This window comes from Hibiscus syriacus, unplaced genomic scaffold (assembly GCF_006381635.1).
Source record: "Hibiscus syriacus cultivar Baekdansim isolate YM2019G1 unplaced genomic scaffold, ASM638163v2 tig00112508_pilon, whole genome shotgun sequence".
In the NCBI taxonomy this organism is placed as follows: domain Eukaryota; kingdom Viridiplantae; phylum Streptophyta; class Magnoliopsida; order Malvales; family Malvaceae; genus Hibiscus; species Hibiscus syriacus.
Window position 1 is genome coordinate 113,573 of NW_024063352.1, and position 72,089 is coordinate 185,661.

Here is a 72,089-nt window from a genome sequence, read left to right on the forward strand (position 1 = left end):
TTCAGTACTACAACCGACACTCCATGTGAACCACCCAAACTTGGTTTAAGGTCCTAAAGATTAGCCTCACGAAGCTCGGTTTGAAAGTTCGTCATAATGACTTTAGGTCTTCGTCTCCCCCATCTTTTTCATTAGGATGAATGATTCTATTGAAATCTCTTCCTCCAATCCAAGATAAAGTGAATTTTGAGGTCAACCGATTTATTAACACCAAATTATCTCCTTTTCTAGTACTAACACTATTACCGTAAAACCCAGTGAAACGAAAATGAAAATCATTCTAAACAATATTAATATGCAAAAACGAGTAGCCAAGAAGGGTCAAATTGATATTTTCATTACACAAAAGAAGAAGCTCAGTACATCCCTCGGACCTTTCAACAACAAAGCAGTTTTTCATCCCGACCCTAATCCAAACACACTCAACTTTATTTTTCCTAAGTTTACTTCTGAAATAAAAACCAGCAAATGAGACATTTTAACAATGATTCTTTTAAGCTTTTGAATTATCTCCGGGTTTCCAAGCCCGCCACCTTTGGGAGATGGCTTAGGCGTTCCCTTAAAGTTCTCCTTATCATTGAAGAGTTCTAGAGTTGGCCACCCGGACTGCTCGCTATGTCCGTGAACCTTCTTGTTTCACTTTTTACCACCATAGTTGTCATTATTTTTTCTTTTACTAGTACCTGAAGACACCAGCTCAATAATCAACTTACTTCCCTTCGATGTAGCTTGGATAGTGAACTTATTATCTACACCTTGTTCTTCCACAGGTTCGGAACTTTCCTTAAGCACAATAGTTTTGGAACCCCTGTGGTAAGATTGATGATTTGTTTCACATGTGGCTCCATTTGGCAGAATTGATCGCATCCTAGACCATCGAAAAGGACTTCCCATAGAAGGATCCTGTTCGATGGAGGAAAGGTCTTCATGCTCCACATAGAAAATACATCTTCATCGAACCCTCGAAGCACTACCTTCATAAAAAGTTGGTCTGACTCGTAGCCAATCACCATATTGGAAAATATTAGATTTGTTAACTATAAATGTTGGGCATTCCACAATGACATGCACCAACAAACCACAACCATGAAAAAAAAACAAGAAATCTCTCATACTTTAGGAGGTATTGTGGGGTGCTTCTATCCATTCTCGTTCCCACATTCAGGCACCTTCTTAGAGGCGTTTTAATATCGATTTCCACTTTGATCCTCAGAAACTCTCCAAGTCGGCTGTCATCATTCCTCAAATCCACTGTGATAGACCTACCAATGGTGTTACCTATTTACACTCCCAACGTTTGGTTCATGAGAATGAAGGGGAGCCCTATCACTCTTACCCAAATAGGAAGGGATTCAAAGTTGAATTCATCCACGCTAAGAGTGGAATCAAAGTCACATACTGCCAGTAACTCTCCATCAAAGCTCCAAGGAGTTTCCTCATCCCCTCTTGCTTGTCTTCAAGGGTATTAAACTTAAAGAGAAACAAGTTTGGCCTCAAACAGGATCCTTCCACTAGTTTACCAGCTCCCCTAAATCGATATGAATACTTTGATGATCGTATCTCCTTTGGCTAACTTGAAGGAAATAATTTTCCCTACCATCCACTTGTCCATGGCATCAAGTTCTTTTTTTTATCACTCTATGAGTTTCAAAGACAAGAACTTCTTCTTTAGTGAAGAAGAGTTGATTCATAAGTTGAAGAACCTCTTCAGGCATAGTAGCAAACAAGGAGAAAAGGAGCAACATTTTCAAATAAAGTAATTTCGAAGTAGAGCTTGGAGAGTTTGAAGAAGGGATAAGAATGTAATGGTTATTATAAATAGGCCCAGAGGAGATGTTAAGATGAACTTGTTTATGACCAACTACCCAAAAAAGAAGTATTTCTTGTTCTAATTTCCAACCAATGATTATGAAAAAAGCATGGAGAACTGACTGAAAGTACCTAATATCCCAAACTAATTTACTGGTTAGAAAGAAGTATCTCGTTCTCTCCTTGAAAGTCTAAGGTTTTCAACTTCGCCTAGGGAAATGACCACAATGGTTATAGAAGAGGTGGCAGGTTTCAAGCAATGTCTTATTACTGATTGAGGTATTTTCTTTTGGAATTCTTATAATAGCTAGCTTAAGAAAGACAGTTAAAGATTTCCAAAAAAACTCAACTAACAGACATTTTAGAAAGGACTAATCCTTAAATCTATGGTTCTTGCTACTCTTTTTACAATTATGATATGATCTTAGCAAGGAATTAGTATTCGTTTCTTCTACTTTATCTATTTCCTTACAGGCCCCAGTTGTCTATTCCCGTTGATTCCTTCTTCCACAACTTTATCTTTAAAGATCCTAATTAAGAGATGAATCAATATTTGGAAACTTGTTTCTTTTAGCAAGGTGAATCCCATTTCCCAAGCTTTAACCAATTTCGAGAAAATGAACTTCCCTACTCCCTTCTCAAACTTATCCTTTTCGTTAGACCCGACATTAAGTTGTCGACAAGGGATTTCTCAATTTTCCTGTTAACCCATATTCTTAAGAGTTACTTACTATTTATTTTCAATCTACCCACATTTTGTAAACTAACAAAGCAATTCTGATAACTAACATCAATTGAAGTGCTCTTAATGAAGAGAAACTTAACTCGTCCAGATTCCTTTCGAGGAGTTCGCTTTAGAGTGAATTGATTGGCGTTATAGGTAGAAATTTCCCAACCCTAACATTGATGGACTCTGAGTAAGAGTTTGGAAGGTGAAATCCAACCACGAAAATTAGGTTTTGGGATTAATTTTGGGGATTCCTGTTATAGTTGCCCATTTTGAGAACGTTGGGGCTTTCTTTGGATGGAAAGAAAAAGTTAAAATCAAACCTAGAGAAAGATCGCTGAAAGACCAAAACTCTAGAACTATATTTTATATTAACCAAAACCTAACCATTATCTTTTGATTTAGATCTTTGAAAACCAATATGAACTAATTTCCCAAAATGGAGAATCAAGAGAGATGATAGAGGAAATTCTCTCTCTAACAACCACCATCATTAAATAGAAAAATGATGTTTTAAATTAGAGAAAGTAACATTAGTGGTCGAAAATGCCTTATAATATATGATTTTAACCAATTTTTTTGGATTTGCCAAAATGATCAACAAATTCGCAATGCGAACAACAATTTCGCAACCCAGTTTCCAATTTCGCAACGCGAATCTGTAAATCACAACGCGAATCTGTAAATCGCAACACAGAAGTCAAATTCGCAACGCGATAGTCAAATCCGCAACACAAAAGTCAAATTCGCAACACAAAAGTCAAACTCGCAACGCGATAGTCAAATTTGCAACACATAATTTCAAATTCACAACGCGAAACACAATATCAATTTCGTAACACAAATGTAAACAGTATTATCGCAAATCATAACTTAAAACCCTAAATCACAACTAAATCTCATCTCCATCTCTCACTCTCTACGGTGAAATCCGCCCCCATCTCCGGCGAAATCTGTCTATCTCCATCTCTCAGAGCAACCCTCACAACCATTCACGGTCAGAAATGGAAAATCAACCACCGAGGGTTAGTTTTTTAATCTCTTATTTTTATTTTGAAATTTTTGTATTATTATTATATTTTTATTATATTGATGATAAATTTACTGGTAATTTCAATATATATAAAGATTAACCATTTCACTGAGATTGTTTAGTAAATTCATTCGGTTGCTGCCAATACTGCTAAACTGTTTAGTCTTTAACCCTATGAAGTTAGTATTTGTCTTTGTTTTGTCTTTTTGTTAAAGAAATGCAATTCATTCAAGTTTCAATTTGCAGAAGAATAGTAAATCGCAACACCAAAATCGCAACGCGATTTTAGTTTCGCAACGCGATTTTAGTTTCGCGTTGCGATTTTCATTTTCGCATTGCGAATTTAAGTTTCAGAAACTACTCTTATTCTGCAAATTGAAACTTGAATGAATTGCATTACTTCAACAAAAAGACAAAACAAAGACAAATACTAACTTCACAGTGTTGCTAATTTAAGTTTCAAGAATAAACTACTACTCTTTATGTTGTCCTTGAACCTGCACTAAACCTATATGTTGTCCTTTTAAATGTTTATATAAGTGCTTACTTCTGGAATGTTATTTAATGCATTTTGTGAACTATGATGGAATAATGACAGCATGTGAATATCGTGCTAGTTTGAAACATATTTGGCTTTGTTTTCATTGTTTAATATCATGTCTGTTTATAGTGTATAATTTGTAGTTTTTGGTATATCTAACTTGGTATGTTTATTGTTTTTGTAGAAATTTTTTTCGGCTGCATTGACCTTAAGGAATAAATTAAGCCTAGCCACTAAAATTGTGTCGACGCTTACACCTCTACAAAGAAAATTGTTTGAGGATACTTGCTTCGGGCCATTGCTGAAAGTACAACATACGGGTGGAGATGTTATGTTGACACATTTGTTTCTTCAGACCATGACTAACGATCTACCCGAGAGGATACAACGTGCTGATGAAGAGATATGGTTTTATTTTCCTCCAGCACCGGCGTATACTTGTTTTGGGCGGGAGGAATTTTGCTTAATCACTAATCTACGCTTCGGACACGATGAAGTAACCCGGTACACTAGTCATATCTCCCGCCCATCATGGTTATCTCGGGTTTTTCCTGAGCTGGCAAAGTCAAAGCCGAGTTTACACGTCAACGACTTGAAGAGATTATTTGTTAAAGATGGTTTTACTCGGATGGATGACCTTGATGTTGTCCGAGTATGTCATTTATTACTTTTGCATGCTAGCTTTTTAGGCAAAGAGGACAGACAACCTATCTCTGAGGACCTAATATTATTGGTAGAGGACCTAAATGCATGGAACATGTTTCTGTGAGGTTCATATCTATGGAAAGCTACTTGGAAGAAATTGTCGTCTGCCTTTGAGGACCGAAAAAGTTTGCGGGGCGATGGTTCTAAATACACTTTGACAGGCTTTACTTGGGACTTTAAGGTAAGAATTTTTATATAATGTTTCCAAAATTATAATTAATTATTTAACAATTACTAATATTTGTGTATTATATTGTTTGTAGATTTGGATATTTGAGGTTTTCCCCAGCATGCGGACATATGCGATAAAAAGATCAAATGATATTCCTAGGGCTATTACCTGGAAGAGGATCCGCATGTTGGATTGGGAAGAGTTACTCCCATATACGATGATGAATGATGTAAGTTAACACACATATAATACCATATATAAACAAGTTATTACTAGTACAAGTTTAACTTTGTTTGAGCTTTTATATTGTTAGGAGGCCAACTATCAATTACAGAGGCTGACACCCACAGAGGCTGAGCTTGCCACTGATTGGTGGCAAGCTAGTAAGCGGGTTTTTGATGGGACAGATGATGAGCACCCCCCACTTCGATAGCCATCACCTGATCGGGCCGATTCTACAGCTCGACACCCGAAGCCATCACCTGATTGAGCCTCTTCTCCACCTCCACCATCACCTATTCCATCACATCATCAAGCCTCTTCTCCACCATCACCTCATGATAGGCGACCGGCAAAGAGGCCACGACATTTATCTCCCTGTTCTCCACCTCCACGGGATGAGTTAGGGGAGTTACGTGATGAGGTCGGTGCTTTGCGTCATGAGGTTGGTACTTTACGTGAAGATAATGGTGCATGGCGTGATGAGGTTCGATCTTTACGTGGTGAGGTGGATTTTTTACGCGATGACAATGATGCGCTACGTGGTGAGGTATCTACTTTACGTGATGAGGTTGCCGCTCTACGCGAGATTGTTTCATCGTTGCAGAATGAGGTTCATACTCTATACAATGAGGTAAATTTGTTTAATACTATACTAAAAATGCAAATAACCTTTTTTCGGTATTATTTATTTATTTATTTATTAATTTATTTTCAGTGGCCCGATAAGGAAGATGCTTTACGTCGGGTTTTTCTTGCACGACAGGGTTCACGCATCAGACGTCGTGCACGTGTCATTACGTCTCCGTTCACCCCACTAGTGCCAAGACTCCGTAAGAAGAAGCCCGATGCACCTATCATCATTCAAGAAGCGCCTCCTATCGTTCAAGAGGCTCCTTTCATCATCAAAGAGGGCCCTCCCACCATTCAAGAGGCCCCTGTCATCGTTCAAGTGGTCCCGCCCGTCGTTCAAGAGCCTGATTCACATGGCATATGTCGACATATTGATAAACCTCCTCCCGTGCCCGATATGATGGATGCGAGTTGGATTTCGTATGTGTTACCGACCGGTACCATTCCTCAGCAGGATAGGGAAACACTACCAGACACAATTACGGATAATACCCTTTGGGCTAAGACCACAGTTGATTTTTATCTACATGAGCGGAGTAAGGGGTGTTATTCTGACCTATGTCAACTCGACGATGTTATGCATTTGTTTCTTGATCGGTCTTGGTGGGGTATTTTATTAGGGGTTGAAGATAATGACTATCTCGAAAGGGTGGTAAGTCTTATATTCTTCTTATATTGCATTTTGATTAATTTTTTTAAAATTATTAATAAATTCACTAATATATGTATTTTTTTATAAAACAACATATTGATACATGAGTGTCACGTCTTCTAATAATAAGGAAATTGAGGAAAATAAGAAATACTCGATGGACTATTATGCCGACGTCTTTTCACGTAGCTCACTTGAAGGATCTGAGAGATGCTTCATATACGTTGGGTAATGGAAAAGCTAAACTTTATCCTGCGTGGTGGGAGGTCAATAAGGTTAGTATTTATTTTTTGAATATTTTAAAGGTTTTCATAAATTTTATTTGATGTGCGCAATTATTTATGATTGCAGGTGTTTATCCCTTAAGACAATGGTATATGACAGCATGTTGAATTACATACCATTGTCTGATTTGAGAGATATTATTTGTAAGGGATGGAGCGCTCATTTGGCGAAATACTTGGACGCGATTGATTATTGGACTAATTCTGGAAACAAGAAGCCAAAAAAGTTCAAAGTTATAATGATCAGAGACGATACCGCGCCACAACAAACGGAGGGAGCTAGAGGGGATTGTGGTCCTCTTGTATGCATGTGCTTGGAGCGTTTGACGACAGGAAGTAAACACATTCTACCTCCCACAGATAGAGATAGAGGTGCAGTAGGCTTATGGTTTTGGCATTTTATGGCTCGAGCGATATATGCGAGACGTTGCCTACTTGCATCCGCGTGCTGAAAGTTTGCATAAACAATTGGTAAGTTTGAGCAAGTGTTGTTAACATATATACTCTTTGTTGGTTTGAAAATGTTTGGTTAAGTACATAGAATTCAATAATTTGTTGTTTGTTGGTTTTAGATGTGTAGAAAGTGTTGTTTGAGCAAATGTTTGGTTTCTGCAGGTTATTCCTGAGGTGAGCTGCATGAAATTGATGTATTTGTGCATAAACAACAGTCTGGGGTACACTTTTTTTGCTTGTTTAATTGAATTTTACATTGAAAGTTGATTTGTTTAATTGATGAGGAAATAAGAATTATTTTTGCTTGTTTAATTGATTTGTAAAAGTTGATTTATTGTTTTAAATTCAATCTGCATTATGTTGAAATTCGTAACGCGAAAGTCAAATTCGCGTTGCGATTTTCCGTTGCGAATTTGACTATCGCAACGCTTATTTCACGTTGCGAATTTGACTTTCGCGTTGATCGCAACATACAACATCAAGTTATCAACATCAAACACATTCCAAGCTATAAATACAAGATAAGGACACTTGAAGAAGCAAGAGAACAACTATCCAAGCAATTAAACACAAGAGAAAATCCTAACATGATAACAACTGAACAGATCATAGCAATGTTCAAACTCAAGTTACTAATGAATGTCTAATTGAAAATGTATGCATTCACACATAAAATACACATAATACAACGTTTGCATTTAAAAATCACCTAAGTTAATAAGTCCCAAAAGGTGAAGCCGGTTGTGATTGGGATTTTGATTTTGATTTTGATTGCGATTTTGATTTCCTTTTGCTTGGCACCGTATGAGCTTTGGATTTTGATGAGGATCCATTTTTTGGTAGAGGAAAAGATGATTGTGATGGCACTGGTGATCCACAGGTCAACCTTGTATACCACTTTCCTTGCACCGACTACATGTCGATATCCTCTTGTCTTCACCCTTAGACGGTATACGATCGTGATTTTTTGGTCGGCCAGGTAGCCTGCTGTCCATGACTGGTGGCAAAACTGTTTGTAAGTCATCTGGTATGTCCCACTCAAAAGGATGTGGACATGGGTAGACAATCTCGGCATAAGTCTGTCGATATACTTCTGTAGTGTAGCAATCCATAGCATATGAGCTTGAATCATCTTGGTTTAGATAAAGAGCAACTTTTATAACATGGCCACACGTATAACCAGATGTTTGCCATTTCTTACAACTACACGTCTTTGCATTTAGATCGACAAGCTCATTTAAGTTATTATCCAATACTTCAAACAAAGTGTTTGAGCATGGTTCAACTCTCCATGACGTTGACTTCACAACACGTTTCGTTATCTTTTTTTTCAGTCCATGGTGTAACACGACGTTCCAATGTTCTTGTAAATTTAAATAAATAATACTTAGTAAAATATATGATAAGTTACGAACTTAAAGAAATAATACATGCATGGTTTCTTTTCTTGTAGTATCACTGTTGAATAGAGGCTCGAAAAAACTCCATTAACATAGTAATGGGTAATTTTCGGGAATGACGACTTAGAGCGTTGATTGATTTTGCACTATTAGACGTCATGAAACCATATCTTACTCCAAGTTGATGTACTCTTAACCATCTTTCAAACCCGACATCTTCTAGTGTTTGGGCACATTGAGGCAAAACACGTCTTAAACAATTTATATGCTTATTAAAATCCACTTCCCGATAAGCTTTTACAGCCTTCCAGTATGTCCATTTGTGATTTTTTATACCAGCAGACCTTGATTTTAGATTTATGTACAAATGAACACCACAAAGTCCATGAAAAGCATCTGGGAAACACCTTCTAACAGTGTTGTCAATTGAGTTTGCCCTATCAGATATGATTGTCAGATTGCTAATAGGACCTATGCAATCCCTAAGATGCCCCATAAACCATGTCCATGAATCAGAGGTTTCAGATTTGCCAACCCCGTAAGCTATTGGCAGTATCCCATTGTTAGCATCAATGGCTACTGCTAATAAGTTTACTCCAAGGTATCTACCTTTCAAATGTGCTCCGTCAACTATAATAACTGGGGGCATGCAAGTAATAAACGAACGAATCTACAAAATCATATACACAAGAAATATAATCATTTAAATGTGAAATGCATGCAACTAACAAAAATGAGTCAACAAAATTATAATTATTTACTAACCGCAGCACCAATGGTAATAAACAGCAACTCAAAGCGTCCATCTCTATCTGTTTTGATATGAGTTACTGACCCAAGATTTTTCAGCTTTAAATTGTGACAATAAGCCGACAGTTGGGCAAACGATGCTTCTGGCGACCCCCTCAACAATTCCAAGGCATAACATTTGGCTCTCTAAGCTTGAGAATATGAGATACTAATCTTGAACCGAGCATTCATGTCAGTCATAATTTCATGTCCCCGATATACTCTTCCATTCAAAAACGTTAACTCATCCAGAAAACCACCCAATACCTTTTTATTTGCCTGTCTATGGTGAGGAAAAACTTGGGTTCTTGAACATGTATGTTTATCAATAAAAGTCCTAACTTGAAACATTTCACAATCTTTTATCCTCTTTGCAATCATACGCCACGTACAGTTTTTGTCAATCATACACTTTGTTTCGAAACGATCTTTACTTGATTTGTTAACTTTTAGTTGATAGCCATCTTCTACACATTTCGTATACAAAGCTATCTTTAAGTCTTCCTTTGTATCAAAATAATCAGCTTTCTTGATACAAATAACTTCTGTGTAACAATCAACTGCTATCTTTACCAACTATTCTTCCGGTATCTGAAGTAATTCTGGCGTATTCCAGTTATACTCCCGTGGCATTTTCTTCTTTTTCTTTTCTTCGGGGACTTCTTCTTCTTCTTTTTTTTCTTCAGGGTTATATGAATTATAGAATGGATGTTCAATATGTTCATTCACAGTCGTAACTTCCTCCTCATTATCATCAACAACATCTTCCTCGGCAGCGGCTGTTTCATCATCAAAATTTGGGTATTGACCAATATCAAAATCATTACATGCAGGGTCTGTTTCTTCTTCCATCACATCATCAAAATCCAAGAATTGACCAAGATCAAAGTCCAGGTATTGACCAAGATCAAATTTCGAATACTGACTAGTACTCACAATTTTTTCTGTTGGCTCATAATCGTCTAACTGGTCAATACGAAAACCGAAATTTGGTGCTGAAAGTTTATTGGGATTTGGATTAGGAAAAGGTTGTGGGTTTTGAGATTGTGTTTGATATTATGTTTGGTATTGGAAATGTGGTGAAACAAAATTTTCTTGGTGATGAAATTGTGGTGGAACCATTAAATTTTGAGGTTGATAACAACGTTGTACATTGTGAGCACCATAAACTATGGTTGAAGAACTTAGTTAATTAATACCCGCTACTGACCCAACTTCACTAATTCTAGGTTCAACAACATAAAATGTAACATCATCTTCTTGCGAAACACTAATGTAAACAATAAATCGTTCAACATCTTCATTGTCGGTTAACAAATAAACTTTATTTTTTCTCTGATAAGATAGCCTAAATCCACTTAGAGGCTCTAAATTCAATTTTTTTGCAACACGTAACATTAGAGTTTCATAAGTTAACTTTTTTAATGACAGTTTTAGTTGAAGATTCATGGGTAAAGGCACATATAAAACACCATGAACATTCTCCCATGACCCTCCAAAACACAAATCTATCCAAACATGATCAACATTAGATGATTTCATTCTACAGATTGTAAATTAATTTACTAAACAAACGAGCTATAAACTAGATATCATCACTAACTTAGAGAAACATACTTTTATTAAGTTGATAGTTGATAATTTGGGAGAGAAATCATTGAAAAATTATATATAAATAAAATTATGTAAAAAAATTAGAGATGGGGAAGGATGTCGTTGGATATAGGAACGGATGTCGCCGGAGAGAGTGATAGATGGAGATGGAATGATCTGCGATTTAGGGATTTAGGTTATGAGTTGCTGCTGCTACGTTGTTATATACCCAAAATATTTTTGTTGCGAAACTAAAACCTTTTGCGAAATTAAATTCGTGTTGTAAATTCGAAAATCTAGTTGTGAATTTGAAATTCAGTTGCGAATTTGACTATCGCGTTGCAAATTTAACTTATGTGTTGCGATTTACAAATTCACGTTGCGATTTATAGATTCGCGTTGCGAATTTGACTTTTGTGTTACGAATTTGACTATCGCGTTGCGAATTTGACTTCTGTGCTGCGATTTACAGATTCGCGTTGCGAATTTGGAAAATCGCAATGCGAATTACATATTCGCGTTACGAAATTGGAAATTGGGTTGCGAAATTGGAGATCGCGTTGCGAATTTATTGGTCATTTTGGCAAATCCAAAAAAAGTTGGTTAAAATCGTATATTATAAGGTATTTTCGGTCACTAAGGTTATTTTCTCTTTAAATTATTATGATAGGGTTTGATACGCCATAGAATTAAGGTGTTATATCATTGAAAAGTTCAGAAATAAAGTGATTGGGCATTGAAAATTTTCTTTCATTGTTCATTATATGGTCATTGAGAAATGACATTTTCAAACATTATTCAATTGTCTGATATATCACTGAACTGAAGTGGCATATCACTGAAAAGTTCAAAAATGAAGTAATTGAGCACTGAAAAGTTTCTGTCAATGGTCATTGTGTGAGAAAAAGACATTTTCCATTAAAGCATTGGTAATGGTCTGATATATAACTGAATTGAAGTGATATATCACTAAAAACTTTCTATCATTGTGCATTAAATAGTCACTGAGAAATGATGTTTTTCTTTTAAATTGACTTATGTTAGGTGAATCTTCACAAAATTGCTACTTTTTACAATTTCATTGAATAAACAAAAAATTTCCTCAAACAATGGCTAACAAAATTTTTACATTTGTCCATTCCAATAGCCAAGTTATACAAACTGATGAGGTGTTGTGTTTATGTCACAAATGATCATAAACATGATGTTCCTTGTAGATGTATCTCATTTTATGTTGATGATTGTTATAGCCTATATACTATGTGCAACATATACAATTGGAGTTTAAGTATCTTTCAAACGATGCTTATTAGCCACCAACAATTTCTAAAAAATAGTTGCTAAATCCATAATTACTTGAGAAGTTGAAGGGTCGACTTGAATTTAGTCAAATTCATACTGATATGAATGATCCTCAATGAGAGCATGGTCTACCAAAGCTTTGTTGCCACTGCAGAGGTGAAGGACACAACAGAAAGTATTATCCAGGTCTTCCTAAATATCGACATGGCCGATAAGACCTTCGTAATTGTGAACATCCTTAGCCATCTTTATTTTTAACTTCAATTTTTTTTGCATAATTTGTGAACATCCTTAACTTTTCATGTAACATCCCAAACTATGGGTTAATAACTAAATTGTAAAATTTTAGAATTTGGTGGTTAAAGTGGAATAGTTGAATAGTTCAATGACTTATCTAAAAATAGTTTATGAATTATTGATAGTAATTATTAAATGAAGTGAAGGAAAAAATGGTAAATTGAAATGAAAGACTTTTATTTCCCTTATAAGATAAGGGAAACACACGTGGAATCCATTTTGAGGAAATGAATTTCCACACAATTCTCTCATCTTCCAAGGGAGCAAATGTGAGTTTTCTGATTTCTTGATTGTTTGTTGAATTAAAGGTTGGCTTATGATCCTTAGATGATAGTTAAGCTTAAGGAAAGCTTAATTTGTCTTAAATTCAAAAGATGAGGAAGTTATGAAAGATTAAAGAGAATGAGTTTTTAAGTGAATTTATGGAAAATAGTTGATAAGTTGAATTTGAAACTAAATTTGACTTGTCATCAACTTAATTAAGAGATATGAAGTGATAGAATTGGATTTAGAACATGTTAAAAATTGGGTATGATTCTTGAAGTTCATAAAGAGGCAAGGATATTAAGTTTAAAGATGATATAAATGGATATAAATGAGTTTAAGCATTTGTATCTAAGTTAAGGATATGAAAGGGATTGAAATTCCTATGCATCAAGGGTAAATTTCCATAAATTATTCAGTGTGTGTCGATACACACAGGTAGGCATCGATGCATATGAATTTCGAAGCTATTTTGTGTATCGATGCACCCATAGTGCATCGATACACCCCTAAAGGAAAAATGGAATTTTTGGTTCATTAAACTAGCTTAAGTTATTAACATCAAGTTATAAGGTTTAGGCTTTTGATAATCATCTCGGGAAATTATGTTTATGTAGATATTGAGCCTAAACAAGTTCCGGAACAATCGAAGAATTAGGATCGAATCAAAACAAGAAAGGCTAAGGTGAGTGCAATTTAATTTGTACTTATATTATTGAATAAACATTGGCTTGCGATGAGCCAGTGACAGAGTTACTACGGTAAGAAGTGACTCCTGAAATGTTATTTAAATTTTGATTGATATGATGTTTATGTGGGCATGAATACATGAGTATATGGAAATGGGTATATGTGATAGGTGATATTGAATTACATGAATAAAGGAAAATATAACATAAGTTATCTGGCATTGATACACGAAATATATGGAAGTATGTACATGAATACATGTATAAGTTTATATGCTATGTGATTATATGCACATATGATACATATTATATGATATGAAATAAATGTTTACATATACATATGGTATGTGACAGAAGAAAAGAAATATGTGATTATAAGATCAATGATTACACGTACATGTGATACGTGACAGAAAATAAGAGATATGTGTTTATAAGAGAAATGATATGAATAAGTGATGTAAATATGTGAATTGTTATAAATGATAATGCCCATGTTATGTGATATGAGAGCTAGGGGTATAGTTGGCATGCCAAGGGTCGAGGGTTTACCTATGTTCTTCGGGATATATGGACTGTTTACCTATGTTATTCGGGACATATGGACTCTTTACCTATGTTCTTCGGGACATATGGATTGTTTACCTAGGTTCTTCGGAATCTATGGACTGGTCATTCGGGACATTTATGGGAGCTGTGTTGACAACATCATTGTGCACAACCTTAATGTACTCACATACCTTAAGTTCTCAAAAGTATACATGGGCTAATAAAGCAATAATATAAATATATTGTATGTGATATGTGAATGTGTGATATGTTATGAAAAATGGATTACAAAGATTATAGGATGCTATGTGTGTTATATGATGTACAGAAATAAGAATGTGAATAATAATATATGTGCAAGTGGATAATTGTTGCATGACAGAATATGTATTGTTGTGTGTGTATTATTTAATTAAGAATGATTAAGAGATATAAATGATAGTGGAATGAGGTAAGGATGGAAATGATGAGTTAGGTATATGAATATATTTAATTATATGAAATGTTCTATGATTTTATTATATGTTTTATATATCTCACTAAGTCTATGACTTAGCGTGTGATTGTTTCACGTGTAGGTTCCGAGAAGAGGAAGAATGATAAAAGTTAAGCAAGACATGTCAGTTCTCCTTTCCAAAGATCAGATCAGAAAAGAATGGAATAGGTTGTATTTTTGGTAATATTGATTGTGGTTTGCATGTAAATAAAGATTTGAATCCGATACATTATAATCGGTTTTGTAAAATCATATGATTGAGTTTTATAATGTTTTAAACGTATTTATGTAAATGGTAACTTATAGTGATGAAAATTGAATTTTATATGAATTTTTTGCCGAAGTTACTATAGTAGTGCATCGGTACACTGTAGCAGTGCATCGATACACAAATTATATTCGATGTTTTTGTACATCGTTACACTATAGCAGTTCATCAGTACACTGTAGCACTGTTAACGGTATTGTTCATTATTGTTCACGATACTGTTCATACAATATATAACTATTCATACCGTATAGTAATGTTCATGAAAAACGTATTTTTTTCAAATTTGTTATAATGAAACATAATTCAACAATATATGATCATATTTTATTACTATAAGTTCAAATGTTCTGTTATTTTATACGAATATTGTTTTAAAAAGTGAATGTGACATCTCAGACTTGTATCCGAGTCAGGTACGGGTTGGGGGTGTTACATTTCATATATAATTGCTAACTATTCTAAATAACTTTTAACTAAAAAATAGCTACTTCATTACTACACAGAAACTCATACATATCTTTAAAACATTTTTTCAACATAAAAATCAACTTTTCATCATCATCTTCTTCTTCTTCTTCTTCTCCTCAATTTTCATATTATTGTTTTCCTTTTTTTCATTCCTCTTTATAAGTCGTTTGCTACGTCAGATTAATAAGTCTACATACTTCTTTTTCTTCTCGATTTTCATCTCCTTATTCTCTTCTCCAAATTTCCTTCTTTCCTTATGTTCAACAAGTGTCGTCTTTATTGCCTCTTTTCCCCACTCCTCATCTATAGAAGAACTTTAATATGAATCGTCGGAGTCTGAGTCGTCAAACCCAAAACGATCGTTCGTGAATTCTTCATAATTTTTTCTCACAAATACATGATTTGATTTTTATAATTTTTTCTTCCTCACTTCTCATATAAACTCCATCAATACACCCTACTCCTATTTATACAAAAAAAATTATCAATATGACCATTGGAACTCATCACGCGCACATGACTAGTTCCATCAATTAAACATACGTATGTTACCCAACGACTATAAATAACTACTTTTTTAAACAAAATAGAATTTATCACCTCGACATAACAAGTTTCATTATTTTATATTATTTTAAAAAATCTTAAATTAAAAATATTATTTTAATATAACAGTGTGACAAGTTCCAAGAAAAATAAAAAAAATATTGGACCCAACATCTGGATCTATTAAAATATATTTTCTAATGGAACTCGACATATCGACGTGACAAGTTCCACGAACATTGTAGCAAATGTCGTAGTTCTCTAAATAATTTTCTTTGTGTCATATTGGGCTAAATAATTAGCCCGCCTGGCATAATGGACAAAACAACCAAAAGGTCTCCCCTTCTCTATATTTAGGATAAAATACGTATTTAGTCACCCAACTATCATTTTGATTATGTTTTAGTCATTCAACTATTTTTTTTCAAAACTATCATTAACATTACGTTTTGTTTTATTTTAATCTCTTGACAATAAAAAATCAACAAAACTACTAATATTGCATTTTTTATTTTTTTCAATGGTAACATAACACTACCTTATGGTGACACATCAACATCATTATTAACTTTTTTACGATAGGTGACCAAAATGAAACCGAAACACAACATTAATAATGATTTAAAAAAAAGTTAGGTGACCAAAATGAAATCAAAGTGATAGTTGGCTGACTAAATACATTATTTACCTTTTCTAAATCCACTTTATTAATTTTGATTATATATAGTTATTTGGATATAAAGTGCGTGGAGGATGCATATTTCCAAACACCTGATAGATGCAGATGGTGCGAGGCAAATATCCAGAACTTGTGATATTATGTTTCCAACTTTGTTAATGTGTGAGCTGAGGATGTGCATTGGTTGCTAAATCTGAAAATATTTTATAAAGTTAGAACAAAAATTGTTAATAAAATTGTCCTGGTAATTGGTTAAGCAAAAAGTGTGCATAGATGAACCTTAGCAAATCCGAAATCCTTCCATTCTGGTGCAGAAAAACAAGCATTGGTGGGAACTGGACATGGAGACTCTGAAGAATCTAATCTAATGGAATAAAAACATAGCAACATATTTGGAGGTGTTGGAATTTCAGTGAAGATGATTTCACATACTCATAATAGACTTCCAGTTTTATACACCAAGAAAGAGGTGGTGCCTGTATACTTGGACGCCAAAACCTGTCCATCTGAACTTGGTTCAGAAAATGCCATCTCAGATTTTTCAATAACATGTCCCCTACAGAAGCTTTTCCTGCATTACACAGATTTAATTGGAACCAACCAGATGCCAAGAATTGAAAAGAAAAAGGTATACTCTGTGCAACACAATCACGCATCACCAAAACTTGAAGCCTTTATTGGGGTAATTATGCTGTGCGGGTAGTTAATTTAAGACTAATTTAAGATGGTTTACACTTAAAGTACTATCATATCCAACTTAAAAAGTTATACAATTTATAATAACTTCGGTTACAACGGAAAATGTTATACTACGATGAGTTTTGACCTAAAATGTTACACGGTCTATTCTAAAAAGTTAGACAATTAGTAATAATTTTGATTACAAACAAGAATGTTACATAAGTTTCTTGACGGTAACTTTTTAAGTTACAATTATAATAGTTATGCAATTTACATGATTTGTTATGTAGAATGTGATCTTCTCAATTTCAACCTAAAATATTATCTAGTTTACTCTGAAAAGTTACGCTCGTGGTATTTTCAGTTACAACCGATTTCTACCTTCTTTTAGTCTTATATTAACAGATTGTGCTTCAGACTCGTAAAGAACAATACTGAGTTAATGATATTAAAGCTCAAGGGGTTTACCTTACAGCTTCCAACAATTGAGTGGCAATGCCTTTTCTTCTGCTGGAAGGAGTGACCCAGATTGCTCTTATGCCGCAAACAGCACGTACCCCTTCCTTTCTACACATAGTTGCTCCGGTCCGGCTTTCGTGTGACACCTCGGAAGGTGTTCTTTTTATGATTTCCCTTTGCAAAACAATGTCCCCAAACCGAAGTTTGCCTGAGCTTAACCTCGCTTTCTTTTCCGTCGCACCGTCGCGTCTTTCGCCGACCGAACATGAGAGGACTTCGAAAGCTTCCTTTATTGGTTCTGCAACTAGACATCCAGCAATTCGTTGGGAGGAAACGAATAGGTATACCTGTAAACAGTATAATGGAGACAGAAATTGTTTAACTTTGCAACTATTTGAACTGTAATACACTGACATAGAAGATGATCAAATGTAAGAATCATTTACTGATAATTGGGATAAATGAATTACATTTTCTTATATAATGTGCCAAATTGTAAATATGCAAAATGCAATCACATTACCTTGCAAAGCTTGTGAAAAATCCAGCCCTCACCCAGCTCAGTTTCCATCATCTTCACAACCTCTTGCACCTGCTAAAGCAACAGTATTGCAATGAAGAACCCCACAATCATCAAGTCCAGAGGTAAACTGTGTGATAATCTAAAAAGAAAAAACCCAAAATCTTGACCTTTTTCCTCTGAGCAACAGGATCAGATTCCAAAACCAAAATGACTCGACCACGTTCGCCAATGGGCATAAGAACAACCCTCTCGTTTCTCCATCCCTTCAAAATGAAGCCCAATAAAATGTCAAATTTTAATACTTCAAATATTAGCTTATGGATCACACATGTACATACCTTGAATTGAATCCCAAGAGTGAAATTCTTATGAAAAACGGAATGGTTCTTTTCATCAGCTTCATCCCCAGGAGAATACTTGAGCCCACAAGTTGAACAACCATGGAGAAGAAAATTAGATTGGCCTAACTCCAAATGGAACTGTGCATAATTCCTCTTCTTATTCAGATTTCTCCCGCTTGAACCGCATTCTTCCGTTGAAAACCTTCTATCTAAAATGGGATTTCTCAATTTCTCATCGCTTGATTTTTTTTTCTTGTCAATCCTTCAAAAGAGAGAAATATTTTATAAATCTAAAACCCAGCAAAAATGGCATTACTTCTTTGGACAGAAGAAAAGAATACCCTTCAAAATTTGAAGCTCTGCGAGTGTAGGTGTTGACAAAGATGTGCTGACTCTTTTCCCAGGTGGCCAATTCATGGTTCTCGTCATGGCAGAACTGTGGAGGTGAATCAGAGCATTCACTTGACATAGAAGGAGACGGCGGCGGCGGCGGCTTGAAGAAGGAATTTATTTTGGATTGCATTTTGCTGGTTTAGGTCGATGATTGATTGAAGTTGTTTTTGTTGCTTAGGAATTGGCGCTATAAAGATTTTAAAATTTTAGTTCCCACACTTCAAAACTTCCCGCCATTCCGGTATTACCAATTTTTATATTTCCCATTTTTTGGTTGTTTTTTATGTACATATATATATATATTCGGCAAACTATGCAGATAGTCCCTTTTGTTATCGGCCTGATCAACTTTGGTCACAAAAAAAATTAAGTGAAAATAGTACCTTACATTACTGGCTTGTCTGATTTAGATCCATATGCTATTAATTTTGTTTAATCCCCTTTTATTTTAAGTCTCTTTTGTTGAAGTCAATAACATAACTAAGGGACTAAAATCGAATGTACCGATAAAGTTAGGGATTTAAATCGGACGGACTGATGGAGTTACTGACAATTTCCCTTTAATTTTTTTTCAGTAATCAAAGTCGATCAGACCGAAAATATAGAGGACTGCTTCCCATTTCAAAGTTCCAGTTGTGGTTGGCTAGTTTAGGATTATTCTAAAGAAGATAATTTTGAAAAATTATGTTATTCTAAAGTGTTTACAAAAAAAATTTCAAGGGTAAACTACACCGACTACCATCAAACTTTAAATGATGACTCGTTTATACCATCAAACTTCATATTGACACGTTTCTGGAGGATGTAATATTCGTACGTTTTCATGAGGATGAAAATGGTCGTTTTCAAGAGGATGATTCGCAGGAGGATTTCTCCGTTTGGCCAGAATTTGTATTCGGGTCCCATCGACACCACAACAACGTCGCTCGCCGTTTACTCGAAGCCGGATGACTCGAACAACGTGACCTTGAAAGTTGAAACGATATTGGATCACGCTTTCATCGATGTGAACTCGATTTTAGAAAAGAGAAGAATCGTAATAGTAACGGATTTGACATGATAAGGATAATATTTCAAGTGAAAAAGATTGTGAGACGGGAAATTAGTCTGTGGCAATGGCTATGGAGTTGTCGATGCGAGAAGTTCCGAAGCTTTCTGAACGAAAGAATCGAACGAAGAAAGTGAAGCTTGTTGAAGGTTATGACAAGGGTATTGAGTGCATGTTTAGAATGAAGAGATTGAAGAGGATTTGGAAAGACACTAGGAGGAAATATTAGTTGATTATTGTCGGACATCAGTTGAGGTCGGGTGGTGAATCTTTGATGACGGTGGTGTTAGTTATATTCTTGTTATATAACTTAATTGGTGCTATTGGACATATATATTAATTTTGTTAAAAAATTTATAAATTCTTAAATTTGCTTTGTTGTTGAGTGTTTAGTATTGGTTTTTAATGGTTTTTAGTTCGAATCTCATGAAAAATATTTTTTTATAAACTAAAAGATATCATTTTGGGTTTTTTAGCATCAAAACAGTCACGTCAAAACGATGTCGTTTTGGTGAGATAACCAAATTAACAAAGTAACGACATTATTGCAATGTCATCGTGTATTAAATCATTAACGGTTGTGTAACATAATTGTACTTTACTAAACATTAGTGCTAAAATTGACAAAATTAAAGGTTTGTAATATAAACAAATTGTCGCTTAAAATTTGATGAAATCTGGTATAGATATCCAAAATTCAAATCTCCATTTTAAAATTTAAAATAAATAATATGATTGGCAACTATAAATTTGTATTGTGAAAGTCCTACATCCAGACATGGTGAGTAAGGTGAGTAAGGTGAGATGTTCGGGTGAGAGAAGTTGTGTTTCGGTGATCATTTTCAATCTTTCGGAGCTCCTTCATCATCAAGATCTTTGGTTAATATTCAATAAATATGGCGAGGTGGTAGATTCTTTCATCCCTAACAAAAGAAGGAAGAGAAGAAGCATATTCGTTTTTGTTCGCTTCAATAAATTGGAGGACGCGAATAAGGCTATCATTTGTGCTGATAGATCTAGGATTCAAGGAAATATGATTAGAGTTTTCATGGCGAGATTTCAACCTCGTGATGCCTTTTGGAGAAAGAAATGTGCTGTTGCAAAATCAGATGAGATCAATGGTAGAGAGGAGGATGTTAGTCTATTAGAGGTTCCCATTGTAGGTGTCGTTGACGAAGATAAACTATTAACTCTTAGAGATAACTTGATAGGTTGGTGCAGAAAATTTACAAAAATGAAAGAGTTGGCTGCTATTATGCATAAGGAAGACATTTTAGGTTTAAAAATTATGAGGTTAAGTGGTTTAGCTATTTTAATCATCTTTGAAGATGAAGAGAGTAGGGATTTTACTCTTAATAATCAGATGGGGGCGTTGAATAAACGTATTTGACAAAGTGGAAGTGTGGTCGAAAAACTTTCATTGCAGCAACCGTCGGACATGGTTATCATGCAAAGGGATTCCACCTTTTGTGTGGAGTCATTCAACTTTCAAAAAAATTGTAGAAAAATGGGGAACTCTTATCTCCATTGATGAAGGGACTTTAAATCCCGGATCCTTTGATAGAGCGTTGTTTCAGATTATTACGAATTGTCAAACTCGAGTGGAAGAATCTTTCAAATTGAAAGTAGGGGAAATGATGTTTATTGTTTTTGTTTCTGAGTTTGAATCTCGTTTCAGTCCGGAATCTATTTGGGAAGATTCGCCTTTGATGGAAAAGGAAGTTGCATCCCCGTCTTCCAAAGTGGGGGATCTCGTTGGTGTCTCGTCAGTTAATTCTTCTGAGTTAGTGGCATGTGTTGGATTGTCTTCTCAAATGGAGGTAGTTCATGAAGAAAATCGAGTGTCCAGCGATGGAATGTTTGCGGGTGGTGGAGCGTGTTTAGGAGCTGAGACAGTTGGCGTAGCTCCTTGTTCTGAAGAGGTATGGGCTGGGGAAATAGATTCCTCGGCAGTGCGTAGTGGGCCAGCTGCGCATGGTTGCGTTTGTAAAGGGAGTGGCACGCATATTGAGTTGGTGGATGTTAATAGGGAGCACGTTGGGTCTATGGTGGAATTATGTGATACACTCGAAACTAATATGAAGGTGCATGAAGTGTCGTCCACTTTATTTGTTGGCTTGCACGATGAAGGTGAAAAGCGGTCTCCAGGTGTGGAGAATGTAGGCGCTGTTCCTAGAATTGAAGAGTTATGGGCAAATGAATTTATTTTTAATTCTAATTTCCCGTCTTTGTCTAGTGGGACAGCTGTGCACGAATCATTTTGTTTGGGGAGCGGATTTTCCAATGCTCTGGAAGTTAGTAATATGGCGCACGGTGGGTCTGAGGTGGTAGTGTGTGATGCTATCGAAGGTATCGTGCAGGTGCATGATGTGCCGAACACGCCTCTTGAGGAAGTTAGTTTGGCGCATGTGGATAATATAGTGGAAGTGTGTGCTGGTTCCGATGTTTATCCATTAGAGGTGTCGTTTTCGCCTTCGGATGGGTTGAATGAAAAGGTTGCGCATGTTGACTTTTGTCAGAGGAGTGGTAATTCTAATGCTATGGAAGATTTTAGGATGGCGCACGTGGGTCTTGGAGTGGAATTGGGTGCTGCCCTCGATGGCAATGTGCATGCACAAGTGCTGCCGATCATTGGTGGCCTTATGGCAAAAAAATAAAGAATTGGTAATGGTTCAATCTCAAAAGCCAAAGCACGTTATTTCCATTTCAAAAGATAATAATATTTTATCAAAAGTTGCCAAATGCATGCACGTGAATGTTAACAGAGGTGTTTGCACTAGAAGCTTTTTCAAAAGTAAGATGAAACATAAGAGGAGTCGAAAGCTGTCTTCAGCTGTCAAAAGTGGTTCGACTGACCGAGGTACCTCTGCGAGAGACAATTCAGCTCATCGGATGGAGCTTTGTTATGGCTGAGCAGATTTCGATTTAACTGTGGTTCTGTTAGGGTTTAAGGGTTTTGTTTTGTCCATTGTCGCACCTGTGTGTTTATCTGTTCGTTGACCCGAAACCATTTCTGTTGCTGAAAGGGTTTTGTTCGAAACTGCTGTTTCTTCTCTTTAGTGCGGGTGATCTACCTGAAAGTTTCGGTTGTACAGCTTGTCCTTGTGGATTCTCTTTAATTAGGGTCAGCTGGATAGTCTCGTGAAGTCCTTCATCTCTGGTAATATGCTTCAGTCCTTGGACGAGTCTGTAGGCAGCTAGTTTTCAGCAAGTGTGGTTCTCCATGATTCAGGGTTACTCTTCGATCTAACTCTGGTCGCGGGTGATGTTGGTTTTGACGTGTTGGTTCGCTTCTTTGGTCATGCTATCAGTGTTTGAACTCGTTTCTGTTCCAAGTTCATTTTATTTAGTTTATGTGTATTGGTTTTTTTGAATCGATTGTGGGTTTGTTGTAGGGCTGGAGTTAGGTTTGTGTGATATTACATCTGTGTGTTTGTTTCTTACCTCTCAAGGCACACTCTTTTTCCTTCACTTAGGATTAGGGTGGTTTTTTTAATGAGGTGCTCGAGATGGTTTATTTTGTAATCATTTGCAATAAAAATTTGCTTTCGTGGTCGCATAGTCTTTGTCAAATCGATTGGTCAAGTTCTGCCTATTTATCTTATGTACTGCTATCTTTTGTCTTATGGAATATTCTTCGATATTACCCGCGCCCTCCGGGAACATTGTTGGAGAAGCTGACCAGTTGATAGAGGATATACACTCCTTGCATGGTCGACTCTTTTGTCAACCGAAGCGTGTTAACGACATTGGTTTTTGAGATCTCTATGCTTTTAAATAGAGGTGGCAACAAGTCATTTAGATAGGCTTCGGTTCGTTTCATTTCAATTCGGGTTATTTTGAGTTTAGACTTTATTCAAATTGAGTTGAGGTCGGGTTTAGTCATTTTTGGTTTTAGTTTTATTCGAGTCTATAGTAAGTCGAGTCAGTTAAGGTATTAGGTTGAGACAATATCGGATCGATTAATTTTTGGTCGAATGAATATCTGATCAATTATTTTTGTTTTGAGTCAATTTTAGATCTTCAGGTCAATTCAGGTTGAGTTAGGTATAAGTAAAATCAAATATATTGAAAATTATTGATATATTTTTGTAAAAAAATTATTTTAAATCTTATCATTTGTGTTTAATTTCATTCTAATTCAATTATAATTTCGGGATTATAATTTAACTCAAACTCAACCTGTAAAATATGTTAGAGTTTATGATATTTTTATTAATCTAGACTGAAAAGTTTATGGTACGATTGATTTGATTAAAAATAAATTTTTAGTTGTAAAGTTTATTATCTATTAAAATTTAAATTACATAATTGATGTTTAATTATAAAAATAATAGTTCTATTAAATTAAGAGTAATAATAATATACTATTTATGTTTGAATAAATATTATTCTAAATATATTTTCAAATGATATATTATTATATCATCACTAATATTTTTAATTTTAATTATAAATAAAAATAAATATCTTTGTATTGTAAAAATAAGTTATTTGTGTAGTATAAAAATAAGTTATTATATATTAAATTTAAATGACTGTATTTTTCATATACAAAGAAATTAAAATAAATTTTAAATTAATTTTAAAGTTTTGGAAAGTTATTTTAAGTAGTCCCAAAGTAAAATATTAAATTAATAATGAGTTTGTATCATATGCCCCTAAAATATGACTCTCATTTCAAATTAATCCTTACTTTTAAATATTCTAATTTCATCCTTAAATTATGATTCTCATTCTAAATTTGTCCTTAAACTTTTGAACATTCAAATTTCATCCCCAAACTATGAATCTCATTCTAAATTGATCTTAAACTTTTAGATCTTTCAATTTCATCCTCAAATTCATCAAGATATGTAATCCATTTCAATCATAGTTTAACCTAATTTTTTTCAAACATATAATAATAACTTACCTAATGATTTTATTAACAAGATATGTGATCAGTATATATGAATAATTTAGAATAAAATTAAAATATTCAAAAAGTTTGGGGACCAATTTAGAATGAAGATCATAACTTTGGGATGAAAATAAAATTTCCAAAAATTTGAGGACTAATTTAGAATAATAATCATAGTTTAAGGATGAAATTGAAATGCTTAAAATTTTAGAGACTATTTTAAAATGAGGGTTATAGGTTAGGGACATGTGATGCAATTAACTCAATAATAATTATTTTTAAAAAACAAAAATTTAATTACAGAAATGGAAAGATACGCTCATAGCAATGACTAAAGGAATAAAGTCGACCCTTCATGAACGCAAAAGAAGTATGGTTTTCATAATCGGATTGGTTAGTAAACCGGTTATGCTATCGATTGATTGGTTTAATCGGTTGAACCGGTTCGATCAGTTGAAAGAATCGGATAACGTCATAATTATTTAAAAAATTAAATAAAAATACCAAAAATATTTAATAAAAAATAATTTTGTATATCACAAGTCATATTCAAAGCAAGCCATAACATATATAAGTTAAAAACCATAAAATCAAATGAAACAAAATGATTCAAATTAACTACAACATAATATTTAAAATAAAACATATTAAATAATAATAATAATATAATTATATAACTATAATTAAAAAATAAAATTGGGGCTAAAAAATCATAACAAAATGATATTGTTTGGTTTAATTTAAAAAAAAACAATCTCACATGGCTAAGAAACATAGAAGAATATCCCAAAAGTCTAAAGAGTAAAAATATGAGAACAAAACAATCGACATGGCTAAGAAACATAGAAGCGCATCCCAATTAACTTCTATAAATAATAGAGGTAATTTTACATTCAAAATCATGGAGCCTTTTGGTTATCATAGAGTGAACTATTCTTTCACTTCAATCAAGCTTGAATTTTAGGCTTCAATCGAGCTTCTAAATTTTTTTTGAGTTCAAGCCTTTTCGAGTTCAAGTTTCAATATTATATTTCGAGTTCGAGTTGAACTTGATAATTTTTAGTTCGTGAGTTTGAGTCGAGTTGAGCTTACTTTTAAAGTTTGAGTCGAGCTCAGCAATACTCGAGTTCGACTTGGCTCGTTTAACAAACGACGTCGTTTGGTTTAATTTAAAAAAAAAAAAAACAAAATTAACGGTTTTTTTTCATTTTTTCCCGATTTTCAACCGATCCGGTTCGAATGGTTCAACAGTTTCGGCCAATTCACTAATAACAATTCAACCGATTTAATTTGAACCAGACTAGACAATAATTCTTTATTGAACCGACCGACCCGATCCGATTTTCAAAACAATGAAAAGAAAACCACCCAGAGAACAACCCCACATCCAACCCACAGGCAAAAACAAACAAAAACAGTGCCACTAAACCCAAACACTATCCTGCAAAGAAAGTACTAACAGGTCAAACTTCCCCTCGATACGATCTAGATATATACCCAAGAATAAGACAAATCTGTCCTACTTTATACAAGAATAAAATCCCCAAAAACATTTAGCTTCGAAAGCCTCCACCTGGGCAGTAGCTGACGAGTTGCACCTTCTGTGGACACGCTTGATGCAGTGGCGGATTTAAAAATTTAAGATTGAGAATTTAAAATTTTAATTTTTTTTTCTTAAAAATGATGGATATGCAAAAATTGTAATTTTTTTTCTTTTTTACTTAACACATTAAATTAAATTTAATCACATTTCCAAAATAATAGGATGCACTTAGCTCTTATGTGAGCTTAGTGTATCCACCACTAGCTTGACGGTAAACTTTTCTGGGAGTACTAGTGTTGCAACAGGGTGAAGAATATGCACCCATTCTGGTGGAGCAGAAGTAGGATTCTGTAGCCAAGTTACCACTGCAGCGTTGTCACATTCAATTATAAGCTCAAATACCTTGAACCACTTTGAGTCCATGAACAGCTTAATAGCGTGTTTGATGGCCAAAATTCCTGCTTGCACCAAGGATTCGCACCCGATTAGAATCGAGAAGGTTAGTAACAAAAATTCTATTGGGATCACGAAGAATCCCGCCAATACATCCACCAACACCGTCCACCCACATTGTACCATCTATATTGAATTTTAACGAGTCTCTCAGAGGTGGGACCCAAGACAGATGGGGTTTGACAACCCTCTTCTTCAAAAGAGCATCATCTGCGAGCGCTAAATCCACTACTAAATTTTCCAAGCTAAACTGGGTCTGGAAACTTAGCCTTTAACCAACAAGAAATGCGATATTTAATAAGAAAAACCAATTGTAGCACATCTAGCTCCTTTCCATTGAATACCAAGTCATTTCTATGTAACTAAACTGACCATATGATCGCAAAAGTCAAGGTGCTCCAAACAATCTTTCGATACAAATTCAAGGGGAGACATAAATCTAATGGGGTCTATAGGGAGTGCAATCGAGACACTCCCACAAAGTGAGGAATGTAATGTCCTACTCCAGCACGACCCGGAGATCACCGGACTATGATGTCACTCAGACCACCGGAGCGGCCAACCAAATCTTTTCTTTTAAAACATCGTATTCATTTGTTATAAATCCATAGTTTGTCATAATAAATTCATAAACTCGTAATATTTACTTTACAAATTTGGTAGCCCAAAAAATAACTTGAATTCAAAATTTCAAATATTTAAACATAAAATCATGACTTGACATACTCGGGTTCATTTACAGTACATGCCAATAGTACAAAAGTTGAGACATACTCAAAAGCTGTCGGTTGGTACTAAACGATCTAGATAATGGATCCTCCAAAAGCTCATATTCCTAACCTGCGCACGAAAACAAATTCTGAACACTGAGCTCACAAGCTCAATACCACACTAATAATCAACTACACTACATGCATTCTCTAATGATCATACTTTAAACTTACTTAAACATATTTAATTCATACTTGCTAGCATACAAGTATGCTAACTAAAACATACATACAAAGGTAGGCATCATGGTGCGGCTGAGGGGCTACATCTCAAAGCTCACGCACCCCTCTATCCTTACCTAGGGTGAAAAACCAGAATTTTACATTGGATTGCATCACCCGCTAACTTGCTCCGTCGAGCCTTGGGGCATCTATTCCCAGTTGTAAAGATTGCCTAATGCATGATGTTGGGGTTGGCCATATCTTATCATACAACGTTTCCTTGTTCTAGAGTGATTCGGGTGTCCATCTTGTTTCCCGAACATCATACAAAGCAAGTCTTATGATTTCCTAAGTTAAATGGCTTCTAAGTGAAATTTAGCATGTTAATATAGTTTTACTTGATGTCTTATTGAAGGAATAAGGAGTGGTTTGGGTCCCTCAACCATGTTTCTAAAATTTCTAAAATTCTTATCATTAGAAAAGGGGTAGTATCGATACTGGCAGTATCGATACTAACATAAGAGTATCGATACCGTTATTGAAGTATCGATACCAACAATATAAAACGACCTTAAGAAAAGGAGTAGTATCAATACCCCTATTGTAACATCCCAAAAGTCGGGTTAATGACCAAAATGAATGATTTTAAAACTTAGTGACCAATCTCAGAAAATATTAAAAGTTCAGGGACTTGATTAGAGAATTTTGGTATAGGAGTTAATAGTAAAGTTTGAAAGTAGAAAGGGTATAATGGTAATTTTATAGGAAAGATTTTTATTTCCCCTTTATAAGGGATTTAACGACGTAGAGTTTGGGTGAAAAAGAAAGAAATGTTTGGAACTTCTTTTTCTCATTCTTCATTTTCCTGTAAGCTCTATTTCAAGGTGAATGGTTTTCAAATTGTTTATTCTTTGAATTTTTAAGTTGATTTTAATTCTTGGAGCATTAGGAAAGTTTAATGAAGCTTAAGGAGAATTGGAAACTAAAAGATGGATATATTATGAGAGATTAAGTAAATAGGGTTTTTAAGTGAATTACTGAAAATAAGGAGTAAATGGATTTGGAAGTTAAATTTGACTTGTAAATAGTTTAATTAAGAGATGAAATGATAGAATTGCAATTAGAACATGTGAAAAGTTGTTATCATTCTTGATTTCTATATAGAGGATATAATTTTAAAGATAAAGGTGTGTTAGATGAGTACAAATGGGTTAAGTCTGTGTACTTGAGTTAAGAATATGAGAGGGAATAAGAAATGAAGGAATTGAGCTGATAAGGGTAAAATCTCGGGCTTAAAAAGTGAAATCTGACCTTTGAGTATCGGTACTGCTTCATCCAGTACCGATACTTCAAGAGTAAAATAGTGATATTTGGTATAGGGGTATCAATACTGGTTGAACAGTATCGATCCATAAGTATGAATTTGACAAAGGCATTCATGGGTATCGATACCTGGAGGGTAGTATCGGTACCATGGGTATCGATACCACAAGGTCAGTATCGGTATCAATTTTTGAAACAAGTATTTCGAATGCTAAATAGGTATCAATATCAAGCGTGTTATCGATACAACAGTTATGGAAGTATCGATACCATTGAGGAGGGTACCGATACTACTCAAGTGGAAAAATTTTATAAAGCTATTCTTTTGGTTGAAGATTATTAGAATCGAATAATGATGTTTAGATTGCTGATATATCTATGAATGTATGATTGTGTAGAAATCAATCGGAAGAAAGTACAAGATAAGTCAACGAGATAGGATCGATCAGGGAAGTGTTATCAGTACTTGGATTGACTAGTGAGGCTAGGTGAGTGCATATTAGTTAGTATGATAATGAATGGAAATAAGACTTGCGACAAGTCTATTTAAAAGATTAGGATGCATGAAATAATGTATATAAACATGCTATTGATATGAGTATATGCATGATGTATTGTGGTACATGTTATATGATATTTGTATATGCATGTGATGTGATTATGAATAATGATGTGATAATAAACTCTATGATATGAAATGAAAATAAGGTGAATAAGCTACATAATATGACCTATGTGTGGAAAGTTTATATGTTATGTGATTATCAAGTATGCGAACATATGTATATGAGATAAGTCATGTGAAATGAGCTATGTGATTATAAGTGACATGATTATATGATCACTAAAGATAAGCCATATGATATGATAAGAAGCTATGAGAATATGTGTCTACGTGTATATGTGAATTGTGAAATGATAAAAGATAATGCCCATGTTATGTGTCATGAGAGCTAGAGGTATAGTTGACATGCCAAGAGTCGGGGTTCTACGTGGTCTTCGGAATATATATAATCCTTTGGACAATATGTGGTACTTCGATACACTTATTTGGTCCATTGGAATATGTATATGGTTCTTAAGGAATGGTCCTTCGGGATATGTGATATGTGGCCCTCGGGACAAATTTATGTGCCTCTAGTGGGAATTATACGAGCTGTGGTGAAACATATATGGACAACTCTATGTACTCACATATCTTTAGTTCTCACTGTGTACATGGCTCATAAAAGATTATAACATAAGAAACCTTGTGTAATGCTATTTGTTTGGCTTATGGAATTTATGATATGATATGGATAAATGTTAAGGATAAGATCATAAGACTAAAAGATGAATGCAAATATAATGATAGTAATAATAGTGTGAATAATGACAATGATGTAATTAAGACAGTGTTGATATATGTGCATGTATATAGTTGTAATATGAATTATTATATATGATCTTTGTAAACCAATTATTTTAATTAATTTGAAATCCTTTATTCTTTTGTAAAAGTAATTGTTTAAAAAGTCAATGTGACACCTTAGACTCATATCTGGGTCGGGTACGGGTTGGGGGTGTTACATTTAATGGTATATAGCTAAGATTTAGCCGATTCTAGGCTTAAACCGAAGTCAAATGAGTTTTAAAATGTGTACATGGCAACACAAAGTGGAAAATTTATGAAATGATATGAAAGGACTATGATGTCTTGCTAATAGAATAAGATTAGTGTGATATAGTAGTTATCTGATTATGATAGTTTCTAAGCGAAGTGAGAGGTAATATCCCCAATTGTGGTAGCAATTCACTTGCCTTGGCAAGACAGGATGAAGAAGGGACACCTCAGGGAGCACCTTTGTAAAAGTTAAAGATTGTTTTCAGAAGTTTGAAAAGCATTCGAATAATGTTAGAGGATTTTCATCGTTCTGAAGTGGAGTAGTTCCTTTGCTACACTGGAAAGATAAGTAGAGGGGATAGATGTTATCATAAGAATATTAAAAGATTAAAGTGATGTGATTATTTTTTTCGAAAAAAATAAAAATGAGTTTAGGCAATCAGTTTATAAGACAAAGAAAGATAGAATGTTTGAGTTTGAAATAGAGGAATAGTATTGTGTATGAGTAAGAGTATGAGTTTGAAAAGTTGAGTAAGATATCGCTGAGGAAAATTTCGACGGAAAAAATGATGTATATGATCGGCTTGATAAGGGTTTGTACCTAGATTAAAAGTTGATGTTGATAACAAGGTTATGTATTGGTAAGTGTATTAGAGTTAAAGGATTTGAAGATGATGTTAAGTTAAGTTAACCAAGTATGGCGTGGATTTGGATATTGTTAAGTATTATGATCTTGTATATGATGTAGTCAAGATATGAGGATATTGTTTGAAGGGAGCTTTAAGGAAATAGAACAATTGTTTTAATAGATTAAGTGATTATTTGGATTTGGTATTTGATGAATTAAGTAAAGGAAATACAAGTACAAGAGATGATAAATAAAGAGGTTCTGTATAAGTAAGGCTGACTATCAAATATGAAGATGCGATAAAGATCGATAATCAGAGATGAGTATAAGTGATGGGAAAAGAGTATTGAAACATGAAGAAATATATGATTTATGTTGTAAGAAGATTTTGAAGAGTAAAGAAGATAAGGATTTTGCAAAGAATAAGGTTTATACAAGTATGCTAACTATCATAGTTATAAAATAAGATAAAGATTAATGATCAGGGATAAGTATAAGCGATATGAAAGAGTATATGGTATGAAGGAAAAATATGGTCCATGTTATAAAGGGATTTTGATTTCTGGAAGAATAATTAGATAGAAAACTGAAGATGGAGTTAAAGAATTATGACAAGGGTTATATTGAGGTGCAAATTATAAGTTTGATTAGAAGTAAGAAAAGTATGTATAGTTAGATAAAGAGATTATGTGTATCATATTATAGACAAGGAGTAAGGAATGAGTAAAGGTTTGGATTATGTTGCAAAGCAATTAGAAAATGATGAAAGAAATCAATTGATTCATGATATTGAGGAGTAAAGATTGGAGTTACTGTTTATATTATGAATGAAACTATATGAATTTATAAAGGTTGGATATGCATAATTGAGTGGGAAAACGGTAAGTTTACTAGCGGTAAACAGGAAAGATTAAGTAAATGAAGCAACATGAGAACGTTAGAAGATATGTTCTTATAAATGTGTGTGATGAAAATTCGAGGACGAATTTTCTTAAAAAAGGGAAGATTTAACATCCCAAAAGTCAGGTTTAATGACCAAAATGAAAGATTTAAAACTAGAGAGACCAAGCTCAAAAAAGATTAAAAGTTCAGGGACTTGATTGGAAAATTGGTATAGGAGTTAATAGTAAAGTTTGAACGTGGAAAGGGTATAATGGTCATTTTATAGGAAATATTTTTATTTCCCCTTTATAAGGGATTTAACCACGTGGAGTTTGGGTGGAAAAGAAATAAATGTCTGGAACTTCTTTTCTCATTCTTCTTTTTTCCCGTAAGCTCCATTTCAGGTGAGTGGTTTTCAAATTGTTTTTGTTCTTTGAATTTTTAAGTTGATTTTAATTCTTGGAGCATTAGGAAAGTTTAATGAAGCTTAAGGAGAATTGGAAGCTAAAAGCTGGATATGTAATGAGAGATTAAGTAAATATAGTTTTTTTAAGTGAATTACTGAAACAAGGAGTAAATGGCTTTGAAAGTTAAATTTGACTGTCAATAGTTGAATTAAGGAGATGAAATGATAAAATTGAAATTAGAACATGTTGAAAAGTTGGGTATGATTCTGATTTCTCTATAGAGGATATAATTTGAAGATAAAGGTGTGTTAGATGAGTACAAATGGGTTTAAGTATGTTTACTTAAGTTAAGAATATGAGAGGGAATAAAGAAATGAAGGAATGAGCTGATAAGGGTAAAATCTCGGGCTTAAAAAAGTGAATATGGCCTTTGAGTTTCGGTACTGCTTCATCCAGTACCGATACTTCAAGAGTAAAATAGCGATATTTGGTATAGGGGTATCTATTGGTTGAACAGTATCGATACCATAAGTCTGAATTGAAAAAGGCATTCACGGGGTATCAGTGCCTGGAGGGTAGGTTCCGATACCACAAGGTCAGTATCGGTACGGGTATCAGTGCCTGGAGGGTAGGTTCCGATACCACAAGGTCAGTATCGGTACAAATTTTTGAAAAAAGTATTTAGAATGCAAAATGGGGTATCGATATCCGACGTGGTATCGATACCACAGTTAGGGAAATATCGGTACCATTGAGGAGGTTACCGATACTACTCAACTGATTTTTTTATAAAACTATTCTTTGGTTGAAGATTATTATAATCGAATAGTGATGTTTAGATTGCTGATATCTATGAATATGATTATATAGATATCAATCAAAAGCAAGTACAGATGAGTCAATGAGATAGGACAGATCAGGGAAGAGTTATAAGTGCTCGAATGACTAGTGAGGCCAGGTGAGTGCATTAGTTAGTATATGAGATGAATGGAAATAAGACTTGAGACAAGTCTATTTCCTATATTAGAATGCATGAAATAATGTATATAAACATGTTATTGATATGAGTATATGTATGATGTGTTGTGGTACATGTTATATGATATGTGTAAATGCATGTGATGTGATTATTATATTAATGATGTGATAATAAACTCTATGAATATATGAAAGGTGAAATAAGCTACATAATATTGACCTATGACCATGTGTGGAAAGTTATAAGTTATGTGATTATCAAGTATGCGAACATGTGTATATGAGATAAGCCATGTGATATGAGCTATGTGATTATAAGATATGATTATATGATCACAAAAGATAAGCCATATGATATAATAAGAAGCTCTGAGAATGTGTATGTGTATTTGTTAATATGTGAAATGATAAAAGATAATGCCTATTATGTGTCATGAGAGCTAGAGGTATAGTTGGCATGCCAAGAGTCGAGGTTCTACGTGGTCCTTCGGGACATATATGTAATCCTTTGGAACATATATGCGATACTATGGTACGCTTATTTGGTCCATTGGAATATTTATATGGTTCTTAAGGAGTGGTCATTCGGGACATATGTGTTATGTGGTCCTTCAGGACAAATTTAAGTGCCCCTTGTGGGAATTATACGAGGTGTGGTGACAACATAAGTGCACAACCTCTATATACTCACATATCTTTAGTTCTCACATGTGTACATGGGCTCATAAAAGAAGAACATAAGAAAACTTGTGTAATGCTATTTGTTTGGCTTGTGGAATGTATTATATGATCTATAAATGTTAAGGATAAGATCATAAGACTAAAAGAATGAATGCAAATAATAATGATAGTAATAATAGTGTGAATAATGACAATGATGTGATTATGATAGTGTTGATATATGTGCATGTATATAATTGTAATATGAATTATTATATAATGTCGATATTATGTTAATATTTGAAATGTGAAATGTTCATGCATAGTTAAATATCTAGAGTTTTGATTATATGTTTTATACCTCACTAAGTCTATGACTTAGTGTGTGAATGTTTCACACGTAGGTTTCGAGAAGATTAAGGAGCAAAGAGGAGCAAGCCAGGTCAGCCTCTCCTTTCTGAAGATCAGATCAGAAAGAAATGATTAGTATGTATTTTGTTTAATGAATATAGTGGCATATAATTAAGAGATTTGAATAGTATACGCTCTGATATCTTTGTAAATCAATTATTTTAATTAATTTAAAATCCTTCATTCTTTTGTAAAAGTAATTATTTGAAAAAGTCAATGCGACACCTCAGACTCGTATCCGGGTCGGGTAGGGTTGGGGGGTTACACCTATAGGGAGTATCGATACTCTCATGAGTAGCAATACCAAAATGGTATTATATAATTTCAGTCTCGATACCCTTCATTCAGGTATCAAGATATGGCCTATGGTATTGATACTTTAAGCATGAGTATCGCTATCCTACTTAAAAAACTCATTTATTTTTGTGTAGTGAATGAACAATATCGGTAGTGACCTATACAATATCGATACTAAACCCAAAAATGTCCTGTTTGAGTATCTTCGACCCTTCTAACTGTCATAAAGAACCTAATAAGGTCCCCAAACATTATTAGTATCTTATTTGAGTTATTAGGGACATAATGTGCCATCATAGCTTAAAAACAAATTGAACTCCTTTCTACAATAACTTCACTATACGTGCGGCTATCATTGAGAACTCTTTTACAAACCAACAGTAATAGCCGTAAAACCTATGAAACTACGAACTTCTATCACGTTCTTTGGCGGTTCCCATTCTAACACAGCTTGAATTTTCTGAGGATCTACTCGAATACATTTTATTGAAACTACATGGCCCAAAAAGGATACTTTAGCTAACCAGAACTCACACTTTCCAAACTTAGCAAATAACTGACGATCTAGAAAAGTCTGTAAAATATGCGAAGGTGTCGTCCGTGCTCTTCTTCAGATCGCAAATACACCAGTATATCATCTACGAAACCACTATGACTGGTCTAAGTACGAGTGGAAAACACAGTTCATTAAGTCCATGAATGCAGTTGGGGAGTTGGTAAGTCCAAAAACATCACAATGAACTTGTAATGACCATACCTTATTATGAACGCCGTCTTAGTTACATCAACATCATAACCTTTACTGGTAATACATCGACCTCAAATCTATCTTTGAGAAAACACAAGCCCCTTTTAGATGATAAAAAAGGCATCTATCCTAGGGAGAGGGTATCAGTTCTTATGGTTAACTTATTCAACCGACGTAATCGATACAAACCTCATGACTCATATTTCTTCTTTACAAAAAGGATCGGCGCTCCCAAGGAGAGGTACATGGTCGAATGAAACCCTTCTCTAGAAGCTCTTGAAGTTAGACCTTTAATTCCTTAAGCTCTATCAATATCATATTGTAGGGTGCAATGGACACCAGAGTGGAACCCAATAACACCTTGATACTGAACTCTAATTCTCTATCCGGGAGAATCTCGATAATTATTCAAGAAATATATTGCATAATATCTGATGATTCTAATGTCTCCAATCGATGGACTAGCAACCCAAGTATCTACCGAACGCTAAGAAAACTTCTAACCCTCCTCAGTCATCCTCTGAGCCTTGATCATCGAAATTATCTTGAACACCCTGGTTTGCCATTACTCATCACTACCTTATTTTCATCGTTCTTTCTAAGCTTGAGCAGTCTAGCCTTACACCTTAAAATTGCATCATGTTTCGAGAGCCAATCCATACCAAGAATCATGTCTAACTCTCTGAATGACAACTCTATAATGTCGGTGAGGAAAATTTGACCATGAATTTCAACAGGGCAACGACTGTGATCTTATCGACTAGAATGTATAACCTTAATAGACTAGATAATCTAACCCTATCTTTAAGTTTTCGACTGGGAGGTTTCTTTTTTGGCTAGGTCATAACATATATAAGAATTCGTAGACCCTGGATCTATCATATTGTAACCTGAATGGAAACATGGTAAATATAAATGAGATCACACCTAGGTCACACTCCTCCTACGCTCTCATGGCATATTATCGAGAAGCTACTTGTGACTCTGAATTAGCTACAGACATGACAACACCTCTACCCATATGGCCAGAAGAATAACTACTCCTCTAGAGGGTCCTCTACCCCTCTGCACCGACTCAACTGATCTCTGCATCTGGCTCGTGTAACTCTCTGAGCCTCTGGACAAACTCGAATAAAATGATCAATGGAGCCACAAACATAACATACTTCTATCCCAAAGTGGAATACTCCCAATACTTTTTCCCATAAGTATGACAGTTGGATTGGTGTCATGGGACCTGATCTACCACCACGATTTGAATTTTGGCCTCATCCCCTGAATAGCCTATCGGGGTTCTCCATGAACCTTGAGAATATTGGCCTTTTTTTTCGGTGCCTGGGTAGGTCTCAAAGACTCTGCTGCCATCTAAGTCTACTCTGGAATAGCTCTAGATGCTCTGCCTCTCATCCCCACAACTCTCTCAACCGCTTTAGCTTGACGTACCAATTTAGAAAAACCTTAGGTGGGTCAGCAACAAGATGAGTTAAGATTTCGAGGTGGAGGCCTTTTCTAAACCTCTTGTAATGGTGATACTCTATCAGAATCATCTCCTGCACATAAGACTACCGAAGAAACTCTACCTCGTATTCCATCACCGAGCGATCACTTTGTTTCAGATTGAGGAATTGGTCTCTTAGGCTATCGACATGAGCTTCCCTGATATAATTTCCTCTAACTATGATAAGAAAAGCTCTCTGCGGAAAACTCAAGCTCCCTAACTTATGATAGAAAAGCTCTCTGCGGAAAACTCAGCTCCCTAACTAGCTCACTATCTTCTACCAGTCGATGACGTCACCCTTAAGAAAAGAGATGGCACACTCCAAATTACCCTCGGGAGTCAGGTGCAATTGTATAAGTGTGTGGAGGGTCTCCATAAGCCATTGATCTGCAGTAACTGGATCATCATCTCTCGAACAAAAAAATTCAATTGTTTACACCGGAGTATACACTCTACAGGTGATTCTTGGGTGGTGTTACCGGAGGAGCTAGAGTACAAGTGGAGGGTGTGGCACTCCTAAAGTCCTAGGGATGGCTTGTACTACATGCATCTCAAAGTATTTGTTAAATCCCTAAAGAAGGTCATTTCATCGATCCCAACTTTGTAACACCCTCAGACCGATGTGGGGACCCGATCCGATTCGAGGTGTCATATTAGGGCCACCAGAGCGACCCACAATAAAATCCAGGAAAAAATTAAAATTTTGTTAAAACGTATAAAATCATAAATCAGTATATATATATCAGATATATATATATATATATAAATAAAATATGACCTACATACCCCCTAATTACATTGTATCGTACTCTATAATTAAAGCCGAAAGAACTCCCAAAACTGAAGTTATTAGCTACACTGAATCGATTCTTTGAACTTAAAATGGTGAGTAAAGAGTGAACTTTGGGAAGCTCCATAATACAGAACTACCAGATGAATACAATATGCCATCGATATAAGATAAAGCATAAATTCCTTAGTGGGACAGTCATCATCAGATTCTAGAGATGAATTCAGATTCCATTAGCTAAGTCTTCAGTTACAAACATGAATTTATGGTATGAAGGAAGTATTCAGAGAGTGATAGATTCAGAATATTAAATTGGGGAGTCTGGTGTGTTCCAATAAAACAGAGAAATGTATACAAATCCTTTAAAAACATTAGTAGTTTAAAACATATTTTAAAACCATAGTAATACCCTCCAACCGAACACCGATATGTAGTTTCCCCATAATGCATCCATAAGGACTTACCCTAAGCACACAGTAAAGGAGCCACCTTAACGGTGTACCTTGGGGATGATATTCTTATATATCTTCTTCTTAATCCTCATATCATTCACGTTTGCTCGGCTCTTGAAGTTCTCCACTGAGAAACTTATACGCTAACATGGACAGGCATGTGTTTTGTAGTGATAAGCTTATGTTTTTAGGCTTTATAGTTCATGCACAGGGAATCCATGTCAAAGATGAAAAAATGAAAGCAACACGGAACTAGCCCACACCATCTTCCATCACCAAGAGTGTCGAATAGTGCTATGTGAGCCTCCTAACGGTTACCACCGGAAAGCCCTAATCACTATGCCATATCAATGAAGAGTCCGATTTACGAGAGTCGAAAGGTAAGTATTTTATTACTCATTTTAATGATATTGTAACGTACTTCTTATCCTTTTTACAATGTAAGACTCTTGAAGTTGTCATCCTATAAAATAACTCCTTTAAGTGCGTAAAGACCGAGGTAAGCAAAACACAGTAGACGATGTACTACCACAACGGTTTCTGCAGTCCACAAATCTCCTCCCGAGACTTAAGGGTTACTTTAACAAACCATTTTACATGGTTTTTCAACACTCATTTGCCACACACGAGTCAAACCAGCAGAGAATATCTGAAGCAATCATAAAGAAAGCTAAGAGTAGCTGACGCCATGTTGAATTTCAACCTAAACATTAGATTACAAGACTTATAGCAAAAGATGATTTCAAGACTACAATAAATCAGTTCCTACAAAGAAGAAACCTTGACTAAAACGCATAAAGACACATCGCATTGATCCTAGTAAATGTTTCTCTTGGATTTAGATTCGATGACGAATCTTTTGAGGTTGTGGGGGAATGATACATGCACCAGAGTCCATAATAATAATACATATTCTTTGGATTAATGTTTCTACTCGAACCTATTAGAAGAACAAAGTCTCGAAGATTCAAAGCATATATATTCGTAAGCATAGTGTGAATGAATCATTAAATGATTCCAATGTTGCTCCCTTTAATGTTTCAGATTCGAGGTCGAATATTTTGAAGAAAAAGGAGGATGATACATGCATCACAAGGCTCACATCAAGAAGAATAATAACTCTTCCAAATGATCCACTGTCCAAGCATTGGAAAAGAAGACCATAACATCAGCATACTTGCGAAGACTTTTTTAATGGGATTCTGATCGTATTGGTCACATGTCTTTTGAAGTACGACTGGATGTCTCTTAGTTTTTTCCAACGGTTCTTGAATTGCATCAATCCGATATCGGGAACTCAAGATATGATCATTTTAGTGAAGATAATGCATGCAGAAAATTCTATACTGGATTTTAAATATTACGAATTTTCATTCTATATTATTATTTGTAATATAATTTAACATAGGATGAGCATTATATTTAGAATTATATTTATTATTTTATTAGGAATTAAGGTTGAGTTAAAACATTATTCTTAGTTATTTTATTTTATTAGAAATTAGAGTTAAAACATGTTTAGTTTGTTATTATTTATTCATTAGTTATTTAGGACTTTTAGAACTCACCCCCTATATAAAGGAGGCTTCATTCAACTTATAAGACCAATTTCTTTGATTAATAATACAACGAGAGTTCCTTTTTGCAAGTGTTGATTGTCTTGTGCCTTCAAGCTTTCTTCCTGGAGTTTTTTCAAGTTCTTGTGAGGGAGATAATCTTCACACTCCAATTTTCCTTTTTATCATGACTAGGAGGGTTGGTTAAAGCCATATTATAGAGTTTCTTTTCATTGCGACTAAGAGGGTTTGATAGGACACTTATCCATCTATTTTCCACAAATCTATCCGCACCATCAATCATCTTTACCGTTCACCTTCATAAGGAGATCTTTTGATTTCTTTATTATTATTATTTTCATTTCTTTATCTTTTGTTTATTTTATTCTAATCTTGTTGCCTTGATTCCAGCACCTAAAAAAAAACCCTAAAAATCCTAGTTGTTGCCGCCACCTTCACCCTATTCATTCTCCTTTGTTCTTCATCTAGTCTAGAACTTTCTAGGTTTGATTCTTCAACAAGAGCAACATTCATTAATCCACCACCTTCCCTATCACAAAGTGCACATTCGTGGGGCATGGTTTTACTAGAAAGCCTCCCATGTATGAGCGCTTTATCCGCCCATCAGGATTGCGATTTACTAAAGCTCATGTTACACACCCTGAACTGAAATGCACCTTCAACCTTGAATCGTTGGAGTGAAGAAAAATCCCAGTGGCCCAATGTATACCTCTTGGTTTATGACCAAAGGAACTATCATCGAGGTATTTTTTCTCACTTAAAAATGATTCATCATGACTTCTGTTTGCTTGGCATCATGGATACTCAAGTGTTTTTTATGTTAAATTCAGGTGAATGTAAGTGAATTGGGTCTGGTCACACCTGCTGGGGAAGTTGCTGTGGGTAAAAGAATCTTGTACTATATTCAAGCATGAGCAAGAAAGATTCTGGTTTCTAACAGAATAGAGATGCTAACAAATGCATCATATACACTATTTGGATACCTGGATTTGAGTTAAAAACTTTAAAGGTGGATTTGGGTTTGGGCAAATTCGATTTCTAAATCTATTTGCAAAATCCCAAATTTTATGAATTGAAGTTCAATTCTATTACAATTTTTTAAAAATGGTAACGTAGAGACAAGAGAGTACTCATTATTATTCCATACAATTAACTTGAAGTTTCATATAGCAAACGACTATCTTAATAACAAACGACAGATTTTGATCCTCACAACACTTTGAAAAATATTAGACAACTTGACCGGGTTGAAGACTTTTAGCAAGCAGATGCTAATGGGCAGGGACTACCAGGGGTTGGGGCTCAATCGCCTGAAGCAAGCCCGTTGTCAGTCTTGCTGTAAGATCCTCCACCGAACTTTCACCGCATCCCTCCTGCCGATATCAGCAGCATATCGACTCGTACAATACACCCCGACTGCTGTAGCCGCCATACCATAAATGTTGGTAGTAACAAGGCGTAATGGTGTTGACAACACAGATGAAAGAGGGCAACCTATTATCGATATTGCTTGTCCACTGTGCCCGATGGTTGATGGATCCAAACGACCAGCCCGGTTTTGTAGTTGTCGCGACCGTCTTTCGGTTGGTCCGGAATTGGGCTTCGACGTGAATAATTGAATTAGAGTCGTCACCGATAATTTATTTTAAAGATTAATAGGTTGATGGGACACCTTTATTTCTTACCTGATCTGCTTTTTACCAGAAATACGTTGGGTTCGAGAGTCGGTTACGGTTAAGGAAGGATTAACATCTTGAATCGCCCTTTCAGTACTAAGTAATTTGTCGGTTGTCTTTATAGCGAAAATTTAAAATTTAAATTGAAATTTAAAAATTCAATTCAAAATAATTACCTTTGATTGGTTAAAAAGTGTCCATAAAAAGTCAAAAAATATAATAGATATTATACATCAAAGGAAAAAAAAGATAAAATATATAAAAAATGAAATAAATAAAAGAGAAAAATAAAAATGTTAAATAAAAAAATAATAAGTAATAAATAAATAAATAAATAAAACATACTAAAATTAAAAGAAAAAATGCTAAATTTAAAAGGAATGAATAACTAAAAAATTTAAGGATTAAATTGAAATAAAAACAGCAAGCAATTATAACAAAAATAGTGACCTAAATAAGAATAATAAAAATCATTAGAACTATTCGGAATAATAATAACATGATAAATGACCAAAATGAAATAAAACCAAACATGTAGCTTAAATCATGACAAATAAGTAACAGATGGTCAAAATCAGAGAACCTTGAGAGGATTTTACCCATAATACTTGAAGGATTATAGGGAGAGTTTACTCCAAAGTCACCTTCACGTGGGTTTGTTTAATTTTCACCTAACATTGATTGAACTTTTGTGCAATTGCCTTCTCTTCTTCGATCTTTCCAAAGAAAAGGCAGAAATATGGATCTGGTTTAGAGCTTGTGAACTTGGAGCCTCTTCTACAGCTTCCCCGAACGAAGACACGGCTAAATCCAAAACAACACCCATGGTTGGTAATGTTCAATCCCACATAAAATTGGAAATACTAATTGTAATGGTATTTAAAGTTTACATTCTTCATTCCCTTGTAGAGTGATAGAGAACAAGGCGTGATAATACGTGTATTTGATACGTCCACACGAATACTATCTTTTTAAAGAAAATTTGTAAGGAATTTTTCTCTGAAAGATTAAATGAACAATGTGAAAGATTCATCTGATATTTATAGGCTACTGAGACTGTTAAAGTTCAAATATTTCAGATGATAACAGCTGATTATTAGTTGTCTGAAATTAAACAGTTATTTTTCTAAATTAAATCAAAATTTAAGATGTATCTGGACTGATTTCCAGCTTTGTTCATGGGAGAGACAAGCTGTTAATATCAGGAGTTACAAGAGTTATATGATTTAATTTCAGGAGTTATACTGTTTAATTTTTATGCAATGAACATGGACTCTTTTTTGAGCCAGATTCATCAAGAAGAGTTACAAAAGGGTTTAATTTCATAATTAAATTAAATTTAATTTGATTTTCTTGTTGGACGAATTTATCCTTACTTCTAGCCTATAAATAGAGAGCTGAATTCAGCTTCTCAACATACACTCTCTACAATTAGAATTCACTCTCCAAGTGGTTTCTAAAGTTGTTCTCTCCGTGCTTTCCGATCAGAAGTGCAATACCACCAGCAGTCCACTTCGGTTTCGGGTGTACGGAATTCGGAGCGACCGTATTAACCTCGGGGGACGGTCCGCCTACTGCAGCGATTACACACATCGGGACGAATTTGTTTCTAAGGCAGTGGTTAATACCACGACACGATTAATCAGTTCTTTATTTATATATTTCAATATATATATTTTCTGTCAGTGCTAATGCCTCGTTTTGCAGTAGTCTATTTTACCAACAATTTAGAAACGAATTCTTACTGCTGCTAAATACGACAATAATTATTATTGTTCGTGTTGTGAAGAAAGATGGATTTTATGATCACTGGAAATTATCGGTAAGAAAATCAATATGAATTGCACTGCATGACATCTCTTCTTTGCAAAGTTTGAATTCATTCTACTTTTCGGAATGGTAAGAATCAAAAGGTTAGTACGATTGCATTCTTAATATTAATAATGATTAATACAATACTTATTATAAATGTTTTTAAACGATTGTAAGTAATACAATATCTGAATAATGTTCAGATTAAAAAATGCAATTATTACTTGAAACGATTAAATGCCATGTCAATGCATTTAAATGCATTAATTTATGCAGTTACACGTAAATATGCACATTTCTTTTGTGTTAATGTGTATTAATATGAATGGAAACGTATATATATGCGTTTAAGAAAAATGAAAACTATAATATCATTTTAAGAAATGGTATTTATTGGAAAACATGAATGTTTTATAATCATTATGCGGTTATAACTTTTGATTTGGAGTTATTGGCTGTTTTATGGCATTATTATTATGCCTTAACATTTATGTGTTTTGATGAAACAGTAAAAAACTTTTAAATGTAGATTAAGATTACATTTAAAAATTTGACACATTTGTGTTGTGTTTATGATGCATCGGTTGAATATGCATTAGTGGTAATTTTTATTAACAATTCATTTGGGTGATAAATGGATTAATATTTGAATAATGAAAAATCATGAAAAAAGAAACGGTAAGCTTTGAATAGAGATTTTAATGGTTCTATTATAGCAAACAATTGAATTGTTTATTAAGTTTTAATGACAATTTATTAAGCTTTAACAATATTGTCTAAAGGTGGTAGATGGTCGTTTTATTCTTAGTGAATTGTTTCATGTTTCCATGTCCTGCCTTATTTAATTCTTTATTATGTGTTTAAGAATTTTAATATGGTTGGTTCATGTACAATGAGTTGAGCTATGAACTATTCAGTTTCTGAATAGTAAGTTGAAAAATAAATGTCAACTCTCTTGTCGTACTAATATTTCTTTTGAGAAATTATTAAAGATAACATAACGTTGCAATTTTGGAGAATCATGAAGATGATGATGTTGGACGAGAAAATTCTTCAAATCGAAATAGTTGTTAAATTCGGGTTTGATTTTCACAATCTACTGAAGATAAGGAACCAAAATCTTAAAGATATGGATCTTATTACTATCAGTAAATTATTTTATTTTATTACTGTTAGTAAAAATATTTTTGTTACTAACCATATATATTCATTTGAATTCAGAAGATTCAAAGAGATGATGGGTCAGATGAAGTGATTGTCATGATAGATTTTGAGGTCCTAATGCAAAGTCTGAACTAGCATGCATGGTGAGGATGAACAAGTCTATTTGGAAATTATGACTCTACCTACGAGGTCAGATTATTTAGACTTGTTGTTTGTTAATTCATGTTCTTTTAAATACATGAATTAGACTGCATGGGCCTTTAAGGTAGTCTTTAAAACTCAGTGGATACTATGAAATGAGATAAAATCAGTAGTAAAGACTAAGGTAGTACTACTAAGGCTAAGGTGGTAGTGTGGGTCAAAAATATATATGCTTAATAAGATACTATTGTGAGTAAAAGTATCAAGCATAATTCTTTAAGAAAGCCTTAAGAAAGAGAAAATCTATAAATAATTTAATGGAAAGTAGTGTGATGAGTATGAAATTGCATGTCTAGGATTGGTTCTATGAAGACTTGGTATTTAAGTGTGCCTAGTGCATCACATCTCTTTCATAGAAACCTACCTGATGCATTGTTCATTACTATGCTCACTATTTCAATTTATAAAATACTATGACAAGACGAGAACTCTTTAAACTTAGTGTATAAGTTAAAAGAGTAAAGATTAATTTGGTTGAGTGAAATACCAAACTTAGTCATAGTAAATAAAATATGTGATGATCTCTTTAAGGCTAATATGTTGAATATCATGAATGAAAATATGATAGACACTATTGCTACTAAGAGTGTGTTGTAGTTATTAAATCTCTTTAAGTGATTTTCCTAAGTAGAGGAAAGAAAAGAGATTATTTATTTCATAATGGTTTATGCATTTTAATCTTAAGGATTTGTAACTTCTCAAAACTTTGAGAATAAAATTATGTGTAAACAAAACTTGAGTTTGTTAAAATATAGTTTTATGGCTAAAACTCATAACAAACATTACTCTAGTATGATTGAGTATTTGTTTACACATTTTACAAGACACTTATGGATATCCTAAAATGTTAGAAATGTAGGGGTGTCTTAAAATGTAGATTAAATGTATAAACTCAAATAGAAAATATTCTATCCACTTCTTCTAGTATTCCTGCTAGGTCTTCTCAAGAAATTAATTTCGAGCCTAGAAGAAGTAAAAGGCTATTTGGACCAAATTTTATCACTTCCTTTATTTCTGAGATAAATGATTTAGACTTTCTTTCTGATCATATAGCTTAAATGTTATATGAGGATCCTAAAAAAGCTATAAGATCTATCAATGCTAGTTTCTAGAAAAAGCACTTTTTGATGAACTAGAATCGATAATGTCTAATCATACTTGGGAATTAGTTGACTTGCCTAGAGGATTTAAACCAATCTGTAGCAAACGAATCTTCTGGAAGAAAATGAGACCAGATGGTTTGATCCAATGGTACAAGGCAAGGCTAGTTGTCAAAGGGTTCTCTCACAAGTTTGTTTTAGACTACTTTGATTCTTACTTCCCCGTTATGAACATCTCAAAGATCCGTGCATTATTTGCACTAACCTCAATTCATAATTACAAGTACATCAAATGGATGTTAAGACTGTATTTTGAATGGAGATCTAGATGAGGAGATCTATATGGGAATAATGGTACAAGAAATTTCATAAAACTATACTTAGTTTTGGTTTTGTTGTGAATGGTTTCGTATGCTTGTGTGTATTCGAGGATGTTTGGTACTGATTGCATCATCATAAGTTTTGTATGTTGATGACATGTTGATTTTTAGTTCTAACATTGAGTCCATTAACAAAACAAACAGTTTCTTGTCCACTAAATTTGAGATAACGGATTTGGGAGAAGTAAATGTAATCTTAGGAGTCAAAATTACCAAAAATGAAAAGGGAATTTCTTTAAGTCAAGCACACTATCTTGAGAAAGTGTTAAAAAATTTGACAATTTTGATGTCGTCCCTATTCAAACCCTTATGACCCTAGCATATATCTTTTTAAGAATAAAGGAAGTAGCGTTTCCCAAATTGAATATGCTAAATTAATTGGGAGTTTAATGTTCTTAATGAACTATACTCGGCCTGATATTGCTTATGCTGTGAGTAGACTGAGTAGATATACTCATAATCCGAGTGGTGAGCACTGGATTGCTCTTAAACGCTTACTGAAGTATCTTAAGGGTACTTTGGATTGGAAACTTGAGTTTGTTGGCTTTCATGCGGTACTAGAAGGATATTGTGATGCTAACTGGATTTCTGATAATGATGAGGTAAGCTCTACGAGCGGGTATGTTTTTACTTTGGGTGGAGCAGCAATCTCGTGGAAATCATCAAAGCAGACTTGTATTGCTCGTTCTACCATGGAGTCAGAGTTTATAGCTCTTGACCTAGCTGGGCAAGAAGCCGAGTGGCTTAGAATCTTGTTAGCAGATATTTCGTTGTGGGGAAGACCGACTCCTCCAGTTTCATTGTTGTGTGATTCACAAGTTGCGATATGTGTGGCTAAGAATCAAGTTTACAATGGTAAGAAAAGAAACATTCGCATAAGACATGAATCAGTTAGACACTTAATAAAGAATGGAGTTCTCTCTTTAGAGTATGTGAAGTTGGAAAGGAACCTAGCAGATCCGCTTACCAAAGGGTTAAGTCGGAAGCTGGTCCTAGATTCGTCGAGGGGATGGGTCTCAAGCCCATTGGTTGAGGAATTCATGGTGGATACCCAACTTAGTTATCTAAGTTCCATGTGGTCAAACGAAACCATGAAAAGACTCATAGTGCACATTCCTACTTCTTATCCCTTTGACGAATAATGTGCATGCCCAGGATGAGCTTAAGTGCTCTTAATAAATTCATATCCCAGGCTTTGGGTGGTCTTAGTGAGAAAGACTTGATGAATTTACCGATTTTGGCTGAATATCTATTCTTAATAAGTTCATAACCCAATTTGAGTGGGTATTCCTAAGTGAGAAAGAAATAATGAACTTACCAACAGAAAGGTTGAGTTTGTTAAACTCTTAATAAATTCAAATCCAAGTATTTGGATGGTTCTAGTGAGAAGGACTTATTGAATTTACCGATAAATGAGGTTGAATATTTATTCTTAATGACTTCTTAGCCCAGAGTTTGGGTGGTTCATTTATAATGAACTTGAAGAAAGTAACCATACTCTTTGTAAGGTTGAGCTTTATAAAGCTCTTAATTATTTCATATCCCTGTTAATGGTGGTTTATATCGAGATAAACTTGATGAAATAACCTATGTAAGTGAGAAGGGTTAGCCACCTTCTATGAAAAATGTTGGGCCATTTTCTAGCACACTTACTAGAATCCTGAGGTAAGATGGCCAAATATATACTTTTGTATATATATATATCTTACACATCGAGGACTCAGGTGGATTAAGGGGTTAGTTGTGTGTTATGAGTTTACCCCAATCTTAGAAAGTTTCAGACTAGTTTCACTTATCTAAGAGAAGGATTGCTCATCATCACTATGTACTAGTTCCAGATACGTTCACTAGTGCTTAAGCAACTAATCTCGCTATTGGTCTTCTGGAAAGATTGTTTTCGAGTTTCATAAAAATTCTTTCGCATTAGTGGGGGAATGTTGGTAATGCTCAATCCCACATAGAGTTAGAAATACTAGTGGGAATGGTATTTAAAGTTTACATTCTCCATTCCCTTGTTGAGTGATAGAGAACAAGGCGCTTTGATACATCCACACATATACTATATTTTTAGAGAAAATTCGTAAGGAATTTTTCTCTGAAAGATTAAATGAAAAATGTGAAAGATTCATCTGATATTTATAGGCTACTGAGATTGTTAAAGTTCGAATATTTCAGATGATAACAGTTGATTATTAGTTGTATGAAATTAAATAAATTAAACAATTATTTTTTTTCTAAATTAAATCAGAATTTAAGATGTATTTGGACTGATTTCCAGCTTTGTTCATGGGAGAGACAAGCTATTAATATCATGAGTTACAGAAGTTATATTTAATTTCAGGAGTTATAACTGTTTAATTTTTATGCAATGAACATGGACTCTTTTTTGAGCCAGATTCATCAAGAGGAGTTACAAAAGGGTTTAAATTCATAATTAAAATCAAATTTAATTTGATTTTCTTGTTGGACGAATTTACCCTTACTTCTAGCCTATAAATAGAGAGTTGAATTCAGCTTCTCAACATACACTCTCTACAATTAGAATTCACTCTCCAAGTGTTTTCTAAAGTTGTTCTCTCCGTGCTTTCCGATCAGAAATGCAATACCACCAGCAGTCCACTCCGGTTTCGGGTGTACGGAATTCAGAGAGACAGTGTTAACCTCGGGGGACGGTCCGCCTACTGCAACGATTACACACATCGGGACGAATTCGTTTCTAAGGCAGTTGTTAATACCACAACACGGTTAATCAATTATTTATTTATATATTTCAATATATATCTTTCCTGTCAATGCTAATGCCTTGTTTTGTAGCAGTCTATTTTACCAACACCCACACGGTCGGTGGAGGTGACCACGGTGGCGCATCGACCATCCTGACCTTTCCAATATGAGTGTTGATCTCGTAGCATCGGAAAATGGCCGATTATACACGGCTCTAGCAACGTTTGAGTGAGCAAAGCTCGCGGTTTCAACACAAACAGTCCCAACACTGGTAGCGACGGAACCTCAAACCGATGACCGACGACCTTGCTTACTCTTGGAGATGAACGTCATCAACAATGAAGGTGAGTGGCCAATTAAATTTTTTGAAAATTTTAATGGTCGACATTGTAATTTTATAAATTTTGGGGTGCGATGGCCCCACTAGTCCCTCTTTCCACCATTGTGTATAAGAAATCATAAAGAAAAAGGTAAGAAGGCAATAGATGTCACTTTACTTTTGGAAAAAATTAATGCAACCCTCGTACTATTTTTTTTCTATCAATGTGGATCTTCAGAAAATTAATCAAATGTGACCCTTTGACCAAATTTTTTCGTCGTTGATCATTACAATGTTGACGTGATAGTTCACGATGCTGATATGACAGTTCAAGCTAACATATTAAAATGATAGATGTCATGACAGATGAGCTAAATTGGTAACTTTAACATGACAGATGGACTACCACGTCAGCACCGTAGATTGCTACGTTAGAACCATTGTCGCGGCCATCTTTCGGTTGGGCCTGGAATTGGGCTTTGGCTTGAATAATTGGGTTAGAGTCACCACCGACCATTTTAAAAATGAATTTAGGTGGGTCGAACACCATCTTACATGATCTGCGTTGTACCAGAAACGTGTCTGGTTCGGGAGTCGGTTACGGTCAAGGAAGGATTAGCACCATTGAACCGCCCTTTCGGTATCAATTAATTTGTCAGTTGTCTTTAATTGCGAAAATTAAGAATTTAAATTTAAATTTAAAAAATCCGATTTGAATTGCTTACCTTTACCCGATTGAAATTTCTCTAGAAAAGGTCAAAAAATGTTAGATAGAAAAATAATAAATAAATATTAACAAAATGACAATAATAGAATAATGAGATAATAAATCAAGACAAATAATAATAATAATAATAAGGAAAAAATCAGAGAGAGAAAAATAAATTGAAAAAATAAATAAAAAGAATAAGTCAAAATAATAATAATAATAATAATAATAAATAAGAATAGAAATAAGAAAATAAATTAAGGAACAAAAAAAAGAAAAAGAAAGAAAGATAAATTTACAAAAAAAAAACTATTAAAGAGATAAAAAAATAAAAAATAGAAAAAAACTAAAGTTTAAAAAAAATATGAAGGAGGAAAAAAATATAAAAGCAATAAAAATATATACATATATATAAAATAGAATGAATTATTAAATAGTAAATAAAGAAACAAAAAAACCAAAAAAAGTAAAGAAAAAAGTAAATAAATACCAAAGGATTGAATTGAGATAAAATAAAATGTCTGGTGAAATTCGGAAATAAATCAGGAAATAAGGGGGCCAAAATGAATTATGTTAAAATAAGGGGAACTGAAAGGGGATTAACCCCATTTACATTAAAAACACACACATCCCCAGGGGATCCGTTCGGGTCGGGTCTACCCGGTGGGTTAGTATATAACCCAAAAGAAACCAATTTACTTCATTTCTCCCTCTCTCAAATAGCATATCTCTCATCTCTCAATACCCTTTCCTTCACACTCCAACCCGATGAGAATCCGACCACCACTCCGGTGGCCAACCACCGCCCCAAAGCCTACGGCTGCCACTCCGGTCGTTGCCCCCGACGGCCAGAAAAGATGAAAAGCTGCCAAAATAACGCCTTTTACACCATAAATACTAACTCGAGGCCCAAAACCTCAAAAACCTTGCGAATCAGTGTAGATCTAACCCAAAAGTCTCGGCCTTTACCTCTTTCTTTGGTGACCCTTTTGACTTCCGGTGGCTATTCGGTTGATGATTCGTCTTTTGGCCATCTGTTTTGTATTTTCTTGCTTTGTGTGTTGTTTAGCCGTTTACTTTCATTGTGTTTTTTGTGTTTGGTTCAATCATTGTTCTCTGTTTTTGTTGGTTGATGATTTACAGTCTTGATAATCTCTTTTGTTTGCTGTGGGTTCGTGGCTATGTGTTGTTGGTTCTCGATTTACTCTTGTTGGTAGTGTTTTGGTCTGTGTTGATGGCTTCTTGTTGATGGATGTTGTGATGGGTTTTGATGTTGTGTTTTGGTATTGTGACAATGGTTGTGGACTCACTGTCTCTTGGCTCCCCCAGTAGGTGGTTTCACCGGGGGCTTTTATAGCCCCAATGTGGTTGTTTTGGCTCCCGAAATAGGGGGATTTATGGGCTATTGTTGTTCCGAGATCTTTGGGCACGCCGTTCGTGTGACCGATCATCCCAGGATGAGTTAGTCCCGGGATACCGACTGACCGTTTCGGGCTTTGGTTTCCTTGCTGTGCGGTGCTGTTGGATGAACTAGGGTTTTCTGGATTTGGTTCGGGTTGCTTCTTGGGCCTAAAATGGGCTCACTCGCTGGGTCAAGCTTGTAAGCCTGTACACTAACCGAACTCGTTGCTTTGGACATGGATCAGACCCGATTGGACCTAAACGAGAAAAAAGAAAAAATAATAAGTAATAAATAAATAAATAAAAAGGTAGAAAATAAATAAATAAATATAATAAAAAATTCCAAAACTATATAATATATATATATTTTTTAAAAAATTCTAAAATATATATATTTTAAAAAAATAATTTTCTAAACTATATATATTTTAAAAAATAATTTTTAGAACTATATAATATATATTTTCAAAATTGTTTTAAAAACTATATATTATATATATTTTCAAAAATGTTTTAAAAACTATATAATATACATATATGTTTTAAAATGTTTTAAAAACTATATATATATATATATATATGTGTGTGTGTGTGTTTTCAAAATGTTTTAAAATACTATATATTATATATATTTTTAAATTGTTTAAAAAACTATATAATATACATATGTTTTCAAAATGTTTTAAAAACTATTTATTATATATATTTTCAAAATGTTTAAAAACTATAATATATATATATATATATATATATATATATAATAAGAATAAGAATAAAAAACCAAAAATAACAAAAAAATAAAATAAAATAAATAAATACTAACGAAAATGAGTGTCTACAACTGCCACTCTTTGTTCTTTTTTGTGGAACGAAAAATAGGACAAAGATAAAAGGACACAAATTTTCGTTCGATAGAGTATGCTATTTCAATTTAGAATAACTCCTTGTCGAATTGAGTTGCGGATGGCTCCTCCGTCGCGAAGTCGAGCCCAACTTGAAATGATATGGAATTGAAGCCGTAGTTCAAAATTTGAATCGGGATATGGCTTCTCGTTGTAGTCCGCTTCGCTCTTCTTCTCGGTTTAAAGACCTTGGCTTAAAAATTCAACGGGAAAGTAATTCTTTGATTCCACCCTGTGGTTGATAGGGCCTCGAGCGGAATGAAATCGAACTCGAAAGGTCTTCGTTGACAGATAGCTTTTCTCGACTTAAGTTGTGCTGCCGAAAAACGATTTCTTGTCACTAAGGCACGGCTAACCCAAGTCTTCTTCTCGACTTGAAAACCTCGACTATAACAGGAAAGTAGTGTGATTGTTGTGTCATCGAGCTGAATGGAATAGAACTCGACAATTTTGTTGACATATAGCTTTTATTGACTTAAGTTATATTGTAAATTTGGTTTGCCTCTAAGCTAAGTGTAATCAAACTTGAAGGTCTTCGGTTAGCAGATAGCCCTTCTCGACTTAAGCTATGCTGCAAATGATGTGCCTTTGAGCTGAGTGTAATCAAACTCGAAGGTCTTTGATTGGAAGATAACCCTTCTAGCCTTGAGTTATGCTACAAATGATATGCCTTTGAGCTGAGCGTAGTCGAACTCAAAGGTCTTTTGGTGGCAGATAGCCCTTTTAGCCTTGAGCTATGCTGCAAATGATGTGCCTTGGAGCTGAGCGTAGTCGAACTCGAAGGTCTTTGGTTGGCAGATAACCCTTATAGCCTTGAGTTATGCTGCAAATGATATGCCTTGGAGCTGAGCGTAGTCGAACTCGAAGGTCTTTTGGTGGCAAATAGCCTTTCTAGCCTTGAGCTATGCTACAAATGATGTGCCTTGGAGCTGAGCGTAGTCTAACTCGAAGGTCTTTGGCTGGCAGATAACCCTTCTAGCCTTGAGTTATGCTGCAAATGATATGCCTTGGAGCTGAGCGTAATCGAACTCGAAGGTCTTTTGGTGGCAGATATCCCTTCTAGCCTTGAGATATGCTGCAAATGATGTGCCTTGGAGCTGAGCGTAATCGAACTCGAATGTCTTTGGTTGGCAGATAACCCTTCTAGCCTTGAGTTATGCTACAAATGATATGCCTTGGAGCTGAGCGTAGTCGAACTCGAAGGTATTTTGGTGGAAGGTAGCCCTTCTAGCCTTCAGCTATGCTGCAAATGATGTGCCTTGGAGCTGAACGTAGTCAAACTCGAAGGTCTTTGGTTGGAAGAAAACCCTTCTAGCCTTGAGTTATGCTGCAAATGATATGCCTTGGAGCTGAGCGTAGTCGAACTCGAAGGTCTTTTGGTGGCAGATAACCCTTCTAGCCTTGAGCTATGCTGTAAATGATGTGCCTTGGAGCTGAGCGTAATCGAACTCGAAGGTCTTTGGTTGGCAGATAACCCTTCTAGCCTTGAGTTATGCCGCAAATGATATGCCTTGGAGCTGAGCGTGGTCGAACTCGAAGGTCTTGGCTGACAGATAACCATTCTCGCCTTGAGTTATGTTGCCGATAGTTTCTAAAAAAATGACTTCCCTTCACGGGTCTAAGCCGATCATAATTCTTCAGGTGGTTCCCCTGAGTGGGTCTGAACCAAGTAATATGATTTTTGGATGACTCCCTTTCACGGGAAACTATTTGCGTGTTGTGAGTACTATAATATTATATGCAAATAATGTGCAGGTATACACAATCACTCAAGTAATAAAATGATGAGTGAGTATCGTCTCCACAAGGATTGGGTGAAATTACAAAAGTCTAACCAAAGTAAGCACTAATCTATCTATGTATAGTTAGCCTTTATATATACAAATGTCACGACAAATGAAAAGTGTATGAAGGTAGATATGGACTGATGGTGCAGCAGATGGAAATGCAGTGGCAAGAACATAAGTTTAGTGTTGAAAATGGTGTAATGTCAAGGCAATGAAAAATGATAAAAACAGTAAATAAACAACAAATAAAATGATGAATAGATAATCCTCACGTGACAAGCTTCCAATGGAATGAATGATAGGGATTGATGTAAGGATGCTAAGCTTATCTCTCAGGTAGATTTAAGCTATATAATCTTTACTTGATCGAATGGGCTTTCCTAAAGTGTTCTCAAAAGAACCTAACAGAATAGGATGCCAAGGCATCTGCTCTCACTCAACGATGTTGGCCAGCCTACCCTAATGATAAAGACACCCTTTTTAGTCATTAAAATCCTACCCTAGTCTCTCCCGAGATCTAAGGGATTAGGTTATAGTATTCCTAGGCCAGTTCAAAGCCCCTTGAAAATACTATAACCCATTGCTTATGAGGATCTTGTCTTGCGTTTCTCTTGAATACTTACAAGTATTTTTAGCTTAGGTTTCTCTTGAACACCTAACATTCATCTAAGAAATGGACACTCCATGCCTCTTACAAGCCTAGATGGTGAAGAATTCATAAGCAAACCAAATAAAGAACCAAGATAAACTTAAATATACCATTAAAATAAAGTTTAAACATCCATTAAACCAACCACCACCAAATAAGTTAGTTCATGGTGGGGTTTGAAATATCCACAAAATAAATCATGAAAATATTCGTTCCAACAACCCACAAATAATATAAAAATAACAACAAAAAGGGAAGTGAGAAAAACCCATCGACGTGTGCCACCTGAGGTCTCCTCGACCACCACGAACCACCTTAACTCGCTAGCTCCTCTCGACACTTAGCTCACCACTCCTAGAAGCTTTATCATTGGAGGAAAACCCAAAGAAGAAGAAAAAGAAAAGGAAAATAAAAATATGATTTTTCTGCTCTAAGTATGTGTATGCGTGTCTCCTCCTCCCTCTTTCCCATGAGGTGTCATATATAATAAAAAAATATCTATGGGTAATGATGAGGTTGTTGGGTGGAAAATACCCCTTATACCCCTAAAATCACATGTAGTACGTGAACCTTATCCTCCAGGTGGCAGTGGTCCTCTGGCAGCTCAGTAGGTGGTTACAACAATAATTTTACATGTAGAACCAGCTGTCTACGTCCAACTGTATATTTTTGTCTTTTTCTGCGCCAGAAATGCCAAGGCATTTCAATCTGCTTCAGCAACGTGTGATGTTGATGCATTACTTCCCAAATAATCCTTTTGGTTGCTATCCCTTGCACACCACAGACAAACTACACCTTTCCCTCAAGCAACACCATTAAGAAATAAAATAACACTACCACCACAAATGCAACTTATATGCAACTATATGATCCTAAAATGTCTAAAATGAGCTTTTAAACAAACAATAACTTAAGTGAAAAAGGCCTTAAAAGTAGCATTTTTAGGAAGTTAACACCCCCCAAACTTAAGCTATTGCTTGTACTCAAGCAATGGAAAGCAGTTACATAAGTAAAATGTCATGGAAATGTTCGACAATAAGACAGTAGGACAAAATTGAATTTCAACCCCAGAAAAGTAGGCTTCAACATGTTAGACTTATCAAGAATTCAAGTACTTTTCCTTAGGTTAAGATCCTTTGTGGTAGTGTGTGTGCGTGATTGTATCCAATCTATACTTAGCAAATTTAGACAATTTCTAATCAAGTCCCCTAGTTTTTGCCAAGGCATTTACTCATTCATTAAGCACACTTTACTCCCTTTTTCTTTTCTGAACTTTTTTTAGATGTTGTTACGAAGGGAGTCAGCTCATCACACCTACTCTCCCATACTCTAGGTGAAAGGGAGCATACCTTCCACCCCGAGCTAGTTAAGTAGAGTCATCCCGCGACTACTTTCATTCACTCATATGCACATGGCTGCCATTTATTAAAGAGTCTTGCAGGCAATGCCATGTCCAAGAGGAGTGTCCCTCTACAACTATGCCTAAGCATTTATTAACAGTTTCATATATAAGGAAGTTGTTTTTTATTTTTCTTTTAAGCACAATACCATATTTCAATGCCAAAACTAACTAGAGTTCCTTCATAAAATTTTTCCAAATTTTCTAAGTATAGAGAACATACAAATCGTGTTAAAATTTTTCACAAAGCATCAAGCCCTAGAGTGAGTTCTATCATTCTCAACAGTCATTTACATTCAATTTCTAGCCTAACAAGATCATCATCATCGGGTATCCTCAAAACATTATATCTAACTATCTTACTATTTACTGATGCCATGGTATAATACTATGCTAATATTATCATGCATATGCTCTACCAAGAACACTACTTCCCCCAAACTTAAGGGAAGCATTGTCCTCAATGCTTAAAGAGAACCAAACTAAATATAGACTAAATGACATGCAATAAAATGCAAACTAAATAAAAATGAATGCAAGTGAGGTACCTCAAGCTTACGTGGTGGTGTTGCCTTGGAGGTGCTAGCAGTTCCTCGTTTGGTGCGTTTTCATAGTGGTGTGGGGCTGGACTCAGAAGAACTGGAGTACTAACGCGTAATGCGTCCAGCTGTGGTCTTGGTGTGACGACCACTCATGGTGCAGGAGAAGGATCGGGTGCTGGGACAAGAATAGGTGTTTTTTCTACAGGTACAGTGGGTGGATATTCAGGGGTTTTGGAACAATACGGAGGACGATTCGATTCATCAACTGGAGGATCGGCTACATCTTTCTCGGGCTCAGGAGATGCCTCGGCATTAAATTCCGGCAGAACTTCGTCTGGGAAGTCAGGGAAATTCCGTTGACTGCGGGGAATAATTTCTTGAAACATTGATTCCACCACAGCATCACATATCCAAAGAAGTTACGGATGTCACCGTGTAAAGCATGCAAGTGAGCTTGAGTCTACGTCACAGCTTCTTCGAGAGCAAGTAACTTTGCTTCAGCATTTGATTGTGTAGTTCCTGCATATTGCTCATGAACAGGGTCTTTAGACTTGGGATTTTCAATTCCCAATAGCAGTGGGAGTCTGGCCCTAGTAATGCCCAAAAATCCAGGTAAAATCTCATCAAAATCATTTTCCTCGACTTTTTTCTTACGACACAAAGTAGTAATTAAGTTAGGAAACACCAAAGCACTTACTTTTTACCCAAACAGTCATTAACTTGCTGAATAATAATACAACCAACATTAATAGGACGGGATACCATTATCGAATATAAAAGTAGTAAGCAAGAAAGTGATACCGTAGTATTGTGGGAAGTAGGCATAAGTTTATGCTTAAGGAAGTGATACCATAACTTGGCATGCGGTAAAAGACGCTCACGGTTGACCGAGTATCGACTCGTTTGGTGCCCATTCCTCGAAGCACAAATCTTTCAAAATCCTATCGTAGGTGGTGATATCGGCCTCTATTTCGAACGTGGAATACCCGTGCACTACATCATGCAAATGAAAATACCTATTAATCACAGTGAGTGTAAAATGGATCTGCTTACCTCAGACAAAAATTGAGTGTTGGTTGGGCTTGGAAATATTTGCGTAAAATTACTTAACCAACGAGGCATTCACTGAACCCGGATGGCGTGCAAATTTCTTCCACTTGAGAGGTGTCACGATGTCCATTACATCGGGTCCAAAGCCACCATCGGTCTCCTCAATAAAAATGAAACCCAACTCAAAGAAGAGTTTATGGTTCTTGAAGTTTTTGAACCGAGCCTTGGCCTCGTCATCCTCGAATTGTTGCCAAGTGGAAGCGTCGGTTGGAGCCGGTCTTGAACGCACCATTTTCGGTGTTGTTGAAGCAAGAAAAAATGAAAAAGGAAGAAGCTTTTGAAACCTTTAAAAATCTTGGAGGAGTTTCGACTATGGAGAAAATAAAAGAGGAAGAAGTTGAAGAAATGAGAGAGAAAAGTAAAAGTTAAAAAAAAGGAAATAGAAAAGTTAAGGATGAAAAAGAAAAGAAAAAGTTAAAAATTTGATAGGGAAAACGGGTGATAGGACGGTTAAGAAAAGAATGAGTGGGTGGAGGGGGTTATGCGTGAATGGGGAAGGAAAAACTGCCAAAAGGTAATGATGATGATTGGACAAAACTTTGGAGAGAGAAAAGTAAATGTCAGAATTAAAATAAATTAAAGGAAACAAAATCAAATAATATCTTCCCCATTTAATGCTCTGTCATTTCCTCCATTTGGGTAACCGCTCCCTGTACGGTTTGCAGCATTGTGGTCCCTATAAATCAGATCAAAATGTAATTACAAAATAAAATAAAATAAGAATAAGAATAAAGAAAAGCTTAAATTTTAAATTTTATTTATGCACAGACACAAATTCCATGTCGTGGCATCGAATTTTGGTTTTCATCTGGGCACGCTTCAGTATCGTGCAAACTTAACACTTCCTTGTTGTGCGGTGATGGAACTCTATTGTAGGCTTTCAGAAACTGGCCATTGACCTTGAAGATCGTCCCATGGTCTATTCTCTTGATGTCAACAACTCCATGGGGATAGACATAATGCACCTCAAATGGTCCTGACCATTGAGATTTGTGCTTCCCAGGAAAGAGTTTGAGTCTGGAGTTGTAAAGCAAGACTTGTTGCCCCACATGAAAATGTCGTGGCATCAGTTTCTGGTCATGCCACTTCTTGGTTTTCTCCTTGTAAATCCAAGCATTCTCATATGCGTGTGCTCTAAACTCTTCCATTTCATTAAGTTCCAGTAATCTTTGCTCTCCAGCTAGTTGAGCATCAAAATTCAATCGGTTGATGGCCCAATACGTCTTATGTTCAAGGTCAACCGAGAGATGACAAGTTTTACCATACACTAGCTTCAATGGTGACATTCCCAAAGGAGTTTTGAACGTTGATCTATACGTCGAAAGTGCTTCATCCAACTTTGGCGATCAATCCTTTCGCCTTGGGTTCACCACTTTCTCTAAAATCTGCTTGTTCTCTCGATTAGATATCTCTGCTTGGCCATTTGTTTGTGGATGATATGTCATGGCAATCTTGTGTCAAACTCCATATCTCTTCAATGCCCTTGCAATCAACTTGTTATCAAAGTGGGTTCCCTCATCACTAATGATAGCACGAGGTACTCCAAACCGAGTGAAAATACACTTATGCAAAAATTTGATTATGGTATTGGAGTCATTCGTTGATGTTGATATTGCTTCCACCAATTTTGATACGTATTCCACAGTAAGTAAAATATATAGATCTCCTCCAGAATATGGGAATGGTCCCATGAAATTGATGCCCCACACATCAAACATCTCTATCTCCAAAATACTTTGCAGTGGCATTTCATGACGTCTGAAGATGTTTCCAGTCTGCTGGCATCGATCACAAGCTTTGTAAAATGCTTGAGTATCTTTAAACATAGTTGGTAAGTAAAAGCCTGATTGCAGGACCTTAGCAGCAGTCCTTACTCCACCAAAATGGCCTCCACATGGGGCCGAATGACAATGGTACAAAATGTCTCCCTGTTCCTCTTTAGGTACACATCGTCTAATGAGCTGATCGGCACAATGCTTAAACAAATATGGCTCGTCCCAAAAATAGTGCCTTGCGTCGTGCTTAAACTTCTTTTTACCCTGATTATTTAGATCAAAAGGCACAATTCCACTAACAAGAAAATTAACAAGGTCAGCATTCCACGGAGTTGCCGTGGCATATAAAATTTTCTCATCAGGAAATTCCTCTTGAATATCTACAGTGTCATGACATTCAGAATTATTCTCTAGCCTAGATAAGTGATCAATAACTTGATTTTTAGTTCCTTTTCTATCTACTACCTCTAAGTCGAATTCTTGCAAAAGTAAGATCTACCTAATAAGTCTAGGCTTGGCATCCTTTTTGTTCACTAAGTATTTTATAGCCGAATGATCAGTGTGAACAATAACTTTTGTGCCTATTAGGTAAGGTCTAAATTAATCAAAAGCAAATACCACGTCAAGTAATTCTTTCTGAGTGGTGGTGTAGTTTAATTGTGCTTCATTTAAAGTGCGGCTAGAGTAATAAATAACATGACAAATTTTACCTCGGCGTTGCCCCAGAACAACTCCTATGGTATAATCGCTTACATCACACATCAACTCAAATGGTGATGTCCAATCGGGAGGAACTACAATGGGTGACAAGATCAATTGTCGTTTAAGCTTAGTAAAAGCGCCGAGGCATAACTCGTCAAACACAAAGGGTTGGTTTTGTTGAAGCAATGTGCACAAGGGCTTAGAAATCTTGGAGAAGTCTTTGATAAATCTTCTATAGAATCCAGCATGTCCAAGAAAACTTCTTATACCCTTGACTGAAGTTGGTGGTGGCAACTTTTCAATCACTTCAATCTTCGCCTTGTCAATCTTGATACCCTTGTGAGAAATTTTGTGGCCTAATACAATTCCTTCAGTCACCATGAAGTAGCATTTCTCTCAATTTAAGACCAACTCAGCCTCTTCACATCTTTTGAGAACTTTTTCCAAATTACCGAGGCATCGTTCAAAATCGTCTCCACAAATAGAAAAATTGTCCATGAAGATCTCCAGAAAATTCTCAACCATGTCTAAAAATATGGCTTGCATACAGCGTTGAAATGTTGCCGGGGCATTACAGAGTCCAAAAGGCATCATCTTAAAGGCAAAATTTCCATAGGGACATGTAAATATGGTCTTCTCTTGGTCCTTTGGTACGATGGCAATTTGATTGTACCCCGAGTGCCTATCCAAAAAGTAATAGAATACTTTGTCGGCCAATCGATCCAACATTTGGTCGATGAAAGGTAGAGGAAAATGGTCCTTTTTTATAGCTTTGTTGAGTTTTCGATAGTCCATGCATATCCTCCATCAGGTAATTGTGCGAGTGGGTAATAGCTCATTATCCTCATTAGTAACCACAGTCGTGCCTCCTTTCTTCGAAACTCATTAGACAGGGCTCACCGATGAGCTATTGGAGATAGGGTAGATCACTCTAGCATCAAGCCATTTTAGAATTTCTTTCATCACCACTTGCTTCATAACAGGGTTGAGTCTTCTTTTTGGTTTAATTGAATTGTTGTGACAATCTTCAAGCAGAATCTTGTGCATGCAGATCGTGGGACTAATCCCCTTCAAGTCGACCATGGTCCAACCAATGGCTTTCTTATGCTGCATCAAAACACTTAACAAACTTTTCTCTTGATTAACAGTAAAGTTAGCGGAAATAATCACCGGTAAAGTCTCATTTATACCTAGTAAGCATATTTAAGATGCCCTGGCAAAGTCTTAAGCTCTAAAGTATGTGCATGCAATAATGAAGGCTTAGGAGGAATAAATTCATCAAAATTTAGAGGTTCAAAATTCATAATTGATCTAGCTTGTAGTAAGCTAGATTGCTCCTCCAAAATTGAAAAGTTGTAGGACTCCACTAAGCTTTCATCATCCACCCAATATTCATTTTCTACTAGCTGAATGAAATTTTTCTGGGAAAAATGTTCAGTTTCATCTTCAATCACTGAATTCAATTCAGAAATGCCTTGGCATTCTTCGGTGTCATCAACATATTTGAGCGTTCAAAACACATTGACAGTCACACACTGATTAGCCACTCTCATGGTGAGTTCACATTTTTCACAGTCTATCAATATACGTCCAGTGGCTAGGAAAGGTCTTCCCAGAATAATCGGTGCCTTGGCATCAACTTCACAGTCCAGAATTAAGAAGTCGACTGGAAACACAAACTTATCCACCCTTACTATGACATCCTTGACTCTCCCTTCAGGTTTAACATGGGATCTTTCGGGTAGTTATAAAATAATCGAGGTGGGTCTTGCATCTCCTATGCCAAGCTTCAAGAATATAGATTTCGGTATTAAGTTGACACTTGAACCAAGATCACACAATGCCTTTCCAACAAAATTAGCTCCAATTAAACAATGAATTATGAAGCTGCTTGGGTCATTTCGCTTTAGCGGCAACTTACTCAATGAAGAACAAAATTCTGTTGTCGTGGCAACAGTCTCTACTTTCCTCTTCTTGGTACAAATTTCCTTCAGAAATTTGGCATACATCAGCATCTGTTCAACAACTTCCAAGAGAGGTACATTGATATGGAGCTGATCAAGAATGTCCACAAACTTTTTGAACTGAACTTCATCATTGTGCTTCTTCAATATTTACGGGAAGGGTAGTGGAGGTCTAGCTTTCTTAACTACAGTAGTAGGAATTGCTTTTGCCTTGGCATCAGAATCTGGTGCCTTAGTAGAATCCTCCTCCTTGTCTTTAACAGAAATGATATCATCATGTAATTCAGCTTCACCACTTTCAGTAGTGGGAGTAAAGTCATCATTTTGTATCCCACTAGCCTTAACTTGTTGATTGATTTGTGTTCCACTCCTAAGAGTTAACACATTACAATGCTCCTTTCCAGGCCCTTTAGTGACTTCAGTATCACTTGGCAAACATCCTTGCTGACGCTCTTGTAATACCGTAGCAATCTGACCAACTTGACCTTCCAAAGCTCTCAAAGACGAGCTATGGCTTTGAAGTAAGGCGTCTTGACTATGAAGTAAAGCTCCTTGATTCTTAATTGAAGTAGAATGGTCTTGCAGCATTGTCTTTGTAGTAGATTTGAACTCCTGAATTGTAGCTTCCAAGGAACTCATGCTTGCTGAAGATGAAGCTCCTTTGTTGGTATTATGCCAGGGCATAACATTTTGGTAACCTTGAGGCTCGTTGTGATTCTGCTGCCGAGTAGAGTGATTAGCGTTGTGGGCTCCTTGATTTCCCCATGAGAAATTAGTATGCTGACGTCATCCAGCATTTTAAGTGTTAGAGTAAGGATTGATATTGCCTCGATTATAATTGCCTACAAAGTTTATAGACTCAAGATTTCTCGGACATTCGCTCTCATGATGATTGCCTTGGCATAACAGACATGCCAAGCTAGTTACTTTCACTGCCTTCACCTCAGTAGAACGTTGTAAGTTTTTCAGCATATTGGTGATAGTTGAGAGTTGAGCGGACATCGAATCTTTGGTATCTAACTCAAATGCTCCAGGTGCTCTCCTCCCACTCCCAAGCCTTGAGGAAGGAAACTGATAATCATTGTTAGCAATTCTGTCCAAGATAGAAAATGCCTCAGTAGGTGATTTATCAAAAATTATCCCATTTTCCGAGGCATCTAGTAACATCCTCGTGGATGAATTGACTTCATTATAAAACATTTATACTTGAGTCCAATCATGAAAACCATGATTTGAACACTTTCGAAGAAAACTCTTGTAATGATTCCAACACTCATACATGGATTCGTCATCACCCTAGCGAAAGATGCTATGTCATTCCTTAGCTGCGTATTCATGTTCGGTGGGTTGTACCTCAATAAAAAACTCTTACAAAGATCGGCCCAAGATTCCATCGAACTAGATGGTACACCACTCAACTAAGCCCTTACTCGATCACGTAATGAATATGGAAATAGCTTTAATTTCAGAAAATCATCATGCACTCCCTCTTGGCGAAAAGAATCACAAACTTCCAGAAAATTGCGAATGTGCTGCATGGAATCTTCAGTTGGCATACCCCCAAACTGCCCAATAGAATTCAACATGTTGAACATGACTGGTTTCAACTCAAAATGGCAGCTTGAATGTCGGGTTCCACAATTCCAGGATTTAGATCATCCATCATCGGATTTAAATGATCTCGAATAACACGCGGCCTACCAACATGTTCAACATTGTCTAATGTCGCGGCATTCTGATTTCCATCATCCTGACCAATGCCTTGGTTTCTAATCTGATACATGTTTCCTCTAGCGCGTTGAGCATGTCTCATTTGTCTAAAGAGTCTTTCAATTTCAGGTTCTATCGGTTCCAAAGGCTCTTCAGAATTTCTTCTAAGCATACACTAAATAAACCTGAAAAATAAAACAAAAATATAAAGTAAATTATACAAAAAATAAAAATGCAAAACAAAATAAAATTCTCTGGCAAAACTAAACAACTTTAGGCTGCAAATCCCCGGCAACGACGCCAAAAACTTGTTTGCATGTTGTGAGTACTATAAAATTATACGCAAATAATGTGCAAGTATACACAATCACTCAAGTAGTAAAGTGATGAGTGAGTATCGTCTCCACAGGGATTGGGTGAAATTACAAAAGTCTAACCAAAGCTAAGCACTAATCTATCTATGTATAGTTAGTCTTTATATATACAAATGTCATGGCAAATGAAAAGTGTATGAAGGTAGATATGGACTGATGGTCTGATGGTGTAGCAGATGGAAATGCAGTGGCAAGAACAGAAGTTTAGTGTTGAAAATAGTGTAATGTCAAGGCAATGCAAATGGTAAAAACAGTAAATAAATAACAAATAAAATGATGAATAGATAATCCTCACGCGACAAGCTTCTAATGGAATGAATTATAGGGATTGATGTAAGGATGCTAAGCTTATCTCTCAGGTAGATTTAAGCTATCTAATATTTACTTGCTCGACAGGGCTTTCCTAAAGTGTTCTCAAACAGAATAGGATGCCAAGGCATCTGCTCTCACTTAACAATGTTGGTCAGCCTACCTTATAGATAAAGACACCCTTTTTAGTCATTGAAATCCTACCCTAGTCTCTCCCGAGATCTAAGGGATTAGGTTATAGTATTCCTAGGTCAGTTCAAAGCCCCTTGAAAATACTATAACCCATTACTTATGAGGATCTTGTCTTGCGTTTCTCTAGAAAACTTACAAGTATTTTTAGCTTAGGTTTCTCTCGAACACCTAACCTTCATCTAAGAAATAGAAACTCCATGCCTCTTGCAAGCCTAGATGGTGAAGCATTCATAAGCAAAGCAAATAAAGAACGAAGATAAACTTAAATATATCATTAAAATAAAGTTTAAACATCCATTAAACCAACCACCACCAAATAAGTTAGTTCATGGTAGGGTTCGAAATATCCACAAAATAAATCATGAAAATATTCGTTCCAACAACCCACAAATAATATAAAAATAACAGCAAAAAGGGAAGTGAGAAGAAGCATTCGAGGCGCACCACCAGAGGTCTCCTCGGCCACCATGAACCACCATAGCTCGCTAGCTCCTCTCAACACTTAGCTCACTACTCCTTGAAGCTTTATCAATGGAGGAAAACCCAAAGAAGAAGAAAAGGAAAAAGAAAATAAAAATCTAATTTTTCTGCTCTGAGTATGCATATGCGTGTCTCCTCCTCCCTCTTTCCCATGAGGTGTCATATATAATAAAACAAATATCTAGGGGTAATGATGAGGTTTTTGGGTGATGTTGGGTGAAAAATACCCCTCATACCCCTAGAATCACATGTAGTGCGTGAACCTTATCCTCCAGGTGGCAGTGGTCCTCTGGCAGCTCTGACAGGCGGTTACAGCAATCATTTCACGTACAACTGTATATTTTTGTCGTTTTCTACACCAGAAATGCCAAGGCATTTCAATCTGCTTCAGCAACGTGTGATGCCGCGACATTACTTCCCAAAGAATCCTTTTGCTTGCTATCCCCTGCACACCATAGACAAACTGCACCTTTTCCTCAAGCAGCACCATTAAGAAATAAAATAGCACTACCACCACAAATACAATTATATGCAACTACATGATCCTAAAATGTCTAAAATGAGCTTTTAAACAAACAATAACTTAAGTGAAAAAGTCCTTAAAAGTAGCCTTTTTAGGAAGTTAACAGAAAGCCCATTGATAAATTTTGTAAGCCTGATATCTTCCGTCTTAGAATTGAAATCTAGGTTGAAAATGTTAACTAGATTTGTTCAGAATTGGTTCTCGACCCTATCTGAAATTGATTCTTAGATCTGTCAATATGTTTCAATTCGATAGCTTCTCACTACTGAGTTAAGCAACAACCATTGTTCTTTTAAAGGCGCTTTTGAATCGAGTATCCTTCATCCTGAAGTCAAAACTTGAATCTAAAAGCTGTAAAAAATCATGTATGCTAAAATGATGAATGTGATTCTCTTAAGTATGTCTAAGATGAATGCAACATGAGTGACTTATGTTTTATCTCTTGGATAGAGTCTCGTGTTTTGTATGCCAATCTGGTCTTTGGAATCGTTCGTGCCCCATTCGCTTCTCGAGCTGTAGCCTTTCACATTTGAGACTTTCCTGTTTGAAAATGTTTTTTCCTTTCTCTTATTTAGGAGGGAAAAAAGGATATGAAAATAGAAGAATTTTGTAAAACACTGCCCCTTAATTCAAGCTCGCAATCAAATCAAGTCAAATCATAAACATGAGTTCAAAGAATATCAAAAGAATCAATAGCTCTTTTAATGCTTTCAGAGTTATAGCTCTTTGTCAAATATTCAAGTGGATGAGTTGGCTTTAAGTTGACCTAAGGTTTCAGCCATAACAAAATGTCATTTTTTGGTCATTGCAACATTCTTTTTCTTTGGCTTGGCATTTTAATTGGATGCGGACAAAATGACGCAACTAACATTATCAATTACTAGACCTTCTATTTCGGTTCTCTAAAATCTTCCATTTGTTCAAGTTTTGTAAGCTCCTCTAAAAAAGGTAGTGTAGAAATATTGGTCTAAAAATGAAATTCTTGAGTGCTCATGTGAATTTGACTATAACAAGTGTTCCTTAACTCCCTTAGTCCATTTTTACCGAAACTCCTTATTTAAATTTGCCATTGTCTGGCTAGCTGAATCCATAAAGCTAGGGCGTTTAACCAATTACTCTAGAGGGACATCTCAATATCATTGTATATATATTATAATCACCTTTATCAGGCTAGCTGAATATTATCCATAAAGCCGGGGCGTTTAACTAATTGCTATAGAGGTACAACTCAAGCTTTATTGTATAGATATTATGATCACCTTTATCAGGCTTAGCTTAATCTTATCCATAAAGCCGGGGCATTTAACCAATTGCTCTAGAGGGACAACTCAATCTTTATTGTATATTATAATATTATAATATGGGTTTACGGATCCAATTTCTTAAGTTTGTCAAAGAGAACCTGTTATAGTCTAGGTGTTGTTGAAAGTCAAGAAATCTCATCCTTAGAATTAAATTTCCAAGCAACTGACCTAAACTAGATTTGCTTACTCGACTATTCCATCTATGAAGATCATTATCATCACTGAATTTCTTAAACAAAAAGTATAGTAATGTCATATGCAAAAGATGCCCCATGTTGTCTACACCTATGCACATCTGAATACCAAGCCTTATGAAGCGAGAAGGCTATATTGGTTATTTGCAAGAGAAGTTTTTTGATGCAATTGATATTCAAAGAATTGTAAGTTTGTAAATTTGATTGATTGCTCATCGTCTTTAAAGTAACATAAATTTATTCAAATGTCTTTACAAAAAACTTGAGAAAAGATGAAAAAAAAATTCAAACAAAATACCTCAAATGATGAAATGCTCTTCTACACTTGGATGCCCCCAAGTTGTTGAAGTCGATCCAGTTCTGGTTACGCATCTTCTGCACGATTCTCTTGAATGCGTAACAGTTCTCAATAGTATTCCCTGGGACACCTCTGTGATATTCACAAAGAGCATTCTCATCATACCACTTGGAGTATGGGGGCTTCATGGGCTCCACCGGGTATGATGACACTACGTGGGTGTCAAAATCTTACTGATAAAGCTCCTTGTAGGTTATGAGAATAGGGTCGAAATGTTCCCTTTCCTTCATGGGTTCTTTGGAATATTGTTTAGAAGTACCTGACGATACAGCTGTAGTTGATTTTGGTTTGGAGATTGTAACACCTTTTCTGACATGGTTGATGTTGTTAATATCTCCATCCCTCTCTCGTATAGGAGGTTTCCTACTGGCCTCCCCATACTTAATTTTGCCTTACTTTACGGTCGAATCGATCATTTCTCCAGCCATAACCAAGTCTGAAAAGCTTTCTGATGTGATCGCAACCAGGTGTCCAAAGTATGGAGCCTTCAGGGTCTGTACGAACAGCTTCCGAGTTTCTTTTTCATCCAAAGGAAAATGAACTTGTACAGCCAAATCCCTCCATTTTTGTACATATTGCCTGAAACTCTCGTTATGCTTCTTTTTCATGCTTTGTAACATAACTCGATCTGGCCTTATGTCATTGTCATGCTTGTATTATTCCAGAAATGACTTGGCCAGGTCCTTCCAGGTCTTGATGTTTGATCGGCTTAGCTGGTTGTACCACCGGATGATTGAGCCCGACAGACTCTCCTGGAAGTAATGAACCAGGAGTTGGTCATTTCTTCCATATCCTGTCATCTTTCGATAGAACATGGTGATGTGAGCAAATGGGCAACTGTTCCCGTCAAACTTCTCGAATTTTGGGGACTTGAATTTTGGAGGAAGAACTAAGTCTGGGACTAGACTGAGTTTTGTGGCATCAACTCCATGGTAGTCATGGTCTCATTTGATTACCTTCATTTGGTCCTCCAATTTCTTGATTTTCTCTTCCATCTTTTTTATTTTTTATTTTCATCCAAATTCGGTACCTGGTAATAACCCAAATTGTTCTCAGGGTTAAATACAACAGTCTGTATCTTTGCAGCAGACGTGGTTTTTATCTTTGTAGTGGATAAATCCCCTTGAAGTTCGGGTAAGATTTCAGGTGTGATAACCACTTGCGGGGTAAGTGGCTTAGCTACCCCTTCCGATGAACCTGCCCCAAGTGCATTCGTTTGTTGTAGACCAGATAACTTGGCCACAATTTGATCAACCAATGAATCTTAGCTTTTCATGATTGTATCCAGAGTACTCAGACTACTTTGGTTTATCTTGTCTTCCAACTCTCTTTGGAGCTTCAACATGTTATCTTCAATCTGAGTAATTATGGCTTCCATCTTCTTCTTTTTCAAGCGGGTGTTATGCGGATGGGGTGTGTCCAATGCTTTAGGTGGTGTATCCAGTATGTGTTCCTTTTGATGTGACATGCTTCTGTTAGTTAATACGAATGTAAAGAAAAATAACAAAATGCTCTAGATGCATAATGCATACAATGTTCGAGGCATTGATCCAAAAAACGTGTCTGTTATTATAAATAATCCTTATTGGGGACAAAAGTGTTACGTCTTAGGAGACAAAAACACATTTTAAAGGTATAGACTCCGAACAACTTCAGACTGATTAATTCATCTTTAGTCTTTTTTTGACGCTGGTTGAATGCCCTATCGAACTGTTTCGGCTTCTCTAGCTAAACTGTGCAAAGGATGAGCTGTTTGCCCCAAAAAGTCTCGAATCACTGCATTTCTGGTTTTCACTCTCTGCTATGCTTGTTCCTAACGAAAGTGTTGTTAGAACCCTCCATCGATAGAAACTATCCAAAGCTTGCTTCTTGAGTTTGTCAAAAATGGCCTGTTGTCTTTGAAGGGACTCTCCAAGTCAATTTTTCTCCTCTTGCCCCTGCAACCCTTGCCAGCTCGAAAAGTTGACTTTTGGTGTGCACAGTGTAAATCCCGGTCCATCCTGAGTGTTCTTTGGATTTCTGAGCTTTTCATCTATTGTATTATAACCCCTTTATCCATTAATGCAGACTATTTACGTTTAACGAACACATTTTTGGTGGATCAACACCTCTTTTGAATGATGTAAATGAAAAAATAAAATAAAATTGAAGAAGACAAAAATGAATGGAAAAAAATTAGTGAGATAAAGATGATAATCAAACTGATAATAAAAGTCCTACCCCACATGATATCTACCCAACATGCTTATTATTCCTACCCAGACATGATCTCTATCCCGTAAGTTGATTTTGAACAAGTCCTAACCGCACAAGTTTCTAGTTCACATGCTTTGAACAGAAAAAAAAGCATGAAATAATCTTAAAACAACCTAGGGTTTGAAATGAGGTTTTGGGGTTGACTCTAATTCCCTGTAGTCTCCCGGTTTAGGTTCTAAAAAAGGTACCCGAGTTTTTCTTACGGTGCCCCCTTGGGCTTTCCAGACCCTAAGCCCATTACAAGCTTGTGTGGACTAAGTTAAACTCGAGAGGAAACATTCCCTTATGCCTATACGGAGAATAAATTCACACGAAAGCATAAGGAATATGAATCACAAAGGTTACTTGCTAGGCCCATATGGAGAACAAATTCTCACGAGAGCGTTGCTTTCACCCCCACTTATAAACGAGTTTGGAGCTCGGGTTTAGAGTCAGAGATAGAAACTTTTTTAAAAATCTGAAATCATTGAAACAAAATGTCAGTACAACTATTTATTTGAAAAATAATCAAGGTAAATAATTGAAATCGAATAAATAAATTAAAATTAAAAAATTTTCTATTTTCGCATAAAAAGACAACCGAAAATTAATTCTGGCCTGACTCACTTACCTGTCCCCAGCAGAGTCGTTAAGCTGTCGCGTCCGTCTTTCGATTGGGCCCGGAATTGGGCTTCGACTTGAATAATTGGGTTAGAGTCGCCACCGACCATTTTAAAACGAATTTAGGTGGGTCAAACACTATCTTACATGATCTGCGTTGTACCAAAAACGTGTCGGGTTCGGGAGTCGGTTACGGTCAAGGAAGGATTGACACCATTGAACCGCCCTTTTAAGTACCAATTAATTTATCGGTTGTCTTGAATTGCGAAAATTAAGAATTTAAATTAAAATTTAAAAATCCGATTCGAATTGCTTACATTTGCCCGATTGGAATTTCTCTAGAAAAGGTCGAAAAATGTTAGATAGAAAAATAATAAATAAATATTAACAAAATGATAATAATAGAATAATGAGATAATAAATCAAGACAAATAATAATAATAATAATAATAATAATATGGAAAAAACACGAGGAGAGAACGGGGTCTTCGAATCAAAAAAATTACAGGGGGTTCGGTCGAGTAGAAACCGAAAGGAAAAAAGAAAATAGAGAGGGAAAGAGGTTTACCTTGGTTCGGAGCTCATCGGAGGGAAGTCAAAAGGTCGCCGGAATTTCATTTTTCATGAGGTAAGTAATTCGAACGGAACGTTTTAAATTTCAATTTAAATTTTAATTTTCGTAAATAAAGACAACCGACAAATTAATTGGTACCGAAATGGCGGTTCAAGGGTACTAATCCTTCCTTGACCGTAACTGACTCCCGAACTCGACATATTTCTGGTAAAACGCAGATCAGGTAAGATGGTGTTTGATCCACCTAAATACTTTTAAAGTGATCGATGGCGACTCTAACCCAATTATTCAAGTCGAAGCCTAATTCCGAGCCCACCCGAAAGACTATTCCGACAACAATGAACTAACACGGCAGCACTATAATGGTAAACGACGAAAAATGTTGATCAAATGATCGTATTGAATTTATTTTTGAGTTGAAAGACTACATAAAAAAACAATATAAGGATCACATCGAATATTGTAAGAAATATAGAGACCAACCATATGATTTGAATTCTCTCAGTTGGTCGCGAATTCCCCTAAACTAAAAAACGAAGTTGTTCAAAGATTAAGATATTCCCGTAAACTTAAAGCGAAGTTGTTCAAAGAGTTATTTAAGTTTTTTTTCCTTTTACACACACTTGAAATTTTTATTTAGTTCTTTTTTTGTGGGATTTGGATGAAAGCATCAATTGCAAACATATATATTTTGTGAGGATTTTTATGTGTTTTTTATTTGTAATTTCTCATTGATGGGAGTTGGGTATAAACCTTGAGAAAAGTTGTAAAGTTTTTTTTATGGAATCAACTAATTTT

At 35.4% G+C, this 72,089-nt stretch overlaps 1 protein-coding gene and 1 long non-coding RNA gene across 2 annotated transcripts; both read right to left on the minus strand.

The window, feature by feature from the left end:
* Positions 1-16,979: 16,979 nt before the first annotated feature.
* Positions 16,980-19,098, minus strand: LOC120181097 (protein CHROMOSOME TRANSMISSION FIDELITY 7-like). The gene is made up of 6 exons (XM_039186302.1): positions 18,917-19,098; positions 18,573-18,837; positions 18,402-18,497; positions 18,235-18,303; positions 17,721-18,058; positions 16,980-17,142 (listed from the first exon to the last, which is right to left on the minus strand). The coding sequence occupies exons 1-6, from the start codon at positions 19,096-19,098 to the stop codon at positions 17,004-17,006; spliced, it is 1,089 nt and encodes a 362-aa protein (XP_039042233.1). The 3' UTR covers positions 16,980-17,003.
* Positions 19,099-20,215: 1,117 nt separating this feature from the next.
* LOC120181093 lies at positions 20,216-41,656 on the minus strand. The gene is made up of 3 exons (XR_005521733.1): positions 41,340-41,656; positions 36,569-36,576; positions 20,216-20,228 (listed from the first exon to the last, which is right to left on the minus strand). It is a non-coding gene; the product is annotated as an uncharacterized LOC120181093 (long non-coding RNA).
* Positions 41,657-72,089: the final 30,433 nt, after the last annotated feature.

Excerpts from the sequence above, each read along its gene's own strand:
- LOC120181097 (XM_039186302.1), bottom strand. The coding sequence starts at position 19,098 with ATGCAATCCAAAATAAATTCCTTCTTCAAGCCGCCGCCGCCGCCGTCT. Across the intron at positions 18,304-18,401 it reads CTGTTGCTCAGAGGAAAAAG|GTGCAAGAGGTTGTGAAGAT; the intron begins GTCAAGATTTTG and ends TTGCTTTAGCAG. Across the intron at positions 18,059-18,234 it reads TTTTTCACAAGCTTTGCAAG|GTATACCTATTCGTTTCCTC; the intron begins GTAATGTGATTG and ends TACTGTTTACAG.